The sequence below is a fragment of the Gossypium arboreum genome, chromosome 11, assembly GCF_025698485.1.
Source record: "Gossypium arboreum isolate Shixiya-1 chromosome 11, ASM2569848v2, whole genome shotgun sequence".
NCBI lineage: Eukaryota > Viridiplantae > Streptophyta > Magnoliopsida > Malvales > Malvaceae > Gossypium > Gossypium arboreum.
The window spans coordinates 44,629,880-44,701,968 of NC_069080.1; the positions used below are offsets into that span (position 1 = coordinate 44,629,880).

The window sequence follows — 72,089 nt, forward strand, 5'->3', positions numbered from 1 at the left end:
TTCAAGGTTTGCTTCATTTCTTTTCATTTACCAATACTTAATGTGTTGTTTCTGTTCATTTTCTTGACTATTTATTATAACATGTTTTTCTATAAACAGAAAATTCAATTATAACTTATTATTATATAAAAAATAATTTCCATTTAGTTAATTTTTGAACGAAAGAATCATAAAATATTAAATATATAATATGATGCATGAAAGATTTTTAAGCGTGCGGAAATTTACATAGCCACAAAGCTAAAAAATCTTTTAGGGTCGAAATTAAATTTTAATTTTATAATAGTAAAAATATAATTTTATAATTTTAATAGTCAATATTTTTATAATATTTAAGGATTAAATCAAATTTTTATCATTTTTAAGGAAAGTTAACGTACAATTTTACCTTTACTAATTTAAAATTTTAAAATTTTAAAAACCTAAATAAAAAAATTATTTTAAGGGACCGAGGCCTTGCCAACTCCTAGATTTGCCCCAGTACATTCCACTTTCATTAGAGGTTTTGGCTTTAAATATATATATAAGATAAAAAAAACTAATACGTTTAATTTGTTTTTAGACAATTGACTTAGTCATAACCTTATGCATTAAGTTGAAGTAAATTTAATACGTTGAGTTACAATAGATGTAATTACAAGAAAAACTAACATCAAATTATGTTGATATCATACTTATGCCAATTAATAAAATCACGTGGATTTTATTTAACAAAACAAACTATGGTTCCATTTGATTAGAGTGTATAAATTTGTTCCAATCTTAATTCTTGATATCATAAAAGCAACCTTGAATGCTTTGGAATTGATCCGCGACGAAAGTTTGAACAAAAATTTACAATTTAACTCGTAATTGCTTAGATTTACTTTTCGTAATCAAATTAATCGAAAAAATGAAGTCTTATAGTTTATCCAAATATTTCTTGCCAAGGCAGCATTCATCACCTTGTCTAGATTTATTCTGGTCTAGGTTGAATATATTCTTATCATCTATATGAATATATTAATTGTAATTGTAATTGTGATAATACTTATATTTGTAACTTCTTAAATATATATATACACATAACTTCTTAAAATATATATATACATACTTATATACACCCAAAATGTATTCTTATCTAGATCTGCATGGATTTTTATTATCGGTTTGATCATATTATGTAAAGTTGATTCAAATTCTAATTATTTGGATATATATTTATTTTAAAAATCTAAACATCTATATACGTACCCTATATAAATCAAACACTTAGTTGAAGAAATTAGGCAAAAAGCATACAATAAAAATATAAAAGTCCCTTTAAGAAAAAATATACACTTTTATATGTCCAAAACATTGGGAGGGTTTTGTTAATAAAAAGTTTTGGATTTAGAGTGTAGGAATGACATAAGGGCTGATCATAGCAAAACATTTATTACTAATACTATATTTAAAAATGGGTGTTATATCTAATGATATCAATATTTCAAAACCAAGCATCCTGCTGCCATTTTGTCAATAGTGGGCCTATACTCAAAACTTGTCTCCCCTTTTTCTTATGTACTTCTTTTAAACTAATTAAAAGATTCATTCAGATTTCTTGATTGGGACTGTAATTAAAAAATATTTACATAATTCAACTACACAAAGCTAGGTTTTGGCCTTTTTCTTTGCTCTCTTTGCCACCAAATCAGATCTTGTGTATATATGGATGCTATTTTCTTTTTAAACTCAACAATAGATCATAGAAAGATAAATGGGTGAAATTTTGGTGGGCGGCAGTGCACATGTTTTCTATTGGATGCGGAACCTTTGTAACCAATGGGGTTTATTATTGTGCTAAAATTTTTATTAAGATTAATCTTGTTTAGATCAAAGATAATAATTAAAAAAAGCCTCGAATTGGAATAAGTTTACTATCACTTTGTCCGATTATTTGTTGGTAAACTTGTATTATTTTATTTCAGGATAAATATTAAAACCAAGAATTAAATATATCAAATTATGTATATATTAGATCAACATAATTATTTGTATATATAATATATATACATAAAATGACTATATTAATAATTATGTTAACAATTTGAGAAAATTAAATCAAATTAAAATTATATATAAATTTATAGAAAACCAAAATTAATATATAATAATTAGATATATCCCTTTATATAAAATAATACTTGCAAACTTTTTCAAGAAACATGTACGGTTGTACCTTTATTTGCTTTTTTTACCCTATATTTTATCTTATTAGGTTTGGTACAACTTTTTTAATTGTCAATGGAGGTGTTGGCCCCAACTAAAAAATTTTGAAATTCTCTGTACTCAACTTCATTCCCATTTCATCATTTTAGAAAATAACAATACTATATTTTAGAATTAAATTTAAAATAAAAAAGATTGGAGTCTTGAGAGATGAAATAACCCCACCACCAGTCTTGAGGAATGTAAATTTTTTAAAAAGAAAAGGTTACTTATATACGTATTCATTCATCTCCAAAGTCTTTGATTTGATGCATAAAATAAGGTTTAACGGTGTGCCTTATCTTTAAAAGGCATCCAAAATAAATAAAAATGGGAATCAAATGTACTAATAAATTCCTTCTAATTTGATAAAAGACCAATTCAAAAGTCATACAAAAAATGGGAAACGAAAGTACTAATGATATTCCACCATGCTAATTGAGTAAGCACCACAAATTTGACTTAATTCCAAACTTTTGACAATGTAGTAACATCAAAACAATCTTTAATCCATGCAAAAATGATTGTAATAATTATCGAAAATGCGCCGTTTGTTTCGAGAATTAAAAAGATAGCGTTGATTTCAACGTCACAACGTTTTTCATGTCTTTCACAATAATTTTTTTTATTATTATTAGAAAAATCCTATTCAAACCCTTTTTTTCCATACATTTTTAGATCGAAAGTCAATAGAAATAATGATTACAACAATGCTGGCATCGATAATGTTAGTAGGGTTTTAGAAATTGTGAGTTGGAGTGAATTTACGTATTAATTTTGGTGAGTTTTGGTAGGTGAATCTATAAAGTTTTTAGGAGTGTTGAGTTAAAATATAAATTTTGAGAGGTTAAAATATAATTTTATTATGTATTAATTTGTAATAATTTTATATATTTTTTAAAAGATTAAATATAAATTTATTTTTATTTTTAGGTCAAAAGTGTAATTTGTCATATATAATTTCATAATTATAAGTGCCCTAATTTCCATTTCATTCAAAAAAGCACTTAAATTAAAATTTTCAACAACAAAAAATTGGAATTGAATAAGTATGTAGATAGCTACTTATGGCATAATCTTAAAAGATTAAGTTGATTTTATTTTTAAAAATATATTGAAAACAGTTTATCTCTTTAATTTTTTTTAACACAATATTGGGGCGAGGAATAGGGGTAACTGTTGCGTATGAAATGATATGCAATTTGTGCAAGTATACACGTTAAATCAAGTAATAAAATGATAAGTGAGTATCGTTCCCATAAGGATCAGATTGAGGAACAAAAGTGGTCAAGTTATTATAATAAAATGAAATTAATGTTATGGTAAAGCTATGGTAAGTATGCAGTGGCAATTAAAGAAATAGTGATGTACGCAATATGTGGAATTAATGAATACTTGGAAATGCTATGGAAAAATGAGAGTAGAAATACAATGGCAATTACGAAAATGATTATATGAATAATATGCAATTGAACAAATAAATAACTAAGGATTCGATGGAAAAGATACTACGGCAAAAGATAAGGGATATACAATGTTGATATGGAAGGTTGGAATTACTAAGAATCTACCTTACTGTCAGAACTACCTCGACAAAATCGTAATCAATCTACTACTCAGAAGAGTTTTAAAGTCGTCTGCTTCTTTCGAGAGCAAAAACCTCAAGTTACCTTGCCCGTGTCTATAGGCCTTTAATACAGTACCCTACATTGTTTCCTTCTTTATGAACGTTGCTATGTGTCTAAAGTCTACTACAAGTATCTGTCGAGTACTTGCTCATATCATTTAATTTCAGTCCAACTAATCCAACCTTTTCAAAATTAAATTAGTTTATGGGCATGCAAAACAATCGTCTATGTCTAGGGATTGCACGTATGCAATTTAAAAATAAAAATAATTGAATGAAACAGTAAATTAATTCAGATCTATGCTTCAACCATTAAAGAAAATAAAGGTTTCATCATGTAATCCCAACCTTATGAGATTTAACTCATGGGTTGGCAAATAAAATTCAAAACCAAAATATCATTAAACATCATTTTCATCATTCAATTCATGGAGGAACAAAGTAAGAAATAACAGAAGAACGAAAAGAAGACAACTTTCACGTGCACACTCTAGCAGCACAATGTCCTGCAATGGCTAAGAGGGACTGCCTTTGTCTTTCTCTTTCCGTCTTTACTCAACCGCTACCTTCTAGTTTCGCCTATGGATCTCCACACTTGTTCGTCCCTCTTTGGGTTTCCTCCTTTTGCTTTTTATAAGCTTTTTCCCTAAGGTAAATCCAACAACCCATGATTATATTTTCCTCTTTTTAAATTCTTTTTTCAACAAGCCAAGATCATCTGCTTTTTAAATTCTTTTTTTATAGGATAAAAACCAACATCCTAGGATTATTTTCTCCTCTTTTTTAGGCAGTTTTTTCTGGTACAAGTATAGTTGGGTTGAAACTAGTATGCGTTGAGTGTTGACTCAGCTTCCTAGAATTACCACAGCATTCATGCTAACAAAATGTCCAACCTTTTACCCCGAAGAACCTTCACTCCTTTATTTCTCATTCCTCAACCTGCACCTGCCAAACCATGAAACACAACCCTTCTATATGCAATTAAAAGTAACAAATAATAATATTTAAGCACCGTCCAAGCTTCTTATGCAATGTTTTAAAAATGCTAAAATAATATCTTAAAATGCAGTTAAGTTCACTTAAGCACAGTCAATTGACCCAATCTAAAGGCATGAATTATAACTCTTTTCAAGAGTTATTACACCCCCAAACCTGAGTTATTGCTTGTCTTCAAGCAAGATATGTTTAAATGCATGAACGTGAGAATTGTCATAGCAACATAATCACCTTTGCATTATGAGACCCTTAAGAGAGTATTTTGTCCTTCAGTTCTCAACAGTCTTCCATGTCTAAAAATTTGATCAAGTTTCAAAAGCTTATTTAGCAAAGGCAGTGTAGAAAATATTGCCCCAAAAAAAGAAAAATCGTAAGTATTCATGCAATTTTCACTATAGCAAGTATCTCCTAATTTATTTAGTTTATCTTTTTATTAACTTAATTTTCCTTCTTTTTCTTTCATCTAGCCTTATACATACTCAAATACATACATATCCATTTATTATGCATATTTATTTATTTATTTATTTACTAGGGGATTTAGCTCGTCACATTTATTATGTTGAATACTCAACCATGTCGAATACTCAATAATGTCACAATTTGAATACTCACTCATGCAGCTAACGCTTTTGACTAAAAAGATGGATGGAGCAAACAACTACCTCCTTAGCTACTCAGCTCATTACTACAGTAGAATGCCCCTAATTTTCTTTATTACACACTCTTACTCAAACCTATCTTTCTAGTCAACAGCACGATGGAACAAACAAAGTGGTGCTGACTTACTCGACAATTCTAAGCATTGGAGTATTGATGGCATTTTTTTTAAAGAATTTTCTTAGACATTGCCACTTTATTCATTATTGAGTATTGTCATGTTACCAAATATAGCTTCAAGAGTCTCTAAGTTTATCAAAAGAAACTTATTATTGATCAATTATAATCGGAATTAAGACATCCTAATTTTAGGGATCAATTTACAAACAAACTATCCTAAGCTAAAATCACCTAATCTACTGTCACAACTTTCTAAGTTTATTGAAGAATTAAGCTCCCCATCGAACATCATAGACAAAAACACACTCATCACAATCTAAACATTTCCTGGCAATCATGCGTGCCATGGTAAAATGAACGACAAATGAACAAGAAGTTAAAACATGCTCAACTAACTATTTAATGCAATACTAAATGCTCAACACACTCCCAAACCTAAGGTATGCATTGTCTTCAATGCATGTACAAATATGAATCATGAATGCAAGAATATATATATAATGAGATGTAATAAAGAGAGAAAAACTTCCCGAGCTCGAACTGAATGGTGGTACTTTAATTGCAGCGAATGGTCTTTTATGCACTCATCTTATAACACATCGGCCTTTTAAGTAGATTGAGTGGTACATCCTCCTCTTCATTATCAAATCTGGTGAGTTCATCAATAATCTGATCGATCTCACAATCCTGTTCAGTCATTGATTCAGTAGAAGGAGGTGGAATAGCCATAGTGCTGTCCACTAGTGGTGCAATTGAGGGATTTGCTTCTTCTTCGTCCTCACGGTCAGTTTCAATGCTGACAGACTCTATTTTCTCTGGTTCTTTCTCTGGTAGTTTGGGTGCATTCTCTTCATCGATAAGATTCATCTCAACGGGCTCTGCGTCACCGACTCATTCTCCTCCTGTAATTTATTAAATAAAGGAAATAAAATTACTAAAAGAAATTTAAATAGACAAAATGAAATAAATATAAAAATAAATTTCTAGATGTTGAAGTTAAACATCTCGAAGATCAATAGACTGTTTGTCTTGCTCTACATGAGCACCCCAATAGTACTTTAAGCGTTGCCCATTAACTTTAAATATGTCCCATGTTTTCATGTCTTTGACATCAACAGATTTATGCGGATATACATGAGCTACCAAGAATTTTTCAACAAAATTGAAAGGTTTATTTTGCTCCAACAAAGTGCACAAGGGTCTCCGCTCAAATGAATCTTCATCACTATCAGAATTGCTATGGCAAAAACTTATGAACTCTTCCTCCACTGTTGTTTCCATCAAGTCAATGACATGGCATTCTTAATTCTCATCAGCACAATTCAAAGCATCAAAAACATTAAAAGTAACATGTTGATCATTTACCCTCATGATCAGTTCACCTTTATATACGTCAATTAGAGTTCTGCCTATAACAAGAAAAGGTCTTTTAAGAATAATTGGCTCATTTTGATTAGCTTCAAATTCTAAAAGAAGGAAATCCGTATGAAAGATAAATTTATCTACCCTTACCAGTATATCTTCAATTTTACCTTCTAGATAGGCATAGGATCGATCGGCCAGTTACAATGTAATCGTAGTAGGTCTTGCTTTCCCAATTACTAGCTTTCTGAAAATAGACATGGGAATAAGATTTATACTCGCTCCTAAATCACATAGCAACTTACCAACATAATGATTTCCAATTGAACAAAGGATAGTGAACCTCCTTGGATCTTTTAACTTTGAAGGCAATTTATTTGTCAACATAGAGCAATAGTCTCAAATTCTCCCAATCTATGCTTTTTTAACAATATATGTTTCATAAATTTCACATAATTAGGCCTTGCTCCAAGCTTCTACTAACAGTATGTTGATGTGGAGTTGCTTCAAAACATTTAAAAACCTTTTAAACTTTATATCCTACTTAGATTGTGAAATCGCTAGGAAAAGGTAAAAGTGGTCGTCCTTCAGGTTGCTGATATTATTTTGTTATGGCATTTTTGTTGGCAACATGATTTGATTTTGTCGCAACATTTCTTTATATACCCTTTTCAGGTGTTGTCTATCATTCAGTAGGCTCTGAGATCCTTTCCTAATCGCGGATGGATTTGTCTCTTTCTACTGTGGCATCTTGAACAACTTTGTCCAACTGAGTCCCACTTCTAAAGGTAATGGCCATTTATTGCTTCTTTGTAACGCGTAGGTTTGTGCAAGTGTACACAATTATTATTAAGTAATAAGCAAGTATCAAGATATCATCTCCACAGGGATTGTATTTGTGCTAAGTCACTTAATTTGTAAAATTATATTAACAATTTGGTAAATAAAAACAAAATATAGTTGAGAAGTGAAGATTAAAATATATTAAACTAAATGCAATAATCCCTAATGCAAATTATCCTAAGTATGCAAACTATATGAATGAGATAGATTTTAGCAAAATTAAACACAGTTTGCAACAATTATAACATAAATAAACTAGGACAATTACTTTAATTAAACTCAACTTATTATCAACATGCTTAATAACATTCAGAAAAACATTCCATGGCAACTCAATCTTTCATGAGTTTGGAAACCAAATTAGGTCCTTTTGGAATCGTTTACTTAGTAAATACGCATTTTACTGATCCTTATATACTAAGGGTTTTTTAGTATTCGTGTGAGGTAATAGGAACGCGTTAGGTTTGAAACAATTTAATCTCACAAATCTAAAAACTATGCAGATAATAGAGATTGGTTAGAGTTGTTATGCAACCTGCAATTTAATCGGGGTTAGGATCTAAATTGAGCATGCACATTTCAATTATGTGTCCACTAGTCGTCGTCTGCCTAAGATTGTTCAGCTAATTTAGGTGCATTTCAATCACGTATGAACGAAATACAGACTTGACTTTAATTAAAAACATGATCAATTGAGGCACAAATATCATAAGCATAAATCAAATAAATATTATTTAATCAAAATAGTCATCCTAGCTTAAATAAAATTAAGCTAACATTGTTGTAAACAAGAACAAAGAACACATAACAAACATTTTCAGATTAAATTAAAGAAAGGAAAGATTAAACCCAAATCAAAGTGGCTGTCACCCAAGACTCTGACTAACTAGGCTCCTTCGCTTCTTTGCTTTGCTCCTTTGCTAATGGCTCTCCAAGGTGGCCGGCCAAAGGCTCTTTAAGAGGTTTAATAGCTAAAATCTCTATGAAGAGATGATTCTAGGCGTGGGGAATGGAAAAGGCTAAAAGAATTTAGAGAAAAGACAGAATGATGAATAATGAGGGATGATGGATGATGATTAATGAGGGAATGAAGGGGTCATATTTATAGGTGAAGGGAGGAGGATAATTTGCTAAAAATAGGAAGTTTCATCTCTTCAAGCATCTTCAATGGGTGGCCGGCCATGAATTGAGGAAATTGAGCTGATTTTTGCTCAATTTAAGTGCCACAACAACTCAGAACTAAGACTCGGTCAATTGTAAATCTTCGGGTAAATCTCTAATTTCTTCAACAATGTAAGAACCTTGAGTAATTAAACCAAAGAATGGTTTAAATTGGCAGCCATGTGTAGCCGAAAATTGGGTTGACTTGGTTTCCAATTTGGACGATTTTGTAATCCAACAAAGCTATCAGACCTGTCCAAAATAAATCAATAAATTAGAGGACCAAATAATAAAATTTATCCAATTTAATTAATCAATTAAAACCTAAATTATTAATAAAATATTTTAAAATGAATTATTAAATATAATTTTATATTTTATTATTTAATTTAATCATGCATGGCCCACTTTATGTCTTAAAATGTAATATGTTCAAATTAATATAAAATAAGCCATTTATTGCATGAAAACTATATAGTAAAGCATAAAATCACATTTTAATAATTTCTATGTCCTAATTTCGTATTTTCATATATTTCATTAATTTATTAAACAATTACTTAGATTTAACAATGAATTTAAGTAAAAAGGTGATAAATTACATAGGAAAATCCTATATATTTTTCAGTTTACATTCTTCCCTTAGGTTCTCAAAATTTTAGTATCACTTGGCAATGCTCCTTGTGGCCTTGAATTTAAAGCGTTCGCTATTTGCCCCACTTGATTTTAAATAACTCGAAGAGGTGCAGCTTGACTCTGAATCACAACATCATTCTTTGTCATATACTCCTTCAACAAAGATTCAATAGAATTAGAAGATGATACTTGATATTGCTGAACATTTTGCCTCAGCATAGGATCATTATAACCATTCGGTGCATTGTGGATATTTTGTCTTGCAACACTGTGTGAACTCCCTGCACCTTGATTATTCCAACTAAAATTCAGATGTTGCTTCCACCCCAATTGTAAGTATTGGAATAAGGGTTATTATTTTGGTTAAAATTACCCATGTAGTATACTGGTGTCGGGTTTGATAGGTATTCATCAAATACATGATCTTCACCACAATAAATGAATGATAGCTCGGTTGATTTCATCTCATGGATAGCAATTGAATTTTTTGTTGTTTTAATCCTATTAGCTAGAAAGGATACATGAGTTGTCAACGAAGTGATTGCATCAAGCTCTATGGTACCAGCACCTCTCTTACCCGTCCCAACTCTCGTGGTTGGATATTGATAATCGTTGTTGGAAATCTTTTCGAAAATCTCATATGCTTTATTATAAGTTGTATCCAACAAAGAACCATTAGCAGATGCATCAACTACAATCCTTGTATGCTCATTCATTCCATTATAAAGTATCTCCATTTGAGTCCAGTGCTGGAATCCATGCATCAGACATTTTTGAATTAAATCTTTAAATTATTCCCAAGCTTCATATAATGTTTCATCCTCTAACTGCCGAAAAGATGTGATGTTGTTTCCAAGCTTGGCATTCATAGTTGGGAGATTATACTGTAGCAAAAATCTCTGGCAAAGATCATTCCATGATGCCACTATTATCGACGGCAAAGCATTCAGCCAGGCTCTCGCACGATCTCTTAAAGAATAGAGGAATAGCTTAAATCTTAAGGTGTCTTCAAGAATACCTTGTTGTTTGAATAAATCACATACTTCTAGAAAGGGTCTTAAATGTAATCGTGGGTCTTCAGTGGGGAGTCCACTAAACTATCCTACGGTTTGTAACATCTAGAACACTACCGGTTTCATCTCGAATTGCTGAGCTTGTATATTTAGTCTAATTATCCCTAGATTCAAATCATCCAGCATTGGGACAAAATGCTCTCTAATTGGCCTATCTCGATCATCCATTACACATCCAATAGGAGGATTTTTCATTGCAATCATTTGGATTACCATTATGATCATTCCTGTTTCCAACCATATTTCTCAATTCTTTTCTCTTTCTCCGCAATGTTCTGTCAATCTTTGGATTAAAAAAATATTATGTGTTAACAGGAATGCCTTTTCTCATGCACTAATGGAAAACCTGTAAAAAGAAAATACACTAAGTTAAATAAAACTACCAAGTAAAATAACCAAACCAAATTTCACTAAATTGTCGATCCCGATAACAGTGCCAAAACCGTATCGCTTGTGAAATGATATGCGATTTGTGCAAGTATACACGTCGAATCAAGAAATAAAGTGATGAGTGAGTATCACTCCCACGAGGATTGGATTGAGGCACAAAATGGTCAAATTATTATAATAAAATGCAATTGATGCTATTGTAAAGTTATGGTAAGTATGCAGTGGCAATTAAAGGAGTAGTAATTTACACAATATGTGGAATTCATGAATATTTGAAAATGTTATTGCAAAATGAAAGTAGAAATACAATGGCAATTATAAAAATCATTATATGAATAATATGTAACTAAACAAATAAACAACTAAGGATGCGATGGTAAAAATACTACGGCAAGAGATAAGGGATATACAATGTTGATATGGAAGGTTGGAATTACTAAGAATCTACCCTTACTATCAGAACTACCTCAGAAAAATCATAATCAATCTACTACTCAGAAGAGTTTTAAAGTGGTCCGCTTCAAGAGAAAAAACCTACCTGTGTCTATAGGCTTTAATACGGTACCCTGCACTATTTCCTTCTGTATGAAAACTGCTCTATGTATAGAGCCTACTACAAGTATCTGTCGAGTACTTGCTCATATCATTCAATTTCAGTCCAACTAATACAACCTTTTCAGAATTAAATTAGTTTATGGGCATGTTGCACAATCGTCTATGTCTAGAGATTTCATGCATACAATTTAGAAATAAAAACAATTGAATGAAATAGTAATTAATTCAGATCTATGCTTCAACCATTAAAGAAAATAAATGTTTTATCATGTAATTCCATCCCTATGAGATTTAGCTCATAGGTTGGCAAATAAAATTTAAAACCAAAAAATCAATCAACATCATTTTCATCATTCAATTCACGAAGGAACAAAGTAAGAAATAACATAAGAACCAAAGGGAAGACAGTAGAAATAACATAAGAACAAAGGGAAGACAACTTTCGCGTGTCCAGTTCACACTCTAGCAGCACAGTTATAACACCCCTAACCTGCATCCGTTGCCAGGTTAGGGTTACAGAGCATTACCATACAAATCCGAATAACTAATATCAAAACATATCAATAATGTCATTTAACAATAATTACTTAAAACTCATTATAACCTTAGTAAATATGTACATTTGGGCCTTAAATCAGGCCTTCGAGGCCCTAAAATCAATTTAGAAATTATTTAGGACTAAATCGAAACAAAATAGAAAATTTGGGAAAAAGTTAAAAATTTTGAAAATAGGGGTCACACGATCGTGTGACAATCGAACAAAGGGACACACAGTCGTGTCCCAACCCGTGTCTTAAACTGTGTAACCTACTGAGTTAGGTCACACGGCCGTATCGCAGGCTGTGTGCCTGACTGTGTAACTCTTTGACTTGTCACATGGCTATGTCGCAGGCCTTGTGCTAGGCCGTGTAACTCACTGATTTGATACACACAGACGTGTCTCAGGCCATGTGAAATTTACACTAAAAATAACAAGTGACACACAGTCATGTAGCCAGGTCATGTGATAGCCCGTGTCGTAGGCCATGTGCTCCATAATTTAACCCTAAAATAAGTCATTTCAAGACCAAAACATACGTAATCAACTATTCCATTTGTGCACACATTCAAAAGACTTAAATACCTTTCAAACACATAAAAACATACCAATTCAATCAACATATTTCACCTAACCAATATGCCATTCAAAGGCACCACATTTATACTATAACATCATTAATCAAAACAAAGCAACATAGCCACATTTCAAGCACAAAACCTAGTTCTTTTAACTACCAAATGACATCAATTATAACCATTCACATATCATCATAAACATACCAAAAGGACCATATATTACAAGTACTTAAAAGTGGTCAAAATGACTTAAACTTGTCAAGGCACTAAAAGTCCATCAAACAAAACATAAATTCCAAAAACATATACATACCAAATTGACCATTAATACATTCAATGACTACCATTATAAAAAGGTTCTATACATGCCATTTATAACCTTGACCAAAATAACTCAAAACTACCTAAATATTTTCTGGATGGTATGATAGATCTCTGACAAGCTTCCAACTGATCGAACTTTTAATAATCTAAGAAACAAAGGAAAATAACTACATAAGCAACTAGTGCTTAGTAAGCTCGTATAAACTCAAACCTAACTTACCATTCTTTAGTACAATTTATAAAATAAGCATAACATCATTACCAAGGCCATAGGATTAGTAAAATCCTATATAAACACCATCAAACTCACAAGTTAGTAAGTTCATACATGATACATATAAGTTCAACCATATCATAAGTAGATTTTCATGTACACATCATTTATCACATTAACCTTTTCATAAAATCATAAACCAACATCCAATTGTATACATACCATGCCATTATCCTTTACTTACCCGCTGAACCATCTAGAATTACATTGGATATTTGAGAATACCCACACATAGTATGCCTTTCCATATAACCGTAACTTTTCATTTTTTATAGTGCTCACACGAGCTATGGGTTGGAATGTTAGCTATACAATGTTGCTCATATGAGCTGTGGAGAATCTATAACAAATGCAAGACCTCAACCATCAGTAGGACATTCAAGACCAACACTCGAGACATGAAATCCCTAATGACATGTCATTCGTATCCTAAGAATTCTGAAGGTTCAAACGGGATTACTTGTCCGTCAATTACTCAAATCATCGATATATATGCATTTTAAAGTCAATTTATAAAAAACAAAATATAACCGATGATCAATCAAACTATCATTAATAAGATTATAATTTATACAAACTTACCTCGACAACTATGATTGCAATAACCGAATTACACTCTAGTCCAAAGCTTTAGCTTTTCCCCCATTTAAGTCTGGTTGTTGTTTATCTAGATCTAAATAGATAATTTCATTCAATTAAGTCTTCAAATAATTTCAAGTATTAAATTCAATCAAGAATTCACATTATCATGAAATTATAGAATTACCCCTCCTATTTAACTTTTTCACAATTTAGTCCTTAAGCTCGTAACTTGAAATTTAACCATTCTAACCTAAAACCATGTTAACCGATTCTACTAAGGATCTTGAAAAAACCATAATTACCAAAATTTCAAATTAAAACCCATGGAGTTTTACACTTTTAACAATTTAATCCCTAATCCCAAATTCATCAAAAACCACTTAACAAAACAAGTTTGTTTAACAACTAAGATTGATAATCTATCAACTAACATAAAAACACTTTCAAACTCAACTATGGAAAGTCCCTCAACCTTTAGCAGTTTTGCAAATTAACCTCCAGGCTAGTTAGATTAAGCTAAAAAGAGCTCAAAAACATAAAAATCACTAAAATCGAGGATCAAAAACATACCATGCATGAAGAAACTCAAAACCAAAGCTTTCTCCCCCTTCAATGGCTAATTTTGGTTAAAACAAGAAAAAAGGAAAAGAAAGAAGATGATAGCTTTGTTTTGGTTTATTTCATGATTTTTGTTTATTTACTCATTTACCCTTATATTATAACTTAAAAACTAATATAAACATTTCCATATTTGTCCACCATCAACATATATGGTATAATTATCATCTAAGTCCATTAATTCATCTTATTAAAGCTCTTTAATCCACTTAACTAATAGAACTCAACTTTTACATCTTTGGTAATTCAATCCTTTTTACCTAATTAACTATTTAAACATCAGAATTTCATAACAAAAATTTAATATTATCTTAAATCCCTATAAACATTAAATAAACATTAAAATAATAACTAACTTGTCGGAGTTGTGGTCTTGAAACCACTATTTCCAACACCGCTGAAATTGAGCTGTTACAACAGTGTCCTGTGATGGCTGAGAAGTCTTTGGGTTTCCTCCTTTGTCTTTTTATTCCTTAACGTAAATCCAACAACCCAAGATTATCTTCTCCTCTTTTTAAATTCTTTTTTCAACAACCCAAGATAATCTTCTTTTTAAATTTCTTTTTAAATTCTTTTTTCAACAACCCAAGATAATCTTCTTTTTAAATTTTTTTTTTAGGATAAAAACCTTTTGTCCCGGCAAACCTACTCTCCTTTATTTCTCATTTCTCAATCTACACCTGCCAAACCCGAAACACAACCCTTCCACATGCAATTAAAAGTAACAAATAATAATATTTAAGCACCGTCCAAGCTTCTTATAAAATGTTCTAAAACTGCTAAAATAGTGTCTTAAAATGCAACTAAGTTCACTTAAGTATATACAATTGACTCAGTCTAAAGGTATGAATTATAACTCTTTTCAAGAGTTATTAGTAGCACTTTGAACCTAAACCAAACGAATAATGACAAGAGCTTTAACCATGGATTCATTCAGGTCAAGACTTTTTGCTTTTGTTTTTTCTCAATGGAATATTCAAATTATTATATGTAATTTTATTTAAAATTATCTAAAATAATATAAAATATATATTATTAAGATTAAAACTATGAAAGTTTAATTTTAAAATATTAAATTTTTATTATCAAACAACATAGTCATATTTAGTACTTAATTTTTATTAAATATCACAACCAACTTTATAATGTAAATTCAACAAATATAATCTTATGTACTAAAAATTTTATATTTAATTTTTTTTTAGTTTATCAATAGTTTGGGAGTGTAGCTTAAGGATGTAGTAATTTAAGGAATTTATAAGAAAAAGGTTTAAAGTTTATAAGGAATAAAAATTTTAATTTTTATCCTTGTATTTGTTCGTTCTATGTATAAAATGACTCAGGTATAGTTTTCATTTGGCTATATCTAAGGGTCAATGGCATCCAATTAGATTATTTAGAGTTGGGCCAAATTTATTTCATCTATTCTTTATTAATGATCTGGTAATTTTTTTAACAAAGTTGATTTGGGTCATGCACAGCTCCTTTAAGGAGATTTTGGATAATTTTTGTGATCTCTCTAGTTATTGTGACGAGGCGGTGGGAAGTGGAATTAGTAGTTTGCTTGGTTTCCAAAAACTGATAATCTCGACTCGTATCTGGGCATTCCTCTTTTTCATGAAAAGGTCACCAATAGTACTTTTAGATTTGTGGTGGATAATGTTCGAAGTAAGTTGTACAACTGGGATGCCAAGAAGTTATCCTTAGCTAGGGGAGCTACTTTAGCACAATATGTGTTTTTATCCTTTCATAATTATTTCATGCAGACTTTAATGATTCCTAAAAGAGTCCGTGATGAGATTGAGCACTTGGTCAAACAGTTTATCTGGGGTTGGTCGAGTGGAAACAAAAAAACTAGCATTAGTTGGGATTCAGTCTGTCAGCCTCGTTCTTCTGGAAGACTTGGGTTTATTCGTTTGGTACTACCATATAACATTTTTAGAAGTTTGAATTCGTTCCTTTGGAGGGTTTTATCCAAGGTTTGGCCTTTGCTTAAAGATAATCTAGTATGGTCTGTGGGAGATGGAAGGTCAATTCGTTGCTAGAAAGATCATTAGATTGCGAGTGTAGGACTATTGATGTGGCTAATTCCTTCGCATGCTAACTTGGATCCTGATTACATGCTTGACAACATGGTAACGGCAGACGGGTTGTGGAATCTTGATTTATTTCGGGTGTGGCTATCTAAAGACATTGTTCGGTGCATAGTCAATATCCCAACACCCCATTCTTTAACAGACCGAATAGGATTGCTTGGAGTCGTCAACCTACTAAATATTTTTCCGTTAAAAGTGTGTATCACATGATTCAGGAGAATTTTAAGAGAACTATAGATGATTCATGGAAGACGGTATGGAAATTTCAAGGGCCACAAATAGTTCGCTTCTTATTGTGGCTTGCTTTAAAGCAACGATTATAACATCGCGAATTAGGGCCTAATCAGAACAGTGGTTTCGAGACTACAAATCTGAAGTAGAAATAATTATTTTATGATTATTATAAGGTCTATGATATGTTTCATGCTTGTGTGAAAATTTCATGAAGAAATTTTATGTCCAAGGTGCTCAATTAGACTTTAAGGACTAAATTGAATAAATTGCAAAATATGAGTTCTAAAAGTTTTTAGTATGAAATTGAATTGGATTTTTAATTAGAGGGTCTTAAATAGAAATTTGACCAAGTCCTAAAATTTTGGACAAAAATGGGCTTGGATGGATAAAATTTCAAAGAAAGGCTAAAAGGGCATTTTGGTCATTTGGTCATTAAATGGACTAAAAGACAAAATAAAAAGCTGAATTTCTTGTCCATCTTCTACCTATGGCCGAATACTGCATGGGAGAAGACATGGTTAGGTTTACAAGCTTCCAAGCTCAATAGTAACTGCATTCAAGCCCCGTTTTTGATGTTCTTTACATTTTTAAAATCTCGGTAACATGTTCTACTCATTTCTACCATTATTTTGAGCTAGGGTTTATGTTTAAAAATTTAACCATAAATGATATGCGTGTATTTTGATGTTTAATGGTAGAATATGAAGGCTCGGTGTGTAATAAACGGCTTTTGCTGAGTGATTTTCGGTAAAAATGCTTAAAAAGGACTAAATCGTATAAGTTTTAAATTAGTCATAAAAGGGTGATTTAGTAGAAATTGGAGGCTGCCATAGTTATGAAAATGATTCGGCTAGGATTGAAATGCAAGGAAATTGAATAAAAATCATTTTATGAGCGTTGGGGCAAAAGTGAAAATATGTGAAAGTTTAGGGGTCAAAATGCAAATTTATAAAAATATATTTTTGGACCCATATGAATAATTTGACTAATTAGTAGGCTAAATGTGATATTATAGATCAAGGAAAACAAGATTCGGGCTTAGAACGAGGTTGAATAAGGTTAAGCACAAATTCGAAATAAATAGTTGTACTCGAAACTGAGGTAAGTTCATATGTCAATGATAATGCAACGATATTATTGTTCATACTTGAACTTAAATTGATGTGTTAGCTTAGTGTGATGGATATTTATTTAGTTGACATAAAGATTATATATTGTAACAAATGCCTAAATATAATTATATGCAATACCATGTTTATGCCATGGACTAATATCTAAATAAACATGGAAATGTGTTGAATTTGATCTACATTGCATGATCAGCTATGTATAATGAGATACTTGATGAAAAGAGAAAATCCCGGTTGAATAAAAAGGGAAATCCGATGGATAAACCATGGCTTACATGACTTGAGATCCTGCATGTGTTGTAGAAAAGGATTTAGACCGGACGGGTAATCCGTTGATCTCAAATATAGAAAAGGATCTAGCTCGGACGAGTGTTCCTCGAGTGATCGAGCCTCCCAAATAATATGTGTGCATTAAGGATTTAGCCCGGACTGGTAATCCGATTAGGATTTGAATTTAGCCTGGACTGGTAATTTAGATCCGATCTCATTTGAGTATATGTCGTTGTATGGGATTTAGCCTAGACTGGTAATCCCGACAATACTCTATGAGTTTATATTATGAAGGATTTAGCCTGGACTAGTAATCCCGCTATAAGATGTGAGGTTTGCGGGAGTGCGTACTTGAGATGATCACTTGTATGACTTGACGGTAAATGGATTATCCATCGAGATTTCTGAGAAATTCAACGGGTATTATAATGAATAATGTGATGAAAGTCCCGAGATGGGGGCCATGATAAAGGTAAAGTTAACTAATATGCTACGGATATGTACAGGTACGTACATTATACTCATAAGTGATGCCTTACTGAAATGTGATAAATGATGAGTAAGCAAATTCATGCCTATGTATGTGTATTCATGATAAACAAGTAAAAAGGTTTGAAAGATGAACTATCCTTATGCTTATGAATATGAATATGAATTGTGTTGTAATATCATGTTAACTTACATTGTGTAATGAGATATGGGTTTCATGAAATGATGAGTCCATGATCAACGAGCTTATGATAGTTACTATGAATTTGCACTAAAACAGTTTTGGACAACAACAATAGTCTAATTTTGAAAATCTACCAAAAATAGTGTAAATTGAGTTAGAGACTGAATAAAATATGAAATTAAATATTATTGGGTCTAGTTTCAGATAAAGGAAATGTTGCTAGTAAAGGAATCTCATATGATGAGATATTTGAATTCTTGTGAGATAGAGTCAGAATGAGTTCGGAATCCCCTGGTCTTACTTGGGAAAATCACTAGAAATTGTAAAAAAATAATTATGAGTTAGGAATCATATTAATGAAATCCTTAATGAGTCTACTTTCAGTAGAAAGAGACGAGAACATTATCCGAGTCTCATACTATGAGATAAATAAATTTTAGTGAAAAAAGGTCGAAGCTATCAAACAGCAAAATAGGGGAGAATTTGAATAATAAACTATACTTATTGGCTAGACAAAAAATTATGGAAATATTATTGTAAAAATATAAATGAGTCTAGTTTCAAGAAAAATTAATGGATCTTAATTTTTAGTTCCGTAGCTCTAGATATAAATAAATTAATAACTACGACTCAAGAAAACAGATTAACCAGAATATGAGTTAAAGTGACATTATGGTTGATTGCGTAAGGAAACATGTTGTTTAATGCTTATTATTTTCATATGGACTTACTAAGCTTTAAGCTTACTCCCTCCTCTCCATTTCCTTAGTGTTCTCAGGTTGGCTCGAGGTTGGAGATCGTCGGAGGCAACATCACACTATCAAGCTATCAACTCCAGAGTACTGTCATACGTGTATTAAACACTTTCAAGTGAGTGGCATGTATAAGGGCTATTTTTTATATTAAATGTTGTTATGATTAGCCAAATGTACCGGCTTATATTTATCTATTGTATATAGCCATGAGATATGGCTTATTATGGTTACGGCTTGTAAGCCTAATTATTCCTGCTATGGGTTAATGCATGTCGTGTGATTATAATTGGTTGCTATGAATAATTAGTATAACACATGTACACGATGAATGCCCTAGAACCATTCGAGGTGGTTGTCGCCATGGAATGAATACGTGGCCTAGAAGTAAGTTGATAATGATTAAACATGGACAATTGTAGAATGTGTAGAGATTAAATGCTAGGTAATAAACACATGTAAGACAACATGCAAATTATTTATTTGAATCTTTCTCATGGTCGATTAACCATTAAATTGATGCTATAATTTGGGTCCATGATGTGTAAAGTATGAGAAAGAATAAGGCTTGGAAAATAGCCTAAGTGTTGGCCACACGGGCAGAGATACGGCCATGTGTTTCAGCCGTGGGGAGGACACAATCTAGCACACAGACATGTGGCTTGACTGTGTGGATCAATTTGTTTGGCTGATGTCATAAACAGAGAGTTACACAGGCTGAAAGCACGGGCGTGTCCCAAGCCACACGGGTGTGTGACTTTCCAAAGTAAGAAAATTGGTTAAGTTGCCCAAATTTTATCGAAAGTTCTCAGTTTAGTCCCGAACCACCCTGATGTATGTTTTAGGCCTTGAAGGCCTGCATAAGGGACAATATGCATGTGTTTGAGATGTTTTAACTTTGGTCAAAAATTTTGTGGCTTGGTTTTGCATGTTGTGAATGTTTAAGTCCAATAACGCCTCGAACCCTATCCTAGCGTCGGATACAGGTAAGGGGTGTTACAACGATTGCTTACAAACATGAAACATGTTGGGAGAGGAATTGGTCAAGATCCTTCTTACCCAGTTTGCGGTCGTGCCTTTGGAGACCTTTATGTTTTTAGTGATTGCTCAGCAGTGAAAGAGGTATGGTTGAGCGTAGTACCTATAAATAAGAGTAATTATTTTTATTTTGCTTCCAACTTTACAGACTAGTTAGTTTCAACTTATCCTTACATTTAAGGGTACTTTATGAGGAAGTTGTTTGGTCCTACTTATTTGGTTTAATTGCATGGCGTCTTTGAAAGGATAGGAATTTATTCATTTTTCAGGGTTTGTCTTGGGATGCTTTAGAGATAATTAAAGTTTCATTATGTTGGGCTCGACAATTTTTTAATGTACATACGACTATAATGTTTAGTAGATGCATTGGGGTAGTGAATGTGAACACAAGATACGCACCCACTAGTGTAGTGCAAGATCATTTTGGAGACTGGATTGTCGGGTTTAGTCATAATTTAGGTGTTTGTTCAATCTTTGATGCTTTTGGAGTATCTAGAGTGGGTTACTCTTGTTACAAGAAAAAGGGTATGTTAAAGCTTTAATTCAAACTAATTGCTTGGAGGTGGTCAATGATATTCAAGATAGCTATTTGGGGGCATCAAACTCAACCTTGATTCAACGAATTAAGCAAATGTTACAGTACAAAGAACATTAAACAATTAGGCATGTCCCTAAAGAAAGAAATCAAGTTTTTGATCGTTTTAGCTAAAATGTCTTTTGTTGGGATTGATAGTATGCAAAGAATAATAAGTATGTCTATGGGGTTGATTGACTTAACTTTCTTGAGCAAGACAAAGCTCCTTGTGTTTTTTGTTCATTTAGTTTGATCTTGTTATCTCATTTTTCCTTCACCAAAAAAATTTCAATTTGTTAAATACATTTAATTTTCTAAAACTATCTTATTCGATGGACCACATCACTTTACTTCTGGTCACAATCTTTACTTCATCGAATAAATATAAAATGAACACTTAACATTAACATTACAAACAAGTTCTTGGGAGCAATTTTGTCGTTCATTTTGTAACTTAGATTTCAACTGAAGAAATATATTGAACGTTTTTTTTTTTTCTATGAAACATTACTGTTACAAAAACAACCTACAATCCGCAGCTTGGGTTTTATAAACCCTCTAATCTCCACAATGGAGAAACAAAGAATTCAGCTACCAATTCCTCCTAAGCCAACTCTGATGCACTGATTCATGTATATACATCAACACTGGAGAGAAAAGAATGCAAAAACAAAACAATGGAAAGAAAGACTAAGGTACAACATACAAGAAAGCTATACAAAAATGGAGGGGCAGCCTTAAGTTTTAAAGCTTTGGTTAGTAAATGTATGAATGCAGGAAAGGCTTGGGTGGTTGGAGGGGTTGGAATTTTGGACCGAATGATTCAGGCCGTGTGTACTAAAGGATTGTTCGGATGGGATAAATCCCAACAAACCATTGGCTGTCCTACCGAGACCGACTATTGGTCCTTTGACCATGTCTTGGCTGCTGCTACTGATTGCACCATGAGGAGCCTTGCTGTATAAATTTTGCCTCATAATGTCCTGTTTAACACAAAATAAGCTAAGAACAAAAGCATGAAAATGGCATAAAAGAACTGACATTGAAGTTCTAAGACTTTATGCTGACGAGTACAACAACATGATCTAATTCAAGAGAAGATACAACTATTAGTGCTCTAAATATTTACTTCACGGAATGTAGTCTTAAGCTTGATAGAAAAGATGAGGAATGTCAGGAAAATAGTGCAAACTGTCAATGACCAATGACTGAACCCTACCTTTTGCCCCTGTCCAAAATCTGCACCGAAAGCTGGAGTTGGTAGATAGATTTCATTGCATGATGAAACAGGAGTTATCTCTGGGTATGATTTCCGCAAATCTCGGGGAAGCTTATCAGGGGTGCCAAACCAAGAAATTGGATGACCACCACTGACCCAGTTATCACTACTCCTCCTGAACCTGACACATGGCGGAGAGTTATCATGAGCTAGTAAGTAGTAAAAACTATGGTGCTTTTCCCGGAAAAATGTAGGAGACAGGTCCCAGCGGTCTTGAGAAAATGACTTTGAAGCAACACGTTGATGATTCTGGCAGATGCAAGATGATCTACGCCATTGGTTTATAGAAAGACCATAACTGAATGGAGCATACCCTCCAGATGCCAAATTGGGTGATTTCCCTCTGTTTGAAAGCCCCGGATAGCGTGTCACTGTCCAATCTTCAATCGTTATTCCCTGCTTGGCAGCAAGGTCAAGTATCTGTTTCTCATCAAGTCCCAACCCCATGATCAAGTTCCAAAGATTTCTTTGTGCCTCTCTTTGGTTGTGGATTATCTGTTCTCTCATTGCCATTTCAAACTGAAGCTCGGTATTAGCCATCCCCTGCGTAAATGCAAAGAAAAAGCGATGAGACTGATGGCATAAGTAATTATTTTACTATCTTCAGTTGTTACACGGTGTTCACCTTTGCATAAAGTAGCAATTAGCAGTTATACACAGATATCGTCATTCAATGATAATAGATAGATACCAAAAGTAGAAAATACCAGAGTCCACTCACCAGGAGTCTGTATTGACTGAGTATGCGCAAGTAAGTTTTATTGCCATTGTTACTGATTGCTTCCTCAATCATACCTTGGAGTTGGCAACGATGCTTTTCATTTTCTTCAATTTCCTATAGGAAGATTAATCATTTGACATATTAAAAGCAGCAAGAGATTGTAATCACATAAGACTCTGTATCAAAGTTTACCTTTCGGTAATTAATACCAGCCTCATCATTGTCACGGATGTTATCAAGAATATCTTGCCTCCTCACTCTCAGAGCTTCAGAAACTGTACCATCCTTTTCAGAAACCTATTTACACAGATAAAAACATTGAATACCAGAAAATGATACAAGTAAATCCTTTCACCAACTCACACTTGCATACCACACATCTATGTAAAAGGGAAAAAAGAAACTAAGAAACAGAAAGCTTGTCATATGTTATTGTTACTTTGACTTGGTATTCTTAAGGCAGGTGAAGACATTGGGTCAGTAGGTGGGTTGATGTTGGATGGTTTGGCAGTACTAATAACTCATAACATTCTGTAGTTCAATTCTATCTTGGTACCATAACTCAAAAGGATTTTGTGGAAAAAGGGAAAACTGTCATTTTCTAATGATAGAGAAACATCAAGGAAACATGTAAGTCTAACCGGTTGTTTTGCAATAGCATCATCAAGATGCTGAAGTTCAGTGCGGTTTCGAAGATTGGTTTCCTCAAGTTCAAACAGTGCCTTCTGTAAGTTTATACGTTCCTGAACATTTTCACTGATTTCTTGGCTCAAGACATTTAACCAAGACAGTTCATCATCAGCAGTCGTTTCTGTTGGTTTGACACTCAACTGTGATTCCTTGTCTGCTAGTTCTTTCTTCAATCGGCAAACTTCAATCTACACAACCAACAGGGTATCAACACCAAATAAGATTGCAATGATAACCAACTCAATGAAAATTCATCAAAAAGCTTACCTGAAGACTGTCAATCATTCGTTGATAATCTGATACATGTGTATCGATTGTGCCAATATTTTTCTGGGAAAAATAAAAGACAGTGAGGCATTTGATAATACAGCATAATAAAAGAACTTATTGCTCTTAACATGAGGGGAAAGAAAAATCAAATAGAGCAAGAGAACTTTAATAATTATACATCATCCATCATAGGAAGGAGTTACAAGCATTAATAAAGGAGTAAGATGAAGAATTGACCAAAATTTGTTCTTAAAAGGAGTTACGTAATGTCTTCCCAAAAGTTACATTCAGCCTCACCTGGATGTGTGTCTTTATTTCCTTTGCCCTGTCTGCATATTTCAGGGTATTCACAGTGTGATGATACTGACTATCTGCAGGAGATATTGTAGCAACCATCACTGTCTGAGAGTTACCACTCAAACCATCTTTAAGTATCCTTGTCAGTTTACTGCAAAATTACCAATAGCTGCATCAGTAAAGAGTCAGACTACTATGCTACAATAGCTACTAAAATATACCTATTGCGGTATGGAACATAGACAAGACCCTTCTTTTGTTGTTTCCCTAGAGCATTGATGCAGTTCGCTAAAGCAAGAAGTGAACGATTAATGTTAGCACCATCCCTCAGCTTTTGGCCCGTACTGTTTGTTTCAGAAGCTCGTTCACTGCCAGCAAGGTCAACAAGTGCAAGTTTTCCTCGCATGACTTGATTTTTATATTTGTTTCTCTGTTTTCTTCTCACAGTAATCTCCAATACTGCATGTGATCTGGTTGGATGGATACAACTTTATATGAGATAATATAAAAGGTTACAACACATTGAGAGATAATACATTCAAAAGTGAGAACAAATATGAAAGTAACGTTAGAGAAAATCTGACATAAAGAGTAATAAATTGTAACATAAGTAAGGTTCAACTTAATACTTTCTCACCTTGAAGATGTAGCATTAGCCTCTGTGCTTTCTGTTTTTCTTCGACTATTCCCCAAATTTAAAAGTTCAAGGATCTTATCAGCTGAATGAACCTGATGATGGAGAAATCAACAAAGGCCACTGAACATCAAGGTCATAGCACTCACCCACAAACTAGAACCTTGATTGATAAAAGGATGTAAAGTAGGAACACCAATAATTTATATAGAAAAAAAATCCCAAATATAGGAGTTTCATCCATCAAAGGAATACAAAAGAAATTCTATGTAACAACAATGTCGTGGAATTCTCATCTGAGAGAAATTATAGGGAGAGATTATAAGGATTTTATTTCTTATTTTTGGCATGCTGTTATAAAGAGAATCTAGTATTAACAATAAGGATAAAATTTGCTCCAAATCCCTGTAGTCTTTGTAGATTTGGGATTTAATCCCCTTGCTTTTATTTTCAAGAATTCAATCCCTCTACTTTTTGGTTACTTGGCTACCATCAATGAACTTAATTGAATAATTTTAATAGTGTTAACAATTGGACCTAAAATTTTAAATCAGAGAAGTAGAGGGACTAAATTCCAAAAAATAAAAGTAAAGAGACTAAATTCCAAATCTAGGAAGAGTACAAGGACTTGAAGAATATTTTAACCTAACCATAAAACTGCATATGGTCCTAGGTTGTCTGATGCTAGGTGAAAAAAGAGACAATCTCTTTCTCTTATGAGTTAAAAAGTTACAAAATGGAGGTAGCTAACACCCAGCTTTAAATACTTAGTACAAGCACGTATTTTCAGTGAAGCATAAAAAGGTACCCTTAATATGAACTCCAAACAAATAAGAAAAGTCATTTAATATTGTTAGGCATTCTAAAATGCCACAAATCCAAGCCAAACTTCGAAAAGCCATATTGGATCACTACCACAATGGAGAAATGATTACATACCGTCTGAAACAGAAGATAATGATTCACCTCTCACAGGAAATTTGCAACCTCTTGCCACTAAAGTAAAGAATGATTAACAATATTTGACACTACAAGATGATTGCTGCTTCTTTTCATTGGTTATATACATTATATTGGACTCCGTTGATTATATTTAGAGTAAAAAAAACAGGTTAGACTTTAATTTAAGAACAAAATAGATTTCTTTCCATCAATAAAAACAAAAGGATAAAAATATCAAGTAAATAGTTATATAATTTCTAGCTGAAGTATAAAAAGCTAGAACAGTGTCTTAGTAAAATTTCTTCAGAGAGAGGGGAAAAAAAGATCCTCCACATTTACTGTAAAGGCAAGTCCAACTTTAGTAAATAATGACTCACTCCAACGTACGGACAGAAATTAATGTTTTGCATGAAAAATACCCCTCAGATTTAATTTATTAATCTCCGTGGCTTAAAACTGATAGATAAAGGGCTGAACCTTAATGCATCTTAGCCCAGCAACAACTATTCCATGCTCAGGATCCTCTCTAAGTTCCAAAGAACCTGATGATTTTTCGAGTAAATCATATATAACCTAAAACATTAGAAATTGAAAATTCAATAACATATATAACAAAATGTAGTTAGACATACTATAGGAACTAGAAAGGAAATAAGTTCCGTAGTAAAAATGTATTCCATACCTCATTGTAGACTTCAAGATAGGAACAAGTAACTTCAAATTCGTCAGAGCTCTTATCCCTTCTAATAAGATCAAAAATTGTGTGCAAACTCAGAACCATGAGTCCAGGATCATGCTGTGTCCCAACCATTGTGTAAGTTTTACCACTGCAAATGAATAACATAGTCAACCTTTTATAAGTGAAAGACTAATATGTAGATGCAAAGATTTCAAGAGATAAGTTTTTGATATTTTGCAAACATATTAAATTGTTTTAGAAAATGATTTAGGTTGATTGGGCAAAATGATAGCCCAAAGAGGGGATTAGACCCACGCCAAGCCTGGGTCCCCTAGACCATATCATCAAAATAAACATCAAGGGAAAAACTTTATATAATCTGTGAAATTTATGCCGGTTATGATCGGTCAATTATGAGAATATAACAATGCCAATACATGTTTCTATTACCTTCCAGTTGAACCATAGGCAAATACAGTTGCATTAAGACCTTGTACAACTCCCGAGATTATAGTAGATATACATTTCTGGTAGGTATCCTGGATATAAAAAGCCAAGTCATATAAACAAAACCAAAAAGTGATTACTTAGAATGCCTTCTTTTTAACTACAGAAAGTAAGCGGAGCATTCAAACTGTATTTTGTTCAGCATGGTTTACTGAATATCGCAATAATGTCAATATCAAACCAACCAAACTCCAATTAAATCATATCGTCACCATTATTCTTTATTATAGACTTTAGAGGAGTCCAGTGCAGAGGAAAGTAAAACATAAAAAGAAAGGACCATAGGAGACCTGGATATACTTATAGATCAAACCTTCAATCTTGGAAATAAAACGAGCACACACTGGGGCGTTGCAGTCACAGCCAATAGAAGTTATGGTCATCAAAATACATGGTCAACAAATTCATAATCATCTTCTCACTTTCTGTTTCAATTTCCCTTTACTGGGAACTGCTGCTTGGCTAAAATAGTGCTCCATTTGGGAACAAAAGCTAGGGAGGAAGAATTTGGGTTCGACAGTCACAAACATTATGAAAATACTTTACAAAGACTAAATTAAATAACTTGATGTGTTTGAGTCATAATCATGAAAAAGCATTTTTTTTTTTATCTCTAACACTAAATTGAAATCCAAAATTCACATTTCAAATTGCAACTTAGTGTTTCCAAATCCATTAACAAAAACTACAAGGCTTCTAAGTATAAACTTTCCAAAAAGAATGGACGTACCAAATTTGTAGACTGAGGACCAAAGGCGTGATCGAAACAATACTTTTTCTCTTTGGTTCGATTTTGAATGCGATCCAAATAATCCTTTGATAAGTCAGGATCTAACACTACCACTTCCTTAAATGTCACAAATTTCTCATTTTCAGATTTTCAAATCAAAACTTAGAAAAAGAAAAAGAAGAAAAATTTGAGCACTTACCTTGTTGTTTTTTACTCTAACAATGTCGCGACTGCATTCCCTCTGACTTAACGGTCTACATTTTACCGCAACCTGTAAAAATAAAAGAATAGCACGAAGATGATGATGAAATGAAAGATGCGAAAATTTTAACAAAATGAAGAGTGAGTTTCAGAGTGAAAAATAGAAAACTAACCGTTAAAGTCGTAGTTTGCTTCTTAGCTGGAGCTCTAATCGTCGGCATATTTTAACTACATCGGTTTCAACCTAAATTTCGTGGCTGAAAACCTTGCAACTTCAGTGGAAATTCAAAATGAGTCTGGAAGAAGCGCCGATTTTATTTTTTATTTTTTGTTTTTTAAAGAATGGTAACCCACTCGGAGAAAATTTGAATATATGTCATTACATTATATATCATAAAAAACAGGAGTCGCCATTTTCTAAAAGATAAATTAAATAAAATAATTACGCAGGAATTAGTGGGAGACGCGTTTGAGGGAAAGATTCAATGCGTTGACGGTGTAAATAAAGCTGATGCAGCGAAGAAAGTAAATTACTATTAATTGCCCTGTGAAGGAGGTAATAAATCAATATAAGAGGAGACACACATTTTCAGAACCAAGACAAGAGATGACGTGAAACAAAAGAACGATGCTGTCTAAAATTAAAACCGCACAATTAACGCCTGGTAGTTGGGTTTTGGGGAAATTTGTCACGAGATTTTTCACTTTTTTTTTTGAACATTTGAAGAAAAAATAAATATGTTTTTAACTTTTTATAGATTTAAGACATTGTACCTTAGAACATGCACACGTGTTTTTTTATATTTGTTGTATTTTTATTATAGAATAAAAATTCGAATTTAATTTTAATATTTAAATAATATGTAGAGTTTTTTTAAAAAAACACATTCGAATATAATGCCTTGGCAATTTGGGTTGGATGTAGACATCCCAAGTTGGAGAAAATCCCTACCAACCACCAAACTCGAACTTGGACGTCCCTACAAACCCTTCAGATCGCTTGAATCTAGCAAACTCAAATTTTCTTTGTTTAAAATGAATAAAATCCTACCACATTTCAATTACTCTATCAACACTTTCATTCACTTTAATTTCATCTTTCAACTCTAAACCCTCCAAGGAAGAAGAGAAAGGTAGAAGAAAAGACAGCAATAAGGAAAAAACCAATAAAACTTTGGAATAGATTCCAAACCTTTAAATAGAGGTATAAAATGGCAGAAACAATCACCTTTTCATATCTTTGCAATATGGTCTTCACTGCCATTGACAATAAGTCCAGAAACATGAGCATCAACTGAATAGACAATGGAAGTATGACTAACCATCACCATTAATACTTTGCCACTTTGTGCCCATAACATGATGGAACTAATGCAAAAGAAACAGGTAGTAAGAGTTATTGCAACTATACATTCAAGTAATAAGAACATGATAACAAAACTAAAAGAGAGACATAGGAGGGGAAATGAAGATAAATTTAGAACTGAAAGACAAGCCACCTTGTAGTGATAGGATAATAAAACAAAGGATGAAGGATACTAACCCATCATGTGACGCAGAAAGAATCCCCAATCCATGCATAACTGTCAAACCCCCGAACAATCTCTGCACGATGCGTAGCAGCGTAAGTGCTTGTGCAAACTAGATTCCATAGTTGCATTGGCTTCGTGGAAATTGAATAATTATGTGGAATGTCAAACAATATAATTTTAAAAAAATTAAGTAGTGATGAAATTAAAAGTTTTTGAAATTAGATGATTAAAATAAAATATTCTTTTATATTCTTTATGAAGATGGGTGACTAAAATAGAATTTTACTTTTTTATACTCTGCATGTTTGTTTTACTGTCTATGTTTGGGTTTCGTAATTGTCGTTTCTAAAGTTTAAATTTACATTCCCCCTTAAAAGTATAATATATCTCACCATTATATCCAACTATTTGTAAATCAATTAACTTACTCGTTAATTTCTAAAATTGTCGATTAATAAATGATTGGGTAAAGTCTTCGAATTTTAATTTTCAAAATCTTGAATCTTGATTTTGTTAGTGGGCAAGCTCGATATTGATCATCTTTACTCCATCAAAATGTGCTGGAAGAACAAACAAAAGAGAGGAAGTACTACAAGAGGAAATCTTGACATCTATTATATTATGTTTCGGTAAAAATGGAACATCTATTTCGAAAAAAACAACAAATATAAAAAAACACACCGTTTCATTCTAACACGGGAACGGTAAATGTTACAATTTTCACTTAGATACTTTTATCATGGGCTTACGTGAGTACCTTCAATTGTCTGCCAAGTCTGTCAGATGTAAAAGATAGGCCAACACCTGTGAATTTAATTACTCATCCAAATTCTAGCATATATCATTTGTGATACATGCATGTCTGTGTATGATAAAGATTGATCTTAAACTACCCAGGCATTAATAATCCTTTGCTTCGTATTTATTGTGGCTATGGGGGAAGGGGAATTGTCTTCTATAACAAATAACAAGATTAACAAGGAATACACAAAATATCTTCCTTTTCCATCATACTTGATTTCAACAATCATTGTTGCCTTCTTTTTCCTATTCTTGGAAATTAAAAATGTGGTCATCAAATTTTACATCCAAAGATTAGCAACAACATAAACACTAAAAACCCTAAAACTTCTTTTCAAATCAAAGTTAATAATAAAACTTTAATGTCTAGTTTTGAAGAAAAAGATTATTTAATACACATGTATTACACTAATTAAACATGCAATAAAAAATAGCTAGCACAAATTTAAACTTGAAACTAAAAGGATAAATAAAAACTCTTACAAAAATAATACCTCTTCAAAACAAGCAAAAAAATTAGCTTTTCTTTCCCAAAAACAAGTCATGAGTAACTAAACATTACCAATTGAAGTTAGTTTATTGCTAACTCATTCTAAAACATGATAAAAAAAAATTACTCCTATTTTATAGGATAAAGGTCTAATCTAATCCAAGTATAATTTACAATATATCTGCAAACAATCAGAAAATGGGAAAGAATGCAAATACAATATACTACCCGGGGGGGGGGGGGAGGAAGGAGTTAACATATACCCATGATACATTACATCTATCAATGATACATAAATATTTGATTAGTTGATATATCTACAAGGGATTATATTTAAATCATTTAAACAAAAACAAAAACAAAAACAAAAACAAAACAAAAAGAAGTAACGTTGTAAACGGAGTACCTTCATCAAATTCAACAGCAAAATACCACTGGTATCATATATTCCCTTTCTCCCCCTTACTTCTTGGAGACTCATTTAAGTTGCAAACTTATCATTACGTGATTCTTTACAAGAAATCTCATCATTTCCGGTGTAGATGTCGATTGAAACAAGTGACCAAAGAACGCCACCAAATTTCTGTCTTTTTGCTTCAACTACTGATTTTATTCACATTTGGGATGAGCAAATGTTACTAGCATGCACCTCTGCAATTACACTTCACACAAACTTTCATCCACGTTTCCGTCAAGCAATGGCTTCCTACTAGTTATTCTGGGTGTAGAGACTGGTTGACTTCCATCATTAGACTTGTCGACGGCATGTAGGAAGACACCTGTCAGATAAACACCAATTATAAAACCTTCTGAAAAATAACCAATATATGAAAAGTTCAAGTTTTTTTATCAAGGAATCATGCTGCATCTAGATTTTTCAGTGTAATACAAGAGATAAAGAATGTTCTATCCTAAACTAGTAATCCTCAGAAAAACTTCACCTTGAGATCATACAGAAACAGTGTTGCATCATGATTAATTTCTGCTGCCCGACCGTTGTAGCACATAAACATAATTCTTTTTTTTTTTAGGGGAACATTTTATTAATCGTCCCTTTGTAAAAGTGATGCACGGTTAGTAGCTTTGAGTACATTGGTATGTTTCAAAGAGGCTTAATTTAAAAAAGAACAAAATAAAGAATCTATAATCCGATCTTTTCCAGGAAACATTATCAAAAACTTATTTATTACTCACCTATAAACCATATTCCAGCAGCAAGAAAGAGAATAGAGGTCAAAATAAGTGCAGTGTCCCTCCAATTGTTAATATGATCCTGCTCGTCAATGACGCAATAAAAAATTAAGTCCATAGTGAAAATAGATAGGTTGAAGTTGGAAAGACATGTAATAATTCATAAGATCCCAATTTGAAAGAAATAAAAATATATTCAGATTCTTGCATCAAGTAATGCTACAAGAAGCAGGATTAGAAATAGAAGCTAGGCAATTATAAAGGGTTGTGTTAAGAAATAAGCTAGTTAATAAGGTAAAGATAAGGTTAGCCATTAAACAGAACAAAACAGCTATCAGCAAGGGTCAAATTAGTTTTTCATAAACCTCTTTTAAATGAACAGAAACTATATATATATATATATATATATATATATATGCAACTCATATGTTATTATAATTTCATTTAACTTATTCAACAATGAAATTAATGTGAGTTTCAAGGATCAAATTTTCAACCCACACTTTTAGCAGTATTTTTTACAATAGTTTGACAAACTATTGTGTTTGACAACAATTACAGGACAACTGCAAGGCATGCTAAATTCTTATAAGTTGAAAGTAATGTCAAAAATTAAGCACACTTCTAAAAGGTTGAAAGAATTTTCGAATATTGTGTTCAAAGTTAGAAAGGGCAAATAAAATTTTCGGAGAAATACAAATCAGAAAACAGCATATCAATGTAAATCAACAAGTCTACCACACCAAATACATGCCCATACAAGCTCAGATGTAAATGAACTCACCTGAAGAATCCCAACAAGTGGTGAGGAAGGTACATCGCCAAATATGTGAATCGATACAGTAGAGATTGCCATAGATAATGGTCTCAAACTCGGTCTTACACAATGGAGACATACATAATTGACTGGAGCCTGCAAAAACAATGTTTGGGGAGAAAGTAACACTATAAATCAACAAAACTGGTCAAATGTTTGAATAATACTAGTCCAAAATAATAAATATTGTTCCAGTGCTGATGAATTCACTACAGTGGCAAATATGAACTAGAAAAGCTCCTATTTCAAAGGAGGAAAATGCTAATGGTTCAATATCAATAAACTAAAAAGCTATATGTGTTCAAAACAAGTGGGTAAGACTCGTTGAATAGATTCTAATTAAATCTTCCTCAAAATGAGAGTTACGCCTGCAGAAATACAAATATATAAGAATTTGGAGAAAAAACAAAATCATATCTAGCACACTCAAACACCAAAAAGGAAAAATCTAGCTCACTCCATTGTCATATTACCTGAGTTGCAAAAACAAGTAATTCACCCACAGCAAAAAGAACTATAAAACCATACAAGCTCCTGAGACAGAAAGCAGAGAAGCAAGATATTGCACCCAGAAATGTTGCACCTGAAAGAAGCTGTTATAGAAGCAAAGTAAGCCATATATAACGCAATAAAAGGAAACAACAGAAGGAGACAGTTTCATACTATAACAGCTAATAGTTAGTTTCATCTGGAAGTAGGATAGAATTACCCAATTTTATGAAAATCACAATATATCTGTTTGTCTTTGTTTGCTGGTTAATTTGTTATTTTTCTATAATTTGTAGTGTGTTTGGGATTTCTCCTTAACTGTGTATATTTAGAGAAGTAATATTGGAGAATAATTTCCATTAACAAAGTCCTATGTTCATCTTTTGTTTTATTACATCAGAGGCTTTATCAGGCAAAATAACAAAGAATACCACTTATAGTTCAATTTCTCTGAAAACCCTCTCCAGTTTATAGCAACTTATTTTTCCTATCCATATGAAAGAAACTGAATAGCCCTTTTCTTATAAGCATGCCATTCACACCAAACATCATTAAAGCAACCCAAACTCAGAATAAAAGCATTAGATATTGTAGCACTTATGCAATCTAGGATGAAACCACCAGATAATGTTCCTATATTTTGATAAGTATGTAAAATGAAACCATTCAGGCAAAACATCATCAAAACAAAACAAACTCACAATAAAAGCATTAGATATTGTAGCACCCATGCGATCTAGGATGAAGCCACCAGATATTGTTCCTAAAATCCCACATACAATTGTAACCCCTCCAAACAACATATCTGCACTCTTCTGCAAATAGCACAACTTAAATGAGTACAACACCAAAAGGAAGGGCAGGGTGATTCTTTGTGATGCCAAAAGAAAATACTAAAAAGAAGACTTTAAAGGATAAGAACGCAATTTGGAAGAAACCGTACCATATGATAAATATTATAACCAGCCTTTGGTCCCCAATAAGAGTATGCTCCAATGACAAAGTTGTATGCAATGTAACCTGACAGAGAAAATGTCAGTAAAGTAATATTTCACAAACCAAAGTAATACCATATGTAATAAATACAAGCTTTGCAGCAGTGATGAAAACAGAAACCACACATTTTTTATAGACTGTCTTAGAGATGGCCAGAAGCAAAATTTAACTTGCAAAAGTTGTTGCAAAAATAGAAAAACTCAGCATTACAAGTGGATGTGAGGAGGTCAAGAAAATACCAAAAACATTTACAACATAAACTTTGTCCACCAAAAGCACTTTCATGTCTTTTGCAAACCGAGAGAGCTGATTCAAAATATTGTGTATGCTTTCCGACCTATCAATGAAAACAGGAACAATCAAGGTATTGAAGGAATGATAACTATCAAAGTACATGCCAAATGTTTCTGCACATCCATAGTATTAAATCCTTGAACAGATTAGCTTTTAACATCAGTAAAACAGGATAAGATACAATTATTCCAAGGATACATGACCCATTTTGACAATTACATTGGATGTTGGTTTATGCCCCACTGCCAAGTGCAAGGATATCACAGATTAAGGATTCCTCCATCACAAGGCTGGTTATTACCAGCTTATATTTTATGATCTTCATGTTTTGTGCACTTTTCATGTGCCCAACTCTTCATAAGCTCCAAAGTCATAGCAGCCATTCCCACCTTCCAACTAGGGGCTTATTGGTAAGAAGACTGATAGAAACAGGATGGAGCAGGGTTATGACCCTAATGTGTCCAACATTCTTAATACAACTAGAATCCTAATGCTTTACGTATTATAAATCCTTTCAATCTAGTTTAGTATATGAATTTCTACCTTTCTTTAATAAATTTCTTATTGGGAAAAAGTACATAATATTTTGAAGAAGTTTTCCATCATGGGTTGACGAACCTCTCACTGACACGAATAGACTAATGAATGATTTATAAGAAAGCATGGGTTGAAGAGCCACTTACTTGGAAGTTTTACTCAATTTGTCACCAATGATACCATCACCTCCAACCAACATACGACCATCTAGTTTTGATGCCTTTGAATCTGCAACTAAGATAAGTTGAAATTTGAAAAAAAAAAAAAAAGAGAGGGTACTTTAATGGTTAGCAAGCAGCTTATTACAAGAAACATGCAAACCTTTTTCTTTTTTAAAAGAAAACTTATGAATGAACTTGATTTTAGTTGTACTTCTTTTCTTATTAGTATTTTCCTAGAACCAACAAACCAAAGGTTTTTAGTTGAGTTTTGTTTAGATTTTTAAACACATAATTTTATCTTAATTACAATCAAAATCAACTTGATCAACACTTGAATTCAGTTAGCAAGAAGTTGAACCAATCCATCACAAGAAAATCCATAGTAATTGCCAGTCCATACATTTGCAACATGATTACACATGTTTTATCCTGGTTTAAAGATTTGGTCAAATATGAAAGGTCATTCACAGGAACAACAAGACAGAAATGCTGGAACAGGAGTATGAAAAAAATTAAATATCTATGGATGATTACAAATACTAACATGATAGACAGTCTTGTATAAGTACCTTTAGAATAAAAACAAAACAATAGGAGGACTTTAAAAGTTGTAGAACTTGTACGGCACATCAAGAGAGTAATTATAGAATCTAGAGAAGACCTTGCATTTGATCTGTCTTACTGAACGGACCAGGGATTGGCATCATAATGGAAATCCCATTACTTCTATGTTTTGGCTACATCCCAATAGAGATATAGAAAAACGTCTTAGGTAAAACATTTGGATAATGAAAACATGAGTGGCACATGATAAGTCAAATATTTTACGTAAGAAGGGAAAAAAAAATTCCTTTGAATTTTGTTTTTGCCTAATTATGCAAAAGACTAGCTCTGCCACTTATAAGGGGGAGGACCAGACACCTTCTTTCTACTCTACCCAGTCTTGTTCAAATGCATGGATATATATTATGTGTTTAGCACCCTACCATTGAAAGCAACTTCAAAACAAATAGGAGAGCCAGTAATGAGTTAATATTATAAGAAAACTATAATAACACGTACCATCAGTTACAGAAGAAACTGTCTCCACAGATGCCAATGCTTTTTTGGATTCAACAGGAGAAAAACCTATGGTTGAAGTTCAGTGATGTCAATAATTAAATTACTGTCAGATCATTAAAAAGAACATGAAATGCAGGTCACACATCAAAATAATTTACCTTTCAACTGCAAAGGTTTAACCAAAAAGCCAAAAACAGCAAATGGAAGCATCAACAATGCCTCTCCCCAGAATGCATAGCGCCAGTGGAAATGGCCCCCTACCTATATGATTAGCAAACACAGTTAGCACTTAATATTAGACTTCTTGAAGACGTGCCTAGATAGTACAGATGAATCATATGAAGTGCTTCGATCTAGGACTATATATCACATCCTTAATGTAAAACTAAGATATAAAGTGCAAACTAAAGAAAGGGATGTACAAACTTACATATCCACCATAAACATATCCAACAGCAATTCCAGTAGGTATGCACATATAAAACATTGCAAGCCAAGCCGTTTTCTGGAGAATGACAAAGAATTAGTATGATCGTGTAGTTCTGGCAGGAAGGTTGTATTCATAGTTCTAAATTCTAGAGTTGAAAAAGAAATAAACAAATGAACCTGAGAAACAGGAGCATTGTCATCAATAAATGGAGCTGCAAGACTTATGAAAGAAGCTTCTCCAACACCAACCAGCCTAAAACATCAAGACCCGGCAATAAGTTAAACATTGGCACACACCCACACAACTTGGCACAAGAAATTAATGAAGAAGGCATTGAGATTGTTACACTTACATTCGGCATATCGCAATAAACCAAAAGGAAAATGCACTAGCACATCCAGCTACAGACAAGGTCCAAACAGATAATCCAACTCCAATAAGCCTAAAAGGGTTGTAGCTGCAATTATAGAAATAAACTGACATTGAAAACCAAATTGACATGTTTATCATCAAATATAGTGCAATAATTCCAAGAATTGAAATGATGAACTCCAAAAATTAGTGCTGGTTTTACATAGTATTTAAAGCGGCAGTTCTACTACCAAAATGGCACATTGGAAAACTTTAGTGCTATGTTTGGAAACATGAATTTGAGAATTTGGATTTCCTATATAAATTATGAAAATGAAATGAATATAACATGTATAAATTAATTAAGATTCAAGGATTATATATTTCAAAGGTATAAAAAACATGAATCTCAAAATTACAAATATATATATAGGAATATTAAATTCACCAGTAAATAGACATCCAACAAATTCATGAGTTTGAAGGAAATCATAAATGTTATATTTATGTGTTATATCACAAAACTTATAATATGTTTGAAACCAAAATTCCAAAACACAGCCTAGATGTTCTCCAAGTACAATGCAAAGAACCATCGAAGGAAATTTACCTCTTTGCTAAGGAAGCAAATATTGGAGATGCCACGAGAAGCCCAACCATGAATGCAGACGATAAGAGACCATCTTGAAAGTTAGTCAAGTCAAATTCTCCCCTGCAAGTAAAAATCATTCACAGTAACACAACTGAAGCTAATCACGCTAAAAAAATATTTTACGATAGCTAAATTCACGCAGCAAAAGAGACGAATCGTTTGGAATAAAATCTTACTGAATTCCACTACCGGATTTGCAAATTCCCTTGTCATCACAAGTCTCACTACTCCCATTTACACCATTACTTGCTATGGCTCCTCGATCCACATAATTTATCATGTTAATCACACAAAATATAATCAACAACCTACAATAAATTTTAAAAAAAAAACAATATAAGTTAGGAGTTAGCATCTTTATCCAAAAAAGTCAACTAAAAAAAGCTATAGGTTCACCTAACTTGTCTTTTATCAACCCTAATTTTAGAAAGAAAGCAATAAAAATCTAGAAAAAGTGAAAGAAACTAGCATAATTTCAGGAATCATTCAAAAAAAGAAGGTTAAAATTGATTTTCTATTCTTTTCTTTTTTTTTAAAGAAAGAAGTTTTACCGTTTGGGAGTGAACCAGGAAGGAGGAGGAGAAGGATCCATAGAGGAGGAGGGAGGAACCATTTCTGGTGGTGGAACGTTTGATTGTGGAGATGAGGTTTGTTTTTCCTCTGCTTTTGGAGGAGCTGAAGAAGGTGACGCAATTAAAATTGACCTGTTTTTAAAAAATAAAAGTCCTTTGGTTTGGTTGGTTACGCAACCATGACCGTGCCGCCTACTTCCTTTTAGATTTCGTAATTCGTCAATGTAAAATATATCCGAATATACGTAGGAGAGATTCACTGTAAAATGGATTTCATCTTTTTATCTTTCCAAAATTTGAAAATTTTGATAGTAACATGAGTTTATTCAGATGCAAAGTACTTTAATCTAGTAATATCCCCGAAGCGAAATAAAGAATTAAGAGTAAAGGAGGCTCCAAAGAGAAAATGCAGTGCATTTCATGGATAGAATATAGCAGTAAGACTTCAGTTGACCCAATTCTTTAACAACGGAATCCAGTTGGGGGGAGGATTTCTTTGCATAACAATTTCTTTTATTTCACTTGGTAAAAAAAATTAATGGGTCAAGGTAACTTTTTTTTTCTTTATAAATATCTCCTTCCTTTTTTTATCCTATAAATTCCTCTCAAATTTTATTTTATTTTTCATTCCTATCTTTCTTTCAATTCTCTCAGTCTCTTCCAATCTTTTTGTTCTACATTTATTGATATCCTCATCTAAAAATATTATTATTTTTAATTATATTGTATTTTATTTGTTCGAATTAATTTCTCACGAATGATCATCTCTTTGATTCATTTCGACAACAAGCATATTTCTGTCTCCCAATCAGCAATGGTATCTCCCAATCAGCAATGGTATGATGAAATTTTAAATTTTGTTATTTTCAATTATGTTAAATTTAATTAATTATTTTTAATAATTTGAAATAATTTTTTATGTTATAAATAGGCGGATGATCGTGTTTTGGAGGTGTTCATACATAATATAAGAAAGCCTCCCATCCCTCAAATTCGTGGCTACTTGCAAGAGGTTGGATTCTTGCATACATCTCACATGCTCAGGGGCTGTAAACTCGATCCTACACTAATCAGCGCATTGGTGAAAGTTGGAGGCTCGAAGCACACACTTTCCACCTTTCATACGGCAAGTGTACAATCACATTCGAGGACGTAGCGTTACAACTCGGTCTACCGATGGATGGGCCAATTGTCACAGGATCCTCAGTCGTTCCCAGTAAAATGGACCTCTATAAAGCAATGTTAAGGAAGGTCCCGAACATGTTTGACGATGGTCGAATATCGATTAACTGGTTGGAGGATAATTTCGAAAAGCTTCTTGAAGACCCAACGGAGAAGGTTATAAAACAATACGCTTGAGCATTCATCATGAGGTTAATCAGGGGAATTTTAATGCTTGATAAATCTCAAAATTTGGTGCACGTTAGGCGGCTACTACATCTAGTGGACTTCACTGAATGCTAAAAACTAAGTTGGGGGTCTATTGTCCTGTCCACGTTATATTGGGAGCTGTGTCGAGCCACAGTATCAAATATGACATGGATCGGTGGTTGTTTGCTCCTATTGCAGTCGTGGGCCTAGTGGCAACTACCAATTTTACGTCCTAGAGTGGCCGACCCATACGTGTTCCAGTTGGTGACGAGGTAAAACTTTTAAATTTATTAATAAATATGTAGTTTGTATGATAAATGTTTTTATTTATTATATTTTTGACTAATGTATCACCTGTACAGGTTGAACCATGGGCCGAGTTACGCGGGATTGCCGGAGGAGCTTGAAGATTTTAGGCTACTGTTAAATCAATGCTCCAAAGCCGAGGTTAGTTACTTATTATTTCTAACTTATATTAATTACATAATGATTAGTAAAAAAATCGTACGTAACGATATTTGTAATTCTACTTTTTAGTTTAAATGTATATTGTATGCCGACACTAATATCATATCTTGCATCCTGCCAGAAGTGTTTGTAAATCGAGATATGTAGGGCACAAAGGTGCCATTGATAGTGTACGCGACAGTGGAAATGCATGATTTGGGTGTTACGGTAGTTCAAGTGGAGGCAATGAATTCCACCGCCACCGCGAGACATGAATGAGCTGCATAAGGTGGACATGCTAGGGAAGAAACACGAAGATTAGGTAGAGAAGCACAATGAGCACATCCAGGCTTGGGATTGTAGGATGGAATCCTTAATTGTCCGCAATCCATTTTTCTCAACGGATACGACAGTAGATACCGATTACATGACACGGTTCAAAGTCACCGGAAAACAGTATCTGCTATTGTCGGAAGCGAGGACTAGGCAAATTTGGCCAAAGAGGCAATGACGACCATCACAGCAGCAACATAGAAGGGGACGCGATCGCACGACGGGTCATCATCGACTCCAGCAGAAGAAGCGTCACCTATGTTTACACAATAATCGAGTCTGTTCACTTCACTTGTTCTTTTTTTACTTCACAAACCCCATGTTTCATTCACAAGCCACCACACTACGCACCACTACCATACGTGGGCAATTATTCTGTTCTCATAGGTATATATTTCGAGGCATTGACGTCCCTCGCATTCTTCACCCCCATGCCAGTATTAATGCTGAGCCAGATGTCCGGTCAGATGCCGGTGCATGCATCACCACCGATGACAACACCAATACAAATGCTCATGCAGCAGTCGATGTCAGTGTCGATGCCGAGGACAATACTAATGTACCTGAGATTTGGGTCACCTTATTATTACACGTCGATAGTGATACAACCATCGCACACATTTTCCCCGATAAGACGATTGATGTATTTTTTTTCTAAATAGTACGATATAAATATATATTTTTGGAATAAATAAATAAACCGAGGTTTTTCATTTGAACATCACATTTGTTTTCGTTATTGTCTAACGTGAGTTATGTGTAAGTTAACAAGAGATAACAAATTTGAAACACCTGAATAATGGAAACATTGTAATTAGTATTTTATTTGGAAGAAAATAATGCTATCGACGTTGTAGCCACAATGTGCCCCTATACAGAGAACATGTTGTATTCGTATGCCTAGGTTTCTATAGTACTCGCATAACCTCTGTTGATTGTCCTTCTCTCGAATACCCATATTGTTCCTTATTCGGGTGAAATTCGGGCGACCTTTGGGGACGCGACGTAGGTCCTTGTTTGGCACCAATTCGTACAACACACTAGACATCAGTGGCTACATATCTTATCTGGGATAATTGGGAATTTAAGACTCCACACATTGTGAATGTGTTTTAGTTTGCTTAGGAAAAAATCCCATTCATCTGTTGTTTCTCCAATAGTTATTACAAATGCTATCGGTAGAATCCTCCGATTACCATACTGAGTAACAGTAATCAACAGATAATGTTGCTACCTTCCATACAGCCAGATGCTGTCAATTTGAACTAAAGGCTTGTTGTGCCGAAAAGCTTCTCCGTATTGATCGAAGGTCCAAAGGATTGGATGAAATACTCTTTTTCTAAGGACCAATCGATCACCGAAGTATGCCAGGTACATTTTTAGATTGATTACGAAACCTAGTACGTACCAATCCAATACCTGACACTATTTCCATAGATAGTTGTATGAACTATCCCACCCGTGATGCAACTTATCCATAGTCTTCTGTTTTGTAACCCACACTTTATAGTACGTTAGAGTGTACTCGTACTGGCTACAAATGTTTGCAATCAACATTGGGACAAGAATCTTGGGACTCGTATTCACCATCGGTAGAATAATGTCAAAAATCATGTCAGAGTCTAGTCTCAGATAGTCTTAACTTGCTCCCAACACAACAAAAGTATGTGGACCAGAATACTTTTTTATCGTTCATAGCCCGATTTTCTTATGAAAAGATGCCATAATATTCTACTTGCACCTTCTATCTCACATTGTGCACTTTCCTTCGAACTTTTCAGAACAGACTTCGTAACGTAATAGTTTACGCCGTTCTTGAATCTATACCGCTTCAGTGTAGCAATGAAAACATCTTTGTTTGAGTATTCCATTCTAACTTCCAATACTCGTACATCACGAGATATGCTTGCATGCCATGTGTTTTGTGCGGTAGCTGCAAAAACTCTAAACCACCCTCGACCGATAGGTTGATGTTCGTAATGTGGGGCACAGGTTCATATGCCCTGAACCATGGATCTAGATTTGAGCCATTGTTTGAGGCGTTATCTACAAACTTGTAAGGTCCTGGCTCCAGTTCAAAAGATAGTGCCACTTTTGAACCATCTAGACTATACTGTCGAATTGGCTTAGGTCTGATTTCTCCTCATCAACTAGATCTATTGCCCCTTCTTCCTTATCTGAATCTTCTTCCTTGACCACCCTTTCTTCCTCACTGATACGTTCTTCATAAACCATACATTCTTCCTCATTTGTGCTTTTATTGTCACATTTAAGCAAGGAGCTGGACGTACCCTCGTCGATCACTATCGAAATGAGTAGGTTATTGGTTCTCTTATAACCTATGTTCCTTCCAAAAAATACATCGATTTGATGTCTGGTGTACGTCAATGATCCCCCTGTATAATTGCTTCTGCCCTATGACATCAACTTAGTGCCGAAGTTGAAATTGAACGTACTGATTGAATGTCGAGCCCAAGTGTCAAGATTTGGGTTATGCTCAAATCCTAATCGGTACTAGGCACCGAAGTTTAGATCCGTACCAAAGACCGATGAGTGTCTGCTCATAGATTTTTTGGAAACATCGTAGTAATTGTTTTATAATATGCTAGTGAATTCACCGCACAATTGTGTAGTAGAACTTACTGCTTTAGCTTCGATTTTCATATTCACCGTAATGGTGGTAAAAAATAGGCTAGACCGATCAGCTTTGGTAAACTCGGCGTGTAACTTCATTACAACATTTCTACTTGAGTAGTGTAATGATATGACTGTTTTGAGATGGACCTCACCAATAACTCATACCTATAGGGGTCAACAGAAGCAAGAAATCTACATTCCAACTTTGAAATTCTTCCCTGGGTCGATCCCCTGACTTTCCTCCTAATTCTGGTCCGTAGCTCACACAATTTAATGGTAGGATTGAATGCTAATTCCATGGACTTCACTCTTACAAACACCATCCTAGCTTCTGTACTACAATTTTGACTGCCGTAGTACACACAACTCTTACAAGACAACTATTTGATGTTTGAAATTTATTTCATGCATGTCTAGGTTATGAAAAATACATTCCTTTTATAGGAAGATTATAACTGTTTGTTTTCAGTGAAATTGGAATAGTGGTTTCGGGACCACAAATTCGAGTCCTAAAATAAAAATTATTTTAATATTATTTTATGGTATTAATTATGATAGAAATATCATATAAAAAAGATTCGTAAAGAAATTTTACCGATTACATGTTTAATTTAATAGAAAGGACCAAATTGCATAAAGTACAAAAGTTGGATTCTAGTAGCTATAAGTATCAAATAGCTATGGAATTCAAAATTTGAGGTCCTTATATGGAAAATAGACCATTAAGAGGAGTTAGTAGATAAGTATTCTTAGTCATCCATGGAAAATTAAATAAAGAAAAGGACTAAATTGGAAAGTAAAAATAATAAAAGATGATAAATGATTAAATAAAGAAAATATCATCTTTTTCATCATTTTTCCCAAATATATTTACATGGAAACCCTAGTTAGAAGATATTTAAGGTAGAAAGCTTATTTGGCTCAATTAGGTGAGTATTCAAGTCTCGTATTTAGTAATTTTTATATTTCGGAGATCGTAATAGCATAATTTGGCTATCTTGGGGATTAATTTGCAAATTTATCAAAGTAATAGGGTTTTTCCATCGATGAATATAATTTAATTATGAAGTTTTATGGTAGAAAATGAAAGGCTATTGATAGATAAACAACTTTTGTAAAGGGATTTTGATGAAATTATGATTTAGGGATTAAATTGAAAAGTTGTAAAATTTATGGATAAATTTTGAGTTTTATGAAATAAATGGGCTGCTATTGTGACATGTAAAAATTGAATAGGCTTGGAATAAGGATTAAATTGCATGAATTTTATTTTCAGAGCCTAGAGACAAAATCGTAATTAAATAAAAGTATAGGGGCAAAATGGTAATTTTGCCTAAGATGCGAATTGAATTGAATTTAATATGAATTGTATTAAATTGAGTTAAATTTACTCGTATAGACCTTGAAAGATAAAATACAGAATTAGATCGAGGAAAAGAGAAAGTGTCGGATTAATAGACAACAAATTAACGAACACTTGTCAAGGTAAGTTCATGTAACTAAATTGTGTATATTTATATGTTTAAATTGAATGTTATGTATGTGTATTGTATAATTTACATGTATGAAAATTGGTCACATATCCAATAATGCTCGATAAGTATTAAGTCCCGATTGAATAAATGAAATTCGATGGATTCAGGGTTCCCGAATTGGTTGTGGTCCTGCATATGTTGCGGACACAACATAGCTCGAAAGAACGTCCCATTATTAGCCCTCTCGAGCTTCCAGTTATATGGTTCTTGCGAGCTTCCTATTAATAGCTCTTCGGAGCATTCCGATTGGTTGTTATTCTGCATGTGTTGTAGACACACAACTGCTCTTATGGGCATCCCGATATGTAATATCCTGAATTAGGGCTTAGTCAGAATAGTGGTTTTGTAACCACAAATCTGAGATAGAAATAATTATTTTATAATTATTTTGATGAATATGATATGATTGCATGATTGTGTGAAAATTTCGTGATGAAATTCTATGCCTAAAGTGTTTAAATTGAAAGTAGGGACTAAATCGAATAAGTTGCAAAATTTGCATTCTAGAAGTTTTTAGTATGAAATTGCATTGAAATATTAATTAGGAGGTCTTAAATAGCAATTTGACCAATTTCTAAGTCTATGGACAAAATTGGACATGGATGGAATTTTGGAAAGTTTAGTAGTAAGGGCATTTTGGTCATTTAGTTATTAAAATGAATTAAAAACAAAATTAAAAGCCAATTTTGTCCATCTTCTTCATTAGGCCGAAATTTCAAGGGTTCTCCATATTTAGGGTTTGTTTCAAGCTTCCAAGCTCCATAGTAAGTGATTCCAAGCCCGCTTTTAATGTTCTTTACGCTTTTGGAATCCGTTAGCTTCGATTAAGCTTATGTTAGCAATAATTCAACCTAGGGTTTATATTTGGAAAAATACCCATAAATGAAATTTGTGTATTTTGATGTTTTATGATAGAATATGGGGTTTTAAATTATGTTAGACAACTTTTGCTACTCGGTTTTGAGTGAAAACGAGTAAAAGGGCTTAATCGGTAAAAATACCTAATAGTCACAAGTATATGTTAGAGTAAGAATTTGATGTTACCATAGAAGGGAAAAATGATCAGCATGTTATAAAACATAAGAATAAGGAATAAAGTTTAATTCCCGAGCCTAGGGGCAAAAGTGTAATTATGTAAAAGTTTAGGGGCAAAAGTGTAATTTTTCCAAAGTTCGTATTAAATGCTATTTTGATGAATGTATGTATTGAATAAGATTAATTTGGCATTATAGATCAAGGGAAACGAGATTCAAGTCGCGATCGAAGAAAAGAAAAGATTGTGGACTAAATTGCAAAATATTTATATTTTGGTACCAAGGTAAGTTCATGTGTAAATAATGTAGCATAAATGTTATTTTTAAGTTATTAATGTTAATTATATGATATGCTGATTTTTAATCGTGAAATATTATGCTTTGTGGTTAATATTGAGTAATATGCAAATTATGTTTACTACTTGATAAATATGAATTGCTACCAAGTATCGGTTCCGATATTCCATGGAAGACGGCAAATGTGAGATCGAGGGAAAAAGCCCGTTTGAACCTTAGGAATAGATTAGGATACAAGTGACATGTCACTAGGATGGTTGAGCATCCGAACTCGTTGAGTTGAGTCCGAGTTCACTTATGGATGCGAATGTCCGAACTCGTTGAGTTGAGTCCGAGTTCGTGAAATGTAACTAGGCATCTGAACTCGTTGAGTTGAGTCCGAGTTCACTTATGGATGCGAACACCCGAGCTCGTTGAGTTGAGTCCGAGTTCACTTAGGGGCGGGTTACATGATTTCTTGATTACATATGAGGCACTTATGTGCAAATTATCCGTATCCGAGTTGTATTCGATGTGTTCAACGGTGAAATTTCTAGTGAAATGGAAGAACACTTAAGATGCAAGCGACGTTTTGGTAAGTGTTGTGAAATGGACACTTTGGACAGGTATGTTCTTAACCCTCGGGTTGAAAATAGATACAACAACGATAAGGTGGTAAGATGATGAATGATGTTTAGAAATGTGATATATGTTTTGGTGATACCATGCTAAAGTTGTTTGGTATATTTGTATTGTTATGTTACTTGTTATTTACATATGAACTTACTAAGCATTTATGCTTATGCCCTCCTCTTTATTTACTGTAGTTTTGAACAAGCCAACTCGGGAATCGGGACGGGTCGAAGGTTCGATCACACTATCCAAAGGACTTTCATCTGGGTAAATGGCTTGTAAAACTTAAGTATGGCATGTATAGCAATATACTTATTTTGTGTAAATAATTTTATGATATGGCCATGATTGGTTGAGAAAATGTTTGATATTGATAAGTCATGGTGATGGTTAAATTTAGATCATGTTTGATATCATGGAAGTTTAATAGGTTATCTAGTTCATAACAACTCATGAAAAGATGAAATTTGTCTTAAAACAGAATATTGCTGCAGCAATGACATGAATTTGAAAAATCACTAAAAATAGTATAAATGGAATTAAATGATGAGAAAGTTATTAAATTGAATCTTAATGAGTCTATTTTCATATGGATTAAAAAAAAACAGGCATATAAATTATACTTTATGAGATATTTGAAACCTTGTGAAATAGGGCCAGAGTGATTTCTGGATCCTCTGTTCTGACTTTAAAAATTCATAATAAATTGTACAAAAATAATTAGAAGTTATTATTTATATGTAAAGATTCCTTGTTGAGTCTAGTTTTATGAGAAACAAACCTTGTAGTCATTGAAATTCTGTATAGAGAGATATCTGATTCGTAATACACAGAGGTCAGAGCAGTCGAACCCTGAAACAGGGGAGACTTTAACTAATAAACTGTACTAATTGGCCCAACCAAAAATTCTAGAAAAAATTAGTAAATATATATATGAGTCTAGATTTAGGGAAAATTTACGGATCTTGATTTTGAGTTTCTTAACTCGAGATATGATTTTTCTTGTAACTATGACGCGGGTAGCTAGAAAGCTGTGAATGTAGAAACAAATAATTTGATGTTCTTAATTTCATAAATTATGTTCGGTAACCCCTCAAGCTCGACTCCGGCGACGGTTTCGGGCGTGGGGGCGTTACTCGATATATGGCTCTTCGTGAGCTTTTCGATTAAAGGCTCTTTGTGAGCTTTTCAATTAATGGCTCTCCAGAGCTTCCCGGTATGGCTCGCTTGAACTTCTCGATATATGGTTATACAGAGCTTCCCGATTAATGGCTCTTTGGAGTTACCCGTTATTAGCTCACATGAGCTTCCTGATTATGGCTCTTATGAGCATTCCGTTATACAGCCCGGATAAGCTTCCCGTTATATGGCTCACATGAGCTTCCTGTTATATGGCTCAAGAGAGGGCTTCCCGATTATGTGCTCTAATGAACACCCCCGAATATAAATTGACAAATCTCTGATTTATACACTTCATATGTACTACCCATGTATCCATCGATATTTTAAATGATTCAACGGGTAAAGTTCCAATATGAGATGAAATGAATTCAAGATGAATTATTATGAGAAATATTTGAAGTACAAAGATATCATATGTACATGTTCACGTATACTTTAAGTGATAAAAACATGTATGTGAAAATTGAATATTGATGAGCTCATTCATGTTTCTTGGTATTTATGTGAATTACATGACTAACATGCTTGATGAGGATAAGTGTTTAGACAATTGGCCAAATTGGTTTGAGCATGTTTAGTTAGCTTACCTTAATGTGAAATAAATGGTAAGTTAATTTCCTGTTATACATGTAACAACCCAATTTTGACCCTAATCGGAACGGTAGTTTTGGGACCACGAATCCGAGTTAAAAAATATTTAAAAATTATTCTCTATGTTTATTTTGTGTGAATGTATATCTGTGAAATTTTCGTGCTTTAATTTTATCGTTTAAGTGTCCGATTGAATAAAGGACTTAATCGCGTAAAATAAAAATTTGGTGGTTATTTCCAAAATGGGCCGAATTGCTAATGGCTTTATTAATGGAAGCCTTTAAGTTGTAAATAGCCCATTTACATATTAGTTGGACGATATTAGGCATATGTTATATAGTTTTTATATTATATCATTAAGGTTATATATGTAAATTAAACTTTAAATTATAATAAGTTATAATATATATCATAAAACATAAAAATAAGCCATGTTCATTCTTTTTTTTTACCAAAACTAAACAAAAAGAAAAAGAAATATTAGAAGCTAGGGTTCGGCCATCTTTAAAGATCAATCAAGGTATGTGTTTAGCTCGGTTTTTGATAATTTTTATGTTTTTGAGATCGTTGCTAAGTTATCTTCAAGGCCCATGCTTGAATTTTTTATTTTGGAAAATATTTTGAGTTATGCCATTGTTGAGAGCTTGTGATTTTTGTTGTTTGATGATGAAATATGAAAGATAGGTTTTAGATTAACATGTTTTGCATTGGAGTTTTTGATGATTTTGAGTAATTAGGACTAAATTGAAAAATAATAATTTGAGGGACTAAAATGTGAAATAAATGAAATGTAAGGACTTGTATGGATATGGGTAAGATTCGGTCTAACTTGGGTATAGGGAAATTTTGCATATTTTGTGTTTTGTGTAAGAAGGGCTAAATTGTAAAAAGTGTAAATGTTAGGGGTAAAATGGTAATTTTTTGATTTATGTGTTTTTGGACTAAATTGAATGAAAATATATTTGAATGTGATTAATTTGAATATGTTTAGATCAAGAACCAAAGAAATTGAATTTGGATCGGAGGAAAACGAAAGTTGTCGACTAGCTGTCCCGTTTCGTTTTACATAGTCCAAGGTAAGTTTATAAGCAAATAGACGTACCTAATTTTAATTAAATGCAAAGTATATATATTGAACTGAAATAAATGAACTATTATATGCTATATCTGAATGTGAATAAGCTTGGATACTATATTTCCAAGTTCGTTTCGACCGAGTTACGACGTCCGAAAGCCGCGTATGGACCTTAGGAATAGTTAGGATACATATGTCATGACATAGGATTCCGATATATGTGTGCGAGTAATACCATGGCATCGATATGTGATTCCGATATATATGTGTAAGTAAGACCCTGTCTAGGACAGTGGCATCGATATGTGATTACATGTAAGACCACGTCTGGGACGTTGGCATTGTACAATATATGTGTGATTATGCGAGTGTCCTATCCAATTCTGAATGGTTTATCGGGCATCGATAAGTTGTGATCGAAAGTGTAAAATGAGTTGAAACGACCAGGTATGAATTAGTTTGCTACCTAACTAAAATAAAGTAAGTAAGTAATTTGGTTGTTTGTTTTAGATCATGGGTGATGCAAATAAATGATTTATGTGACCATGATATATGTGTTTGGTTTTATGAATGAATGATATGAATATTATAGAATTGGTTTTTGAATAGGTGTATATAAAACCATGTATATTCGGCCATATAGATAGTATATATATACAAGATGTTATATTATGATTTTGAGCTCGTGTATATAAGTGTATATATATTCGGTGTATATATATATATATTGACATTTTGGCTTGAAGGTAGAATGTTAAGTAAGTATTTGGATTCGGCCAATGTGGTGTTTGTGTAAGAAAACGCATTATTTATGAAACATGGTAGTTGCAACTAAATGTAATAACTATATTATATTATGGTTTAGTTTAATTACTTACTAAGCTATTATAGCTTATTTGCTTATGACTTACTAAGCTATTATAGCTTACTGTGGGTATATTTGCTTCTGTTTTATAGATTTTAGATTCAAGTTACAAGCTCAGGGATCGTCAGCAAAGTTCATCACACTATCTACCTCTTCGGTATTTAAATAGTTGAACTCGAACTATGGCATGTATAGGCTGAAATGTGTTTTGAAATGTTGAATTTTGGTCATGTATAACCAAAGCCATGCGAAAATGGCTTTACTTCTAAGTTTGGTTTGATTATGTTTGATGATGGTCTAAACTGTTTGGTGATGATGCTATGTGTTGTGAATGAATGGCATAGGTGATATATGATATATGTTTTGGAAATGGTTGAGTAGTGACACATGTTTGAGCATGGAAATTGATTAATGACTTGGAAGAGGTATGAATATAATGGTCGTAATATATATGCATATATCCTTAGGTATGTTTGGTTGTTTTAAATGTGATTCATATTAAAATAAAGTATGAATGAAAATTTGGTTGACATACTATTAAAATATTAATATGTGGTATAGTATTAATATTTATTTGGTTACATTCGAATATGAGATAAGTTCGTTTGGCACGATTATTACACAGCATGTATGGGATGTGTTTTGAATAGGTTTAAAGAATAATCTGATATGTTTTGGGATGGTTAGGATTGAAATTAGGAAATGTGTTATTTTCTATTTTGGTGCTTGGAAATAGTAACTAGTTTCAGCTTAGTATTGAAATGTAACAATTATCATATGCATGCATGTATTTGAATGGGTTTTAATTGTTTAAATTTGGTTGTGATAGTTATATAACGAATGGACCAAATAATGATAATTTGTTTATGTTATTAGGATTTATTAAATTATATTACATTAGGGTTCGGAAAATATGATTAAAATGGACAAATTTTAACAAGTTTGCATTCGGTCACGTCTTGTTAAATGTTGTTATTATTATATTATATAACATGTATATTGATTTGAATGTTTGAAGTGCATAGATTTGTAAAATGATTGAGTTAAGTTGTAAGTGATTAATTGTTTAATTAAACTTGCATTCTGCTAAATGCATTGAATAATAACCAGATGAATAGCAACTTCTGCAATGGTAAATCTTGAAAATAGTATGTGTTTTTATGTGAAGTATAAGTGTCCAACTTGTTATTAAGTGAATGCCAAATATGATATGACTTTATTTAAATAATTATATGTTGTAGTTTTGTATATTCCATTTGTGTATAGAATATACAGTATGCGATTTAAGTGTAATAAAGTTTGAATGTTTGCAAATTTTATAAGTTGAATTAAAAGTATATTCAGTTATGTGATATTAGTAATTGCATTAATTATTGATGTTAATAAATAATTGTTCTTAAAAGTTTATACAAGTGTACTCATGTGAATGTTTGGATTTGTGCTTTAATTGGTAATACCTCGTAACCTTAATCTGATAATGCTCTGTAACCCTGTTTCGATAACAAATACATGTTAGGGGTGTTACAAAAATAATATAGGTATAATGGGAATACATGCTTCAAAATTCATTCATGAATGTATGCATTCGTTGAATTTTTCATGATGCAAGTGCACCAGAGTGTTCAAGACGCGTTCAGAAGTTATATAATTTCAGCCCACCTTATAACTTTCTCCCTAGGTATTCTGCAAAAGTTACTTCAATGTACAACAACAGATGAAAAATGTTAGACAAAGTTCCTTTCCTGTTGACACGACAGGAAAGCGAGCCTAGCTGGACGCTCTATTTATGTTTTCTTTAAAATTTTTCTTCTTCTAGAAATTAAAAGTGTCTGACGCTTCATTTTTTTTGAACCACTTTAACCTCATTTCAAATATATTCTTTGACTTCTATAGCGCGTTTTCAAGAAAAGAAAATTTTTACTTTGTAAACCAACCCTTCCCCCCACCTATAAAAGAGGTTACACACTCCAAGCTTCATTGTCTCTCAAACATCTTTTCCTCCCCTCTCCATCCCTTATCTATAAAATATTTTCTTAATGTTCAAGGTATTCTTGAGTCGCCAGTGATGCGATATTGCTCCGAGATGCACACAATTTATATGTCCTACCGTGATGGGACCATTACCTCTAAAACTTATCTTAGGGAAGTCGGGTTCCGGGGTGATTTTGCTTTATGCGTGGACTACGTAGAGGTCTCAATCAATGACTGTTATGCAGTAATGGATCAATGTATAACAGGGGAGCCAGTTGACGGTTGTTACACTGCCACGAGCTCAATCTTTTCGGATACTTGAAAATGATGCCTATAAATACCATATAAAAGTATAAGGGCATATTCATATGGAAAAAATGTGGGCCTTCCTGCTATAATTGGTGTAGTTTTTTTTTTTATTTCCAAGCAACCGATCGCTTTAGCCTTCACCGTCATAGATGCAAGAGGACTCTCAGGTAGGGAGCGACTGTTGCGGTGTAGTAAAGGTGATGCTCCTTTCGGGGCAACAACAATTGCCGTTATTAAACAACCCATTAATAACTATAAACGCTGCCTTGTCGACCCGAGTTTGACCTCTATTATGCTGGAACATCCACTCTCCACCTGAGAGCCCTCTTGTGTCCACCTCAATACCAGCCTTCGGATAAGAATGAAATGTCAAAGATATTAGCTGCTTGGAAATAGAGAAAAAAAGTACGTTGATTGCACCGAAAGTCCCTAGCGTTTTTCAGTATGATTATGGCATCAATCTTATGTATGGTATATATAGGCCACTATTTGCAAGTATCCAAAAAACTTGAACTTCTAACCGCATAATGGTCATCACTTGGCCCCCCGATTATACTTGAACCCTTGATTGCATTACAGTTACCGACTAAGATTTCCACCTAGACTTCGACCCCTGATCGTATCGAGCATTATTACCCTGAAACCAGATTTCCCCACGATGGGTTTCTAAGGTAATAGTCCTATCCCGCCATGACATATAAAATGTGAGTGTTCTGAGGCGCGTTATTAGATCCTCGACCCTTCAAATCTACTTATGGATTTTTACAGTTTTAGCCAAAAACCCTAAATCCTTTCAAAAAAACCCTAAACCATACAACGTAAATCTAAAACTCTAACCCTAATCCTAGGATAGAGAAAGAGAAAACATACCCAACTGAAAATGATTTTTCTTTCTCTCCTAAAACCGACTTATTTCTCTAAATAAATAAATAAAAAAAACCTAAATGCTTAATTAAAAGAAAAGGCACTTTTCGTTAAATTAGCCAACATATTTCATTTCTTTTTGTAATTTTATAACTAAGCTTCTATATTGTCTACTTAGAATTATATTATTATTTATTAATGGAGTCTAAGTTCCAAGAAGGTGTTGTTCAGGTTCGGTGGAATTTCTTCATTTTAATTTCATTTTCAAGCCGCACATTCCGTCACAATAAAAGTTATTAATTAACCATTTTCAAAATTTTAATTTCCTATAATACGATATCAAATTGGATGATGAACAAAAATGATAATGTGAATTTTATTTATAAATATAAAAAAAAATATCTTTTTAAAGGGTGTTCCAGGTTGTAAGAAATCACAGGCAACCTTTAAAGTTTAGCAACAAATGGAGAAAAAGTAAAGTGGAGGAACTTATAAAAGTTAATGTACAACAAATTAACATATATTTTATATAGAGAGTGAGAGGATAACATAGAGAGAGACAGCAATCTGTAAATTTCACTCTTTCCTTTTTTAATACTCTTTTTCTGCCAAAAACAATTGATGTAATGATTATGAATTCCAAGACTTTAAAGTGGAACACTAAATCAATTTCTATAGGGGCAAAAAGAAATGTTTCTTAAAACTTGCTGCAGATGATTGTTTATATTAAAATATATTCTATTTATTTATTAAAATTTTAAAAAAATATTATCATTAAAAATGTAAATATAATATAAATTTTATTTTTCAATTTTTGGTATGCGATTAAAATAAAGGGTTTAAAATGTGTTTTCTTATCATTATATATATTAAAACCTGATTATAATTTAATTATAAAAGCGGTTTAATTTTTTATAATTCATATTAAAATATTATCAACATATACAATATTAGCTAATATTATTACCATAAAATGGGCATTAAGCATACACTGAGTATTTCTTGCTTAGTGCATTTAGATGTTCCTTAAGTTTAGTGTTGGCATTTTGATGAAGCTTAATTTTAATATAGCATCAACAGCATGATGAATTGAACCCAAAGAGTTAATTTGCTGAAAATATAACAATAGATTTCATGACGTATAATATAATCAGCGTCAACGTTACTAGCCGCTTTCGTCTCAAGCATAGAAGATAAGTTCGTGAAAACGGAAATGTCTTAATAATGATATAACAATTTTTAAAATTATGCAATAATATAGATCATGGAATAACTCCAAATACGGAAGATACGTTAATTTTTATATTAGATATATAAATTCAAATAATTTTAATAAATAAGAATAAAAACAATGCATGTTTATGTCAATAAAGGAATACTTGTTTTTCTTGTCTTCTAGAATTTTTGTTGTTGCACTCATTGAAATTGATAAGAACACAAAACATTAGACGTTTCAAATTTTATCCATGTTAAATATAATTGAACTAAGTTTGAGAATCTAACCTCTCTGTTCTGTGAAGCAGAGTTTCCAGCCATTGACAGTTTATAGAATAAAGAAAATTTTGAGAATTGCAGGAAAATTTCTTTAAAAAACTGCAAGAAAAAGAATTATTATTAAATATATTTGTATATTCCCATGAAGTAGGTATTAAATCTGATAAAGAAATATATATTAAACAGGAAAATTTTGTGTAAAAGAAAAAAATGCAGCTAATAGAAAAGTAGGAATTGAGAAGTTAGTTTGTTTGATTTGAATCCCAGCAAGTTTCCATAGCCGAAAAGTAAATAATAATGTAATTAACATTATAAAGTAATATATTTAAAAGTAAACATAAGACAATGGAAGAGGTTATTGACATCACTCAAACTCGATATCATATATGAAAAATCTAAAGATAAACAAATCTCAGTACTGTTATTTATCCTCGTAAGAGATTTAGGGTTTTTGGTATGTGTTGTAATTTTGCTTATGAAATTGCACAATTATAGCAGTCAATTTTCGGTGATTATATAGGCTAAATATGCTGATTCTGGAGAGAGTCCAGCTTCCAACTATCATCTTCCCAACTGTGTAAATTCAACCACGCCAACAGTAAAATTTTTAAATAATCCAACAATAAATTTAATTTCTTATAAATATGTTATGTTTTATTTTTTTCATTCAAATCTAACTCTCTCTATTCTCTCTAAATTCTCAATTCTCCCAATTTTTTCAAGATTTGCTCAAAATTTTCCAATACATTTGTATAAAAATATTATTATTTTATTTTATTATATCGTAGATTATTCATTTTGATTAAATTTTCAAAAATGACGAGTTCTTTTACTCGTTTCGGCAACAAGCACATTTGTACCGCTCAATTGATAATGGCAAGGAAAAAATTTTAGTTTCATTATTTTCAATTAAGTTAATTTTAAAGTTTTAAAATTTTTAAAATTATTTTATTTTGTTTATATAAATAGGCGGATGATAGTGTTTTGGAGGGGTTCAGACACAATTTATCAAAGAGCCTAGACAGTGAAATTCGTGGTTATTTGCAAAATGCGAGATTCTTATACGTGTCTTGTATGCTTGAGCATTGTAAATTGGATCCTACACTTATCAACGCATTGGTGGAAAGATAGAGACCCGAGAAACAAACATACCATCTTCCATAGATCGAGTGTACAATGACACTCTAGGACGTAGCTTTACAACTCGGTTTACCAGTGGATGGGTTAATCGTTAATGGGGCAGCGGTCGTTCCCAATAAGGAGGACCTCTGCGAGGCATTTTTAAGGAAGGTGCCGAACAAGTTTCAAGGTGGCCGGATAGAGATGAAATGGTTGGAAGATAATTTCAAATTCCTTCTTAAGGACGTGACTGGCATCGAAAAAGAATAATACGCACGAGCATTCATCCTAAGGTTAATCAAGGGCATTCTAATACGCGATAAATCTCTAAATTTGGTACACATAAGGTGGCTACTACACCTAGTCGACTTCAAAGAATGTGGTTGTCTTAGTTGAGGATCAACCCCGTTGGCCACGTTACACAAGGAGTTGTGTTGGGCGACGAAATAGGATAAGATGTCAATTGGTAGGTGCTTGCTCTTGCTACAGTCATGGGCATGGTGGCCACTACCATTTTCACGTCCTCAAGTGGACGACTCTTATACATTCCAATTGGTGACAAGGTAAAATTCATTTGATAACAATATATAGTTAGCATAGTTAATGTTGTTTATTTATTATATTTTTGAATTAATATATTGTTTGAGTAAATGGTACCATGGGCCAAGTTATGTGGGACTACTGAAGCAGCTCGAATATATCCGGTTGCTGTTAGATCAACACTCCGAAGTCAAAGTTAGTTATTGAATTTTTTAAACTTATAATAATTATGCAATGATTTGGAATTTAAAATTTTGTAGATAATGAAATTTATAATTGTGTATTACAGTTTGAATGGATGTCATACGTTGATTTGGATATCATAAAATACATCCTGCCTAAAATTTTGGTCATTCAGAGTATGTTGGGCATAAAGGTGCCATTGAGTTTATGCGGCGGTGGAGATGCATGAATTAAATTGAATGACGAGACAGTTTGGGTGGAGGCAAAAAATTTTGCCGACACCACAAGACATTGAAGCACTGTGCAAGCTTTATTTGTGGGGGAAAACTGACTAAAATTAGCGAGAATTCCACAAGGAGTACATCGAAGTTTGGGATCACAAGATGAATTTCATACCCATTTGAATTTCATACGCATTTGTGAACCTTTTTCACACCAGACACGATGACCTCTTTGGAGTACATACCTTGATTTAGACTCACTGGCAAGTCATATCTACTATTTGTGGAGGCGATGAGTAGGCAAATTCGTCCGAAGAGACCACGATGACCGCCCTAGCATCGTAGGTCCAGAGCAAGTGCCGCAATGAGTTCGTCATCGACTTCAACCCAACAAGGGGCACCGATGTCTACGCCATATCCCAATCAATTCCTTCTATATATTCATGTTTCTTTCACTAACCCTATATATTTTTCACAAGCACCACATTATAGACCATACTATGCACCACCGCAATATCCTACATCTACACCTTTTGTAGTGTGTATTCTGCAGCACTGCTGTCCCGAGCATATTATGCCCTGATGCCGACATAAATGCTAACACCAATGTCAACATCAATGCCGATATCATGTCTATGTATTCGTTCACAACAATGATTCCCTGATATTACGCGCAACCAGGTTTTGTGACATCATACGGTTATTTATCAATAGTTACAAACACCCATCGTGTCGTAGTTTATCAATGTGGCTCATCATCACAACCACCTTCTCATAGAATGGAGGACACACAATGGGAGGCTAGGATGATACCATACTTAACCACGAAAGAAGGAGATGGAGACCAAGATGAGGGTGGAGACAAAGATGAATACGAGGGTTGAGGTAAAAATGAAGACGATGATCATGACTAAAAAGTGGACCCGACACCTCAAGTTGTATGTATAAATCCTATCTGCAATCGTTAGCCACTGCCTTGTGGCACACATTCAACACAATAGCGTCGATGATATATTTTTCAGTTACTTTTTATGATGTGATTATAATTGATATCAATAAAACGTGATTAAATTTTTTTTATATTTGTGTTGCAACTCATAATTGTCTTTGTTAAATTCTAATCTATATTGTACGTAATTTTCCATATATAATATTTGATATAAAAAGTTTAATGATAAATATTGAGAGGTAAATTACTACACCTAATTTAGCCTTATTCACTATTTCACCATGGCAAACAAAATAGTGAAAGGGATAATTTTATTATCCATCACAAAATTTCTATGAAAGTTGAAAGTAAAAAGTGTAATAAGACCAAACAATCTGTTAGGTATAGAAAAGAATGAACAGATTTTGTACCAAAAAAACATTTTAATCAATTTCTATACAAAAAAATATGTTAGCGACGTGTTGTCCTTAATACACCCCTCAAATGTTGACATGTTACCTTAATATGCCCTAGGTTCCTACAATAGTCGCATAACCTTTATTAATTGTCTCTCTCTTGAACATTTATATTGGTGCGTATCCGAGTAGAATTCGGACGACTTTTTGGGAAGTGACGCAAGTTGATATTCAGTGCCAACTCGAATGGGGTGCTGAACATTGACAGTTACATACTCTTATTTGGGATAGGTTTAAGAATGAATTTGCAATGCGACTCTTCAAAAAAGAATGAATTTGCTTGTGTCTAAGTATTGAATACTTCAGTAGTTTAATAGCAAAAAAGAACGATGAGAGAGGGAAGGGGTGCTTGAAAGCGCCTTTCAAGACGCGTTTCCATTGAATAATAATAATGAAAAGTTCTTTTATACTTGAAAATACATTTCAACGAAATCAATTTCAGTAGACGTGCGCTTGAAAGGGTCTTCAATATGCTTGAAAACGTACCCAAGATTCTCAAGGGCAAGGCATCTTGGTAGGCTTTGAATGGTGGTGGACAGAAAGTGCATCCAACTGGGCGAGCTTTCTGTCCACCACCACTCAAAGCCTGCTAAGGTGCCCTGATCTGAGTAATCTCATGTATGATTTGAGGCACTTCTTTTAGATATTCGATGAAAACGTCTTTTTTATAAGACATTTTCAACCACGAGTTGTTTTTTCTTTTTAATCTCACCCCTCTCTTGCACCTATAAAAGAGGAGGCTTTCTGTCCATATTCCATCATCCTTAAACCTACCATCTCTATCGGTCATCATCCATCCATTTTACAATATTTCTCTCTCAATTTTCTTCCCCGCTTCAGTGTTCAATTTTTTTTTGATAATATTATTCCTGTTTAAAGTATTCTTGAGTCATCAGTGATACGAAATCGCTTCAAGACACACACGTTTCATATATCCTACAGAGATGAGACCATTACCTCAAAAACCTGTCATGTGGAAGTTGGGTTTTAGGGTGACGATACTTTATACAGTCTCGAATGGAAGTTTACGTAGAGTCTCAGTAGATAGTCATATGAGGTCATGGATCAGAGTATAACTAGGGAACTAGTTGATGGTTGTTATGCAGGCAAGAGCTCAAACCTTTTGGATATCCGAAGATGTTGCCTTATAAATACGATACAAAAGTTTGAGGGCATAATTATAGGGAAAAACTTTGGGGCTTTTTTGTAATCTTCGCTCTTATCCAAAGGGCAGCACCGCAGTGGGCGCAGAAAGACTTTTAGGCGAGCAACAACTGTAATGATGGAGTAAAAGTGATGCTCCTTTCGGGGCAACAACAGTTGTCGTTAATAAACAACCTATTAATAACTACAATCATTATCGCGTTGACTAGAGTTTAACCTCTACTCCGCCAGAACATCCGCTCTCCACCACCTCGTTGTTAGCTTTTGGATAAGAATGAAAGATTAAATATACCCACTTTTTGGAACTAGAAAAAATTTATGTTGATTACACCGGAAATCCCTTCGTTTTTCCTTATGATTATGTCCTCAATCTTATGTATGATATATATAAGGCACCATTTGCGAGTATCCAAAAAACTTGAACTCGTGACTGCATAATGACCATCAATTGATCCCCAGTTATACTCAAACCTGTGACTGCATAACGACCACCGATTAGGACCTCCACTTAGAATTCAACCCATGACCATATGAAACACTGTCACCTCGAAACTCGACTTCCAAAAGATGGGTTTTTGAGGTAATGGTCCTATCCCGGCATTACATATGAAATGTATGTTTTTTGAGATGCATTACGCATCTTTGGCCCTTCAAATCTACATATAAAATTTTACTATTTCACTCTCAAAACCCTAATTCTTAAACTAAAAAAACCATAACCCTAAAAACTGATGATCGATGAGAGAAAGTATAAAAGCGCGCCTAATGCACTCTCTCTCCAAAATCGACCTATATCCGTAAATCTTAAAAAAAAATGGCCTATTTGTCCAATTTTAAAAAAATGGCATATACTATCTATTTAGCCACTGATATATATTTTAAGCAATTAGGTAAATGCATTGACTTTTTCAAGAAGTCAAATTTGATATTGTTTTTATGAAAAAATAATGCTTTTTAATATAAATGGAAAGTTACATATTTAATCTAAATTAATCTGAAAACATTGGAAATTTATATAAGGTCTTAATATATTAATAACTTGATTTATGCATTTTGGTAAATAATATTAAAAATAATATTATTTTTATGAATATGTTTTAGAAGGAATAGAGCGTGAAAACATTATTTTTTATATAAAAGATTTTGGAAGGTTTTTTAAAGGAATATATTATAAGGGATTTATTTAATAGGTGTTGAATTAAAAAGGATTAGATATTAATAGTGAGTAAATAAATTAGTCATTTAGTAATGAAAGAACTATGCTACATCGAAGAGGAAATTCTTCTCATACAAATTGCTATTCAAGCAACCAAGATTTCAAAAATAGAGAGATGTTTTATATAAATCAAAATCTCTAAAAATATATTTTAAAAGAAACATTTCTTTAAGAGGTTTCTCAAAAAAAGTAGCATCTTCATAGACTACTACACAAAAAAATCCTCACAATATTTTACAAACAAATGTTTTGAAAAAAATTCATTATGAATAAAGAATTTTCTAAAAGACCTCTACATATTATTATCAAAGAACTTTTCAAAATATGACATATCAAGCTATTAAACTCCCAAAAAAACCTAAAAATATTATGAAAACATATTGGTTCAAACTGAATCAATATTGTTCAAACATTACACAAATCTAAAAGACCCTAACTTCATTACTCATTCAATAGCCCAAATAATAAAACTTCTTAGGCCAAGAGATAATGTGAAAACCCAAACTCTCCAGAAAATATTCCCAACCAAATTTACCACCAAAATAGACTACCACCGTCATTTTACATATTAGGACAATGAAACAACCTGGTACAACACCTTTCTTATCAACAATCAACATATGAGACATTATTGGCTTATATATTTCAAGTATGACACCCAATTCAAGTTTCAAAATTGGATTCAAGAATGATTGAACTTATATGAACCATCTTCTTTTTATATCCTACTAGCAAAAACCCCAAATTTATGGGCCAAGTTCTTTGATAAATTCCATCCAAAATTAGACCAAAAACACATATACAAAACAATCTATTTCTTTTCAAATTTGTGTATTTCTTGGATTGTTTCCTAGAATTATGCTTATGAACAAGATCCATACATGGGAATCCTATTGTTAGTTCAAAATTTTACAACGAAATGATGGGAATCCTATTGTAGGGGTTTAAAAGCATAAATTCGGTATGTTACGTACGAGTATGCTTATAAGGCATGATAAGTAGGATTAATTTTGAATAAGTAATATGATATAATATGATCTATATGTTTAAGTATGTATGCTATACATTTCATGTGATATGAATATATGTTGGTTTGATTATGCATGTGCATCAAGGTAAGTTTTGATATGTGATGGAGGAAGTGTATTCTGGTAGTATTACTGCAAATTCTAGCTGTTAAACCGCAATATCTGTCTGGCAGCTCAACTACATATTTATGAGTGGTATAACACCATTTATCAGTGTGATTGGATGGATGGACTCATGTAGTCCTAATTAGTGTGATTGTTGGTCGGAGATGATATGTAGTGGATGGGGGTAGGATCTATTCTGTTATGATATTTGTATGTGTGTATTATAATTAAAATTATGTATGTGGACCAAGTCAAACTGTAACAACCCTAACTTGTATCTCTCGTCAGAGTAGGGTTATGAGGTATTACGAATCAATGCACAACATATAGCATACATTTATCAAACATAAAACATTCATTCTCATATATCATTTAACACAATCACATTGTCCCTTATGGGCTACGAGGCCTTAAACATGCTTTAGAAGTGGTTTGAGACTATACCAATAACATATAAAAATTTTGGAAACTTAGAAAAATTTCAACCATACAGGGGTCACATGCCCGTGTGAACAGGCCGTGTGCCTCACACGGATTTGGGCATGCCCGTGTCTCAAGCCATGTGGAAACAGGGTATACATACTGACTTAGGTCACACAGCCAACCACACGCCCGTGCATTTAGCCCGTGTGCCCTTTGAAATGGCCACACACGCCCGTGTTCCAGGCCGTGTGCTAGCCTGTGTCAAAACTATAGGGTATACTGACTTATGCAACATGGCCAAGTCACAAGCCCGTGTGCTAGGCCGTGTGCCAATTAAGGAGTATACTGACTTGTACCATATGGCTGGTCACACGCCCGTGTGTGAGACCGTAGAGAGCATACTGACTTCATTTTAATATCAACACTAGGGACACACAGCCGTGTAACATGACCATGTGTCGCACACAGTCGAGACACACACCTGTGTCTTTGCCGTGTGGACAAAAATAGGCCATTTGTAAGGCCAATTTGCCACCCTTATTCATGCTCACCTAAACAACCAAAATGATACCATTTCATCATACAATTAGGAAGCCAAAATCATCAACCAAATGCACTATTCATACCATTATAATTTCATCTATTCCAAATCCCAAATCACTACCATTTACTTAGCAAAATACATGCCAAAACAATATCAATCTATATAGTTCATTTACCATAATTCACACACACATAACTTCCTTATAAATAACCAATACAACATCTAAAATCATACCTCATCAAGGCATTTCTAAAGCATTTATACTCCACAAATTAATTAACCATTTGAACAACTATAAAACCATAACCACATTCATACCAAACATACCAAAATAAGCCATCAATCATGGCTATGTATACAAACCAAAACATATACAATTTACAAGCCAAATCTCATGGCTATAATCACAACCAAAATACTACATCTAGCCTATACATGCCATATAACATAAATGTATAACTCAAAAGTACCAAATTAGATGTTTGATAGTGTGATGATGTTCCCGACGACTCCCAAATCTGAGCTTTCCTTGATTCACTATAAAAACATAGAAAAATAACACGAAGTAAGCTTCATAGCTTAGTAAACTTGTATGTGAATATTAAGCAACTATCAACATTCATTCATCATTATTCATCATTCAAATAATAGAAAAACGATATACAATAATTCTATTAAATCTTAAAGATATCAAATTGTCATTCACATAACTTACCAAGGAACTCATCAATTCCATAGTTTCAATACTCAATTCATTACCGTACGTACCTGTACCATCTCGTACCAATCTCATACTCAACCACATCTTTCATTTACCCATTGAACCATTAGAATAGAAGTCAGATACTCAAGGTCTCTTACGATAAGTACCTATACCATGGCCCTAAGCCAAATCAAGGTAAATTATCCGAAATTCTAATGTCATAGCCTGAAGTCAAATCAGCTGATATGCATGGCCGGAACCCAAGTCGATATTTATCGTACCCGAAGTGCTAATAACATGACCCGAAGCTTACTCAAAGTATACCTAATGACATGTCACTAGTTTTCTAAATTATTCCTAAGGTTCAACCAGGATTCCAATTGTCGAATCATCGTCAAATCATTTTCAAACTTGTCTGTAATCACATGATCACAATTCATGCTATATCAAAGCATATAAATACATTTGTAATGCAATTACAACATACGAACTTACCTCGTATTCAAAGTTGATGGATCGAGTCGACTACTCGATAACCTTATTTTTCCCCCGATCTAAATCCGAATTCTTTCTTTCTTGATCTTAATTAAGCTAGGAGTAAACTTAAAAAGCTTCAAACCCTATCTCTTTTTTTTTCTATTTTTGGTTGCCAAGGAAGAATATGAAACAATTTCATCTTTTGATATAATTTAATTAACTTAATTTATCAATTTACTATAATAACCTTTGTTGTAAACATATGAAAACATATAATGGATGGTCATAATTGTCTATTAACACTACCAATGGTCTAATATCATCATAAAGACTTTTAATTTAATAAATCATAGTAATTAAACACCTTTAACAAGTAGAATGCAACTTTTACATTTTATGCGATTTAGTCGTTTTGTACAAATTAACCAACCAATCGATAAAACTAGCTCACGAAATTTTCACACTTATCAAATAACATGCTGCAAATACCGAAAATAATTTTAAAAATAATTTTCTGACATTGGATTTGTGGTTCCGAAACCACTGTTCTGATTTAGCTAAAACCGAGCTGTTACAACTCTCCCCCCTTAGGGATTTTCGTCATCAAAAATCTTACTTGTGAATAGGTTCAAGTATTGTTTTCTCATAGCATCCTCGGGTTTCCATGTAGCTTCTTCAAACCCGTGTCGATGCCAGAATACTTTCACTAATGCGATTCTCTTATTTCTTAGCTTTTTGATCTCACTAGCTAAAATTCGAATCGGTTCTTCACTGTATGATAAATCTAACTATATCTCAACTTTAGTTGGAGAATAACGTGCGAAGGGTTTGAATGATATCTTCGTAGCATCGATACATGAAACACATTATGTATCTTTTCTAACTAAGACGGTAAGGACAACCGATATGCCATTGGCCCAACTCGCTCAGTAATCTCATACGGTCCGATAAATTACGGACTCAATTTCCCTTTTTGACTAAACCGCAATATCTTTTTCCACAGTGACACTTTCAAAAACACTTTATCCCCGATTTAGAACTCAATATCTTTCCATTTCAAGCCTGCGTATGATTTCTATCAATCCGAAGCTACTTTCAAACTATCATGAATTACTTTCACTTTTTCTTTAGTCTCTCTGATAGATCAACCCCGTGAATCTTATTTTCGCTGAGCTCACTCTAGTACAATAGTGTTTGACATTTACGACCGTATAGAGCTTCGTACAGCGCCATCTTTATAATCGGTTGGAAGCTATTATTGTAAACAAATTCAATCAGCGATTGATATTTCTCCTAGCTACCTTCAAACTCAAGAATGCAACAACGCAACATATCCTCAAGTATCTGAATAACTTGTTCGGATTAGCGATCCGTTTACGGATGAAATGCAGTACTAAAATGCTACTTTGAACCCAAAGCTTCTTGCAATTTCTTCCAAAATCATGAAGTAAATCTTGGATCTCTATCCGAAACAATAGATAGAGGAACACCATGTAATCTCACAATTTCAGAAATATACAACTCAACTAATTTATCAAGTGAGAAATCTATACGTATCGGAATGAAATGAGTTGGTTTCGTCAATCTGTCAACAACAACCTAGATTGCATCTTTCTTTTTCAGAGATAAGGGCTAACCCGATACGAAATCCATTGTTACTCTATCCCACTTCCACTCAAGAATTATAATATGCTGTAATAAACCTGACGACACTTGATGCTCATCTTTGACTTGCTAACAAATCAAATATTTTGAAACAAATTCGGAGATATCTCATTTCATGCTGTGCCACCAATAAAACTGTTTCAAATCGTTGTAATAAACCTGACGACACTTGATGCTTCCTGGATGTAGTGATAAACAACTACTATGTGATTTGTTTAGAATCTTCCGAATAAGCTCAGAATTTCTTGGTACACATATTCTATCACGAAATATCAAACAACTATCAGGCCCTAATAGAAACTCTAAATCAGAAGTGGACTCATACTGAGCTCGTTTTGCTTGTAATTCATTATCAAAATTTTGAGCCTCTCAAATCTGCTGTAGAAATAACGGTCTCGCTTTTAACTCGGCTACTATCGAACCATCGTCAGACAAAACTAATTGTGTGTTCAAAGCACATAAAGCAAATAAGGACTTTCGACTCAAAGCATCAGCAACTAGGTTCGCTTTCCCCGGATGATAATCAATCACTAATTCATAGTCTTTTAGCAATTCTAACCATCTCCGTTGCCGCAAATTCAAATCTTTATGAGTCATTAGATATTTCAAGCTTTTGTGGTCAGTATAAATATGGCATTTAATGACGCCAAATTTTCAATGCAAACAATATCGCGATTAACTCTAGATCGTGTGTCGGATAATTCTTTTCGCGGGTCTTCAACTGTTTCGAGGCATAAACTACAACTTTGCCTTCCTGCATCAAAACACAACCCAGACCATTTAACGATGCATCACTGAAAACTACAAATTCTTTACTCGACTCAGGCTGAACTAACACTGGTGCCTCTGTTAATAATGCTTTCAACTGCTCGAAGCTCTACTGACACTTTTCTAGTCACTCAAATTTAACATCTTTTTGAAGCAATCTTGTCACCGGAGTCGCAATTATTGAGAAGCCTTTCACAAATCGTCTATAATAACTGGCTAGTCGTAGAAAACTATGAACTTCGAATACATTTCTCAGAGGCTTCTAATCCATAATCACAGAAATTTTGCTCGGGTCAACTCGAATACCCGCAGCTGAAATTATATGTCCCAGAAAACCAACCTCTCGTAGCTAAAACTCACATTTGCTGAACTTTGCAAACAACTATTTATCCTTCAAAGTTTGTAACAAAATTCTCAAATGCTCGGCATGCTCAGATTCATCACGAGAGTAAATAAAAAAAATCATCAATAAGCACAACTATGAATCAGTCTAAGTATGGCCGAAAAATCTGAATCATCAAATGCATATAAAAACAGCAGGTGCATTTGTTAGTCCGAAAGGCATAATAAGAAATTCGTAGTTTCCGTACCTTGTTCTAAATGTAATCTTTGGCACATCTGAGTATTTAACTCGCAATTGATAATAACCCAATTTCAAATCAATTTTCGAAAACACTGTTGCCCCTTTTAAATGATCAAACAAATCATCTATTCTTGGCAAAGGGTATTTGTTATTGATCGTCACTTTGTTGAGCTGTCGATAGTCTATACACATTCTCATCGTGCCGTCTTTCTTTTTCACAAATAACATCGGTGCACCCCAGGGAGAAAAACTTGGTCTAGAAAAACCTCTATCTATCAATTCTTGCAACTGAGTTTTCAATTTTTTTAACTCTGTTAGAGCCATTTTGTACAGAGCTATCGATATCGGTGTTGTTCCCGGTACTAATTCAGTACCAAACTCAACTTCCTTGATAGGTGGTAAACCTGGTAACTCTTTGGGAAATACATTTGGATACTCACACACAACTGGTACTAATTCAATCTTTGTTTCTATCACTTTTGTATCAAGTACATAAGCAAGATAGGCTTTGCACCCCTTTCTCACAAATCTTTGAGCTAACATAGACGAGATCACAACTGGTAAACTATTCAGATCATCGGATTCAATTCTAATAGTCTCATTATTCTGACATTTCAGTTCAATTGTCTTTCGTCTACAATCCACTATAGCATCATGCATCGTTAGCCAATCCATACCCAAAATCACATCAAATTCATCAAATGGCAACAACATCAGATTTGCCAAAAAATAGAAATCCCGATTCATTAATGGACAATTCTGGCAAACTTTGTCAACCAAAACACATTTTCCTAAGGGGTTCGATACACTAATAAAAAATTCAGTAGACTCTACAAGTAAAGTCTTATTAGATACTAAATTCATACATATATAAAAATGAGTTAATCCTGGATCTATCAATGCAATCACATTAGTATCATAGAGAGTGAAAGTACTGGTGATAACATCTGGAGATGACGTTTCTTTGCAAGTGCCAATAGCGTAGGCTTTAGCAGGTGCTTTGGCCTCGGATCTCACAGCGGAGTCCTTTGTCGCCCCTCGACTACCACTCACATTTCCAGCATTTCCTGTTGGTCTTCCCCTAGTCAACATATTACTTGGTCTCACATTTTGAGGTTTATCTTTCTCAATCATCTAAGAACAGTCTTTAATAAAATGATCCAGGGAGCCACATTTGAAACAAGCTTTAGTACTCTTATTCTAGCATTCACCAAAATGTCTTCTCCTGCACTGTTGACATTTAGGTTTGTTATTTCTTACACTGCCAACAATCGAAACAGAAGTAGCTTGAGCTTTAGAATTCACATGTTGATATCCACGATCTCTATTCTGGTAACCCACAGATGCATTCAATTAACTATATGAATCTCATAATTTATTTGATAAAGAATGATAAGGTTTATTCATCGGTCTTTTTCTCGAATCTTTAGCCTCTAAATCAACTTTTTTCTTTTCTAGGCTCAAGTCTTCGGCTTTACAAGCTTGATAAACTAACACAACCAATTCTTTTAAATCTAATATCCTGACCAAAAGTTTAATATCTTCGTTTAACCCGTCGACAAACTGCTTACACATAATTTCTTTGATAGAAACATACTCCCTAACATACTTGCTCAACCGTACAAATTCTCTTTCATATTCTATCACAGTCATTCGGCCTTATTTTAATTCTAGAAACTTTTTGTGCTTTTGATCGAGAAATCTTTGATTGGTGTATTTCTTTCGAAATTTGAATTGAAAGAACTCCCAAGTAACCCATGTTCCACAATTGATACACGGTGTCTCTCTGCAAATATACAACACATTTAATATATTCATCAGGAGTACAAGACAATTCATCAAATACTGGAATCGTATTTTCGAGCCAGAACTCAGTTCTCTCAGCATCATAATCAGCGTTAGCTCTGAACTCTTCAGCCCTATGTTTGCGAATCTTGTCAACTGGAGGCTTATTCAACCGTATCAGATCTATAACTTGAGGAATAATAGGGATTTATTGAGGAATAGATGGGGGTGGAGGTTACTGAGTAGCTGAGTTCATACGAATGTATTGAGTGAACCACTCGTTTATCATTTGGAAGAAGGCTTCTCTAGCCTCTCTTCCCTGACTATCCGACACAGGTCTAGAATCAGATGGCGTTGTCCCTTGCACGGGAGCAGACACATTACTCTCAACCTCATCGGCTATAGCTCGATTGGAATCTATTACAATAGGAAAACACATTTTAAAATGTCAGGAGTCATCACACTATCACAGTTTATATATGGCATGTATAGCTAGACTCCCACACAAGCTATTTTAGTCCTAGATTTGACTAAACTGTAGCTCTGATATCAATAAAATGTAACACCCTAACCCGTATCTGTTGCCGGAGTAAGGTTATGAGGTATTTTCGATCAATTCACAACATATAGCATACATTTATCAAACATAAAGGATTCATTCTCATAAATCATTTACCATAATCACATTGTCTCTTATAAGGGCCTACGAGGCCTTAAACATTCTTTAGAAGTGGTTTGGGACTAAACCGATAACATATAAAAATTTTGGAAACTTAGAAAAATTTCAACTATACAGGGGTCACACGCTCGTGTGAACAGGCCGTGTGCCTCATACGGCTTCAGACACGCCCGTGTCTCAGGCAGTATAGAAGAAGGGCATACATATTGACTTGGGTCATACGGTTAACCACACGACCATGCATTTAACCCGTGTGCCCTTTGAAGTGGCCACACATGCCCGTGTACCAGGTCGTTTGCTAGCCCGTGCCAAAACAGTAGGGTATACTAACTTATGCAACATGGCCAATCACACACCTGTGTGCTAGGCCGTGTGCGAATTAGGGAGTATACTGACTTGTACCACACGGCCGGTCACACGCCTGTGTGTGAGACTGTGTGGAGCATATTGATTTCATTTTAATATCAACACCAGGAGACACACGACCGTGTAAGATGACCATGTGTCGCACACGGTCGAGACACACGCCCGTGTCTCTATCCATATGGACAAAAATAAGCCATTTTTAAGGCCAATTTTCCACCCTTATTCATGCTCACCTAAACAACCAAAATGATACAATTTCATCATACAATTAGGTAGCCAAAATCATCAACCAAATGCATAATTCATACCATTATAATTTCATCTATTCCAAATCTCAAGTCACTACTATTTACTTAGCCAAATACATGCCAAAACAATATCAATCTATATAGTTCATTTACCACAATTCACACACACATAACTTTCTTATAAATAACCAACACAACATCTAAAATCGTATATCATCAAGGCATTTCTCAAGAACTTATACTTCACAAATCAATTAACCATTTGAACAACTATAAAACCATAACCACATTCATACCAAGCATACCAAAATAAGCCATCACTCATGGCTATGTATACAAACCAAAACATATACAATTTACAAGCCAAATCTCATGGCTATAATCACAACCAAAATACCACATCTAGCCTATACATGCCATATACCATAAATGTATAACTCAAAAGTACCAACTTAGATGTTTGATAGTGTGATGATGTTCCCGACGACTCCCGGATCCGAACTTGTCTTGATTCACTATAAAAACATAGAAAAATAACACGAAGTAAGCTTCATAGTTTAGGAAGCTCGTATGTGAACATTAAGCAGCTATCACCATTCATTCATCATTCAAATAATAGAAAAACGATATACAATAATTCTATTAAATCTTAAAGATATGAAATTGTCATTCACATAACTTACCAAGGAACTCATCAATTCCATAGTTTCAACACTCAATTCATTACCGTAAGTACCTGTACCATCTCGTACCAATCTCATACTCAACTACATCTTTCATTTACTCGTTGAACCATTCGGAATAGAAGTCGGATACTCAAGGTCTCTCACGATAAGTACCTATACCATGGCAAGCCGAATCAAAGTAACTTATCAGAAATTTTGATATCATGGCTCGAAGCCAAATTGGTATTTTTCGTATCCGAAATGCTAATAACATGCCCCAAAGCCAACTTAAAGTATACCTAATGACATGTCACTAGCATCCTAAACTATTCCTAAGGTTCAACCGGGATTCCAACTGTCGAATCATCATTAAATCATTTCCAAACTTGTCTGTAATCACATAATCACAATTCATGATATATCAAAGCATATAAATACATTTGTAACGAAATTATAACATACAAACTTACCTCGTATTTGAAATTGACGGATCGGGTCGACTACTCGATAACCTTGTTTTCTCCCAATCTAAGTCCGAATTTTTTCTTTCTTGATCTTAATCAAGCTAGGAGTGTGCCGAAACTTAAAAAGATTCAAACCCTATCTTTTTTTCTATTTTTGGTTGCCAAGGAAGAAGATGAGCACAATTTCATCTTTGATATAATTTAATTAACTTAATTTATCAATTTACTATAATAACCTTTGTTATAAACATATAAAAACATATAATGGATGGTCATTATTGTCCATTAACACTAGCAATGGTCTAATATCATCGTAAGGACTTTTAATTTAATAAATCATAGCAATTAAACACCTTTAACAAGTAGAATGCAACTTTTTCTTTTTTCAAGATTTAGTCCTTTTTCACAAATTAACCAACCAATCGATAAAATTAGCTCACGAAATTTTCACACATATCAAATAA

The 72,089-nt window shown here is 33.4% G+C and overlaps 2 protein-coding genes, 1 long non-coding RNA gene and 1 other non-coding gene across 6 annotated transcripts; 1 reads left to right on the forward strand and 3 right to left on the reverse strand.

Moving 5' to 3' along the window:
* The first annotated feature begins 10,387 nt into the window (after positions 1-10,387).
* Positions 10,388-10,494, forward strand: LOC128284424 (small nucleolar RNA R71). The gene has a single exon (XR_008274851.1). It is a non-coding gene; the product is annotated as a small nucleolar RNA R71 (small nucleolar RNA).
* An 11,259-nt stretch (positions 10,495-21,753) lies between these two features.
* Positions 21,754-28,956, reverse strand: LOC108470539 (kinesin-like protein KIN-8B). 2 transcript variants are annotated; one of them, XM_017771888.2, is made up of 15 exons: positions 28,457-28,956; positions 28,282-28,353; positions 28,083-28,199; positions 27,296-27,384; positions 26,849-26,993; positions 26,644-26,739; positions 25,228-25,319; positions 24,812-25,060; positions 24,591-24,741; positions 24,291-24,353; positions 23,975-24,211; positions 23,526-23,630; positions 23,334-23,447; positions 22,553-23,155; positions 21,754-22,316 (listed from the first exon to the last, which is right to left on the reverse strand). In XM_017771888.2, the coding sequence occupies exons 1-15, from the start codon at positions 28,502-28,504 to the stop codon at positions 22,071-22,073; spliced, it is 2,427 nt and encodes an 808-aa protein (XP_017627377.1). In that variant the 5' UTR covers positions 28,505-28,956; the 3' UTR covers positions 21,754-22,070. The 2 variants fall into 2 exon arrangements, with proteins under 2 accessions (XP_017627377.1, XP_017627378.1); XM_017771889.2 differs by lacking the exon at positions 26,644-26,739.
* Positions 28,957-29,369: 413 nt separating this feature from the next.
* On the reverse strand, positions 29,370-29,941 carry LOC128284016 (uncharacterized). The gene is made up of 3 exons (XR_008274303.1): positions 29,827-29,941; positions 29,512-29,651; positions 29,370-29,396 (listed from the first exon to the last, which is right to left on the reverse strand). It is a non-coding gene; the product is annotated as an uncharacterized LOC128284016 (long non-coding RNA).
* A 1,417-nt stretch (positions 29,942-31,358) lies between these two features.
* On the reverse strand, positions 31,359-39,140 carry LOC108474252 (probable sphingolipid transporter spinster homolog 2). Of its 2 annotated transcripts, none has more exons than XM_017776200.2 (16): positions 38,638-39,140; positions 38,263-38,394; positions 38,045-38,146; positions 37,436-37,540; positions 37,260-37,335; positions 37,084-37,158; positions 36,812-36,914; positions 36,654-36,719; positions 35,577-35,658; positions 34,839-34,936; positions 34,547-34,623; positions 34,305-34,418; positions 33,588-33,707; positions 33,082-33,210; positions 32,301-32,379; positions 31,359-31,885 (listed from the first exon to the last, which is right to left on the reverse strand). In XM_017776200.2, the coding sequence occupies exons 1-16, from the start codon at positions 38,697-38,699 to the stop codon at positions 31,764-31,766; spliced, it is 1,542 nt and encodes a 513-aa protein (XP_017631689.1). In that variant the 5' UTR covers positions 38,700-39,140; the 3' UTR covers positions 31,359-31,763. The 2 variants fall into 2 exon arrangements, with proteins under 2 accessions (XP_017631689.1, XP_017631688.1); XM_017776199.2 differs by having other exon boundaries at positions 35,577-35,664.
* Positions 39,141-72,089: the final 32,949 nt, after the last annotated feature.

What these genes read in the sequence shown, in the direction of transcription:
- LOC108474252 (XM_017776199.2), bottom strand. Translation starts at nt 38,699, where the DNA reads ATGGTTCCTCCCTCCTCCTCTATGGATCCTTCTCCTCCTCCTTCCTGG. An exon ending in CAATATCTAATGCTTTTATT is followed by an intron (nt 33,708 to 34,304) that starts GTGAGTTTGTTT and finishes CTTCTATAACAG; the next exon opens with CTTCTTTCAGGTGCAACATT. An exon ending in TACTTGTTTTTGCAACTCAG is followed by an intron (nt 33,211 to 33,587) that starts GTAATATGACAA and finishes TTGTTTTTGCAG; the next exon opens with GCTCCAGTCAATTATGTATG.
- LOC108470539 (XM_017771888.2), bottom strand. Translation starts at nt 28,504, where the DNA reads ATGCCGACGATTAGAGCTCCAGCTAAGAAGCAAACTACGACTTTAACG. An exon ending in ATCTTGAAGTCTACAATGAG is followed by an intron (nt 26,740 to 26,848) that starts GTATGGAATACA and finishes CTAATGTTTTAG; the next exon opens with GTTATATATGATTTACTCGA. An exon ending in AAATAAAGACACACATCCAG is followed by an intron (nt 24,354 to 24,590) that starts GTGAGGCTGAAT and finishes TATTTTTCCCAG; the next exon opens with AAAAATATTGGCACAATCGA.